Here is a 70,708-nt window from a genome sequence, read left to right on the forward strand (position 1 = left end):
CAGTAGAAGCAAGAAATATGGAACACCCAAGAACGTAGAGATGACTTTATTGCAAGCATAGTACACATCTACCATATGGAACGCCCAACTGCTACACCCCATATGCTCCTAATAGAATCTAAAGCCAGGAGTACTTTGGTGGAGGAAGCATAGCTCATGTAAAAATCAGTTCTCCACGGATCAATTATATGTCTAGTTGCAGCAAAATAATTTCTAGAAAATATGCTAGTGAAACTTAGAGATTGGGAGGTGGCTTACAAACGAATATACCCGAAGCTTCTCCTGTGTCGGCGGATGGTAGAACTACTCGCGGGGTGGTGGAGCCACGTGTGGAGAATGGCGGAGCAGGGTAAGACGTCAGAGAATAGTACCCTGGAGAACTTGTTCTGACAGCGTTAGAGCGCAGCTATTGGGGAGATCTGTCATGGCAGCTCGATTGCCGGAGAGTAGACGACCAGGAACCGTGGGGACGTAGATGTAACACGACCTCCAGTAGCCGTGGTCGCCCAGCTAGGCACGAGATTTAGACCGTCGCCGCCGTCGGCAAGGATACGAGCGGAGGCCTGTTACGCCGCTCGCGCTGGGGATTTTTTGGGCCTAGGCCGCCGCTCACATTCGGAGTAGATCATAAGAAATATGACAAGAAATGAGGTACCTTTCTGCAAAGAAGAGCGCACACATCCATCCGCTAGAATATGGGCCATTCATGTTCGATCTGACAACCCAGGAATAAATTTTCTAATTTTTACCCCTGCACCATCAATTCTATTGTGGTCGTTCCCAGTTGTGTTAAGTACTCCTATTGAAGAAGCTTGGTGGGTGTACCCACGCAAGGGCTATGTCTCCTCTATTGCGAGACGAACTACTTTCTCAACTCTAGCGTTACCCCTAACGGGATGGCTCAATGTACCTTTTCTTGATCGGTTTACGAAAGTGACAGGTTCGGACCGGTTTTAGAAGCTTCCACGAATTTTTATTTCTTTCATTTTTGTTTGTTTGATGTATTTCTTTTCATTTTTTTTGTTCTTTGTTTATTTTATTTCAATCCTTTTTCAAATAATGTTGACTTTTTTAATACACGTTGTACATTTTTCTATACACTGGGACCACTTTTTATATACATGTTGAATATTTCTCAAATACATGATGAATATTTTCTAAATATATGCAAAAGATTTTCAGATACACCTTGAACATTTTTGGAGTACACATTGAACATTTTTTGAATACACGTTAAACATAAATGCCATAGGTACTTTTAACGCGCAAAACATTTGTTTCTTAGAATTTTCTAAAAATGTCATGAACATTTTTTAATGGTACAAAATGTTTTTTACATTGTAGAAACATTTGAAAAAAATGTTACGAACATATATTTGGAATGCCTAATCATTTTCTAAATATCATGAACATGTTTTTGCATGTTATGGACATTTTCAAAATGGTGTGAACACAATTTTCACACGGCATGAATCTTTACACATGCGCGCTCAACATTTCCTTAAAAGGCAAGTAAGTTAATTTCTAAAATATTTGTATTTAGCATATCTTCAAATAGGAAAAGAAAGAACAACCGTCAGAAAAGAAAGAACGACCGTCAGAAACAAAAAGAAAATGTGTGAAACGAACGTGAAGCAAATTGGGTCGGCCCACTACAGTGACGCATCAGGCGGAATATGCGGCAGATTGCCACTAAATTCTATTTGGGGTCTTAAGAGCCACTTATAAGCATTTTGTTACATTGACGCACAACCGCACACCCCCATGGCACTATGTAGCAAAATCGGGCGCCCATGTAGGGGTATTTTTCACCGGTATATGGGAACCTTCCTGCTGGTTTTTCTGGGCGTTATTTCTTTCGGTCTTTCCAGCATGATTTTGCTTGGTGTTCTTATTTTTTTTCTTCTTTTTTCTTCCTTTATTTCTCATGTATCCTCTTTCCTACAACATAATTTGCTTTTATATGCCATTCTGATTCTACCATGCTGGTGAAGTTTTGCATCAACCATTGCCTGTATGTGCTTCTTATTTTACAAACATTTTCCCGGAATTACATGTGCTTCAAGCACTGTGAGTATAGCTTATTCTAGTAAACTTCCAGTGCACTAACATTATTCTTATTGTAATAAAAATTTCCACTGCAACTTTTGTGGTTCCTTGTTTCTAACTAAATTTTCTATTTATAGACCTTTTGCTGCCCGACTTCAGGCATGCTTCTTGTTTGCACACAATGCTAAATGAGGCTATTGATGTTGAGTGTGATGCAAACATCACAAACATGACAAGGCACCGCTGTTTGCCGCCGACTGTTCTGTTGGTCACAAGGAGGTTGCGACATGTGTAGAGCTTATCCATGATCATCTGTTCAGCACGCGTTGCGACTTTTGCAAGACAGAAGTGAAAATAGTGTCGCTGTAACTGATGCTTTGAAGTATCCACGCTTCCTCAGATTTATGTTTGTTTAGTTCAGATAGTTTACTGCAATAGAATCATGCTTCAAAATATCCATTCTTAAGCATCCAATGTTTCTATATATGTATTTTGAAGCTTCTTTCTAGTACTAGTTGTTGCTTCCTACCTTCTATTCGGATGCATGGTGCCTAAACTTTTTATGCTTCAAAGGTGCTCAAAGGTTGCTGGCACTGCCCGGGTGACGTGCTGGCCAGCGGGGTCGTCGAGTTCAACAATGGGGGGCACTAGTGGCATGCAGACGAGTCACGATTGATGGCAAGCACGCGAATCAACAATGGGAACTGGTGGCAAAAATCCCATTGGCGATGGAGACCTTTGGCACCATACAACCTAGCTCAAGATGATTGGCATTCTTGCTTCCTAATACTTCAAAATAGCATGCAACACAACTGCATCATTAAGCTTCAAGAAGCAAGTACGAAGCATATGTCGCTTAGAAAACGGAAACGACATGGCCGGATGTCAATGTTTACGACAGCATAGAAGAATCTAGTAGAAAGCATGTGGCAAAATAAATAGGAATATTTGCGATTACTGACCTTACAAAAAATTGTTGTAACTATAATTTGATTTGTTTTCTCCTATATAGAAGCAAACTCACCCTAGGACGAAGCAGAAGGCCGAGAGAGTGCAGAAGGCCGCAGCAACCGTCGGCCCCAGTTGACAGTGAGGGACTGCCGAAACGCAGAGACAACTCCACTCCCTCTTCCTCATGACCCTTCGGCTTTGTTTGGTTGGCAATGGAAATAGAACCACTAAAATTGCTGGCACAAAAAAAGTCATCAGGCATGATGCAAGTAGGATGAAAAACGAAAAAAGGCCAGAGGTTACTAGCTTTTCAAAAAAAAAAAAGCTCATGCAAGGAGCATATTGGTGCGAGGCAAACCTGCAATCTGCATCGCTTTTAGAGAAGGGCTGGCCGAGGCTTGGGCCGGTTGGGGCTTCAGCAGCGTGTATCACCGTAAGGCCATGATGGTTGCGACTTGCGAGTATATTTAGAAAAAATGCCATTTCAAAATGATTAGATCAACTAGTCGGAAACCAGCGCACCCGCACATTAGAAAGTACGAAATTTTGCCATGATAATTGAGTGTCATATTCTGAACTTGGCATTCAGGACTTAACGATCCAGCTACAGTTACTCCACTGCCCCTGTTAACTGAACTTGACACTTGAGGGTTCAGCTTCTAAAATAACTTGACACTTGGCAATCATGCTCAATAGTCAAATACCATGCATAATGCCGAACGATTAACCGGCTTTCTTAGCTCGCACAGCACACACACTTGGGCTTTTGTTCACCAGCATTGCCTTGTTCAGCAAGTTCACGGCGATAGGAATAGCTCATACTATACGTATACTATGGTATTGATGTAAATGCTCAGAAAGTTGATCGATTTGACATTTTAAGCAACCGTACAAATTGATGATAAACAAAATGCAACATTTCAAACATTCACTTCTAGCTAGCCCTTTTCCACAACGCACCTAAACATTCTCTAGAGGCGGCGGAGATTCGGGGAGATTAGGAACGGCGATGATCGGGCTCCGCACAACATGCTTCGCCGACACCCAGCTCAAGCTTCCCTCCACGTGTCCTTGTCCGTGAACGTCCTTGCCACTCACCGACACGGTGAACGTCTTTTTCTCCCCAGCCTTGGAGAACACCAGCTTGTTCGGGGCGACACGTACCATGACCGATTTGGGCATGTCCAACCTCACGGTGTACGTCGATGCTGGCGGCCCTACATTCGTCACTGTCCGGTTCACGCTGAAGGTTGTTGACTTCAACGGCACAGTTATGGTCGGGTAATTGAGTTGCACGTCTTTGACCTTGGGGAGCTTCGCGCAAGTCGATCTCTTGTCGCGCACGAAGGTTGCCAGGCCTTCGTCGCCGAGGAGCCAGCAGATGTAACTGGCATAGTCGGTGACACCCATGTCATACACCAGGCCAGGGTCGGCGGCCCTCGCCGGATTCACATGCCCCGCGCCTTTCGCGTACGCGTCGGCTTTCCTGTGATTCTCGTCCAAGATAGAGCCGCCAGTGCTGTTAACAGCGTCCGCCGTCGTCAAGATGGCCGACTTGACGGCCGCCGGGGACCAGTCTGGATGCAAGCTCTTGATAAGCGCGGCGACGCCACTAATGTGTGGTGTTGCCATCGATGTGCCGGACAAGATGTTGAAAGGGCCTATTATAGAGTCCGTTCCCGGCGGCCATGCGGCAAGGATGTTGAGCCCCGGCGCCAATATGTCCGGTTTGAGCACGCCGGGGATGTCGATGCTTGGACCTCGGGAAGAGAACGATGCCACCACAGGGGCCGGATGGACGCCAAGCAGTGTGTTGTGGTACGAGAAAATGGCACCCGCCGAGCTGTTTGTCGTCGATGTCGCGTAAGCTCTGAGGATGGCGCCATCGTTCGTGCTCACCTGCACCACGCTGGAGTTGTAATCCTCAAGCTCAATCGTGTATCCGTTGGATTCACCGTTCAATAGCACTACGCCGGCCGCACCGGCACTCATTATGTTGTCGATGCTCTCCCGGGTAGTATCCGTTTCACAGACGACGATCTTCTCACTGACGACATGGTTATCCGTGTAGTCAAACTTGCCTCGTTCTTCGGAGTAGAGGAGTGGGTACATCTTTGACCTCGGCTTTGCCACCTGGCTAAGCCCTTCTCCATGGATGCACTTGCCATTGCTGAGATTCACGCCGATGTCGAAGCTCCGATCCACCGAGCTAGCACCGACTGTGAGGATCCATGGTGCATCATTGTTTACTGAGTATGGATCGGGTCCTTCGTTACCACCCGTGGAAACCACGACGATGCCCTTTGATATGGCACTGAATGTGCTGATGGCGATGGGGTCTTTATCGAACCTGAGGCTGCCAAGATGGCCAATGGAGAGTGAGAGCACGTCCACCCCATCCTTGATGGCTGCGTCGAGGCCGGCCACTATGGCGGAATCATTACATTCTCCATCAGCGCACACCTTGTACATGGCGATGTGGGCACCAGGAGCAACTCCTGATGCGGTGCCCGCTCCCATACCATGATACGACGCGTCGATGACGAAGTTACCGGCTGCCGTGGATGAGGTGTGCGTCCCATGCCCCTGTTGGTCGCTAGGGTCATCATCTTCTTCGAGGAATGACTGTGCACCGATGAGCTTGTTGTTGCACCGGGTCGCCATGCATGATCCCTTCCACCTTGTCGGGGGCGGCGCGATGTTGTCACCATCAAATGAAGGGTGGTCCGCATAGATGCCGCTATCGAGCAACCCAATGATGACTCCCTTCCCGTAGCTAGCGTCGCTCCAGATCCCGGTGCCGTTCCAGAGCCCAAGGAACTTTGGAGTGTGTGTGGTCATGAGGTGCCGTGTTTGGTCCCTAAACGCACGCACGAACCCCGGATTCTTCGCAACTGCGTTGAGCTCCCGGGCAGTGAGCCTTGCGGCGAAGCCGCTAAACACCTCGGTGTAGGAGTGCACAATAGGTGACTTGCCTGAGTCGCCGTCGCGTGATTTGGGCAAGAAAGACTCATACCAATGACGGTACATGTCTTCATCGGCATTCAAGGGTGTGGGAGGTGGCTCGACGAGCACAATGTAGGTGTGCTGGACAGACTTATTGTTGGCACCATGTATGGGTGCAGGAGAGAAGGTGGCAATCAGTAGAAGCGATACTAAGAGGTTGGCCAATGATGCCATTATACAACACCTAGTCGGGAAAGAAGATGATGGTGATTCTTTTCCAACACCCGGTGTTCTTAATTTATATCCCATCCATGGTAATGTTGTAATAGTTTTCTAATAAATGAGATATATGATCTTGCCATATCTTGTTTTAAGATTAATTGCATGTAGGCGATATGCATGTTAGTGGCTTACTGCTAATGGCCATAGTGAGAAGAAATTACCAACCTATTAACGTGGCATAGTGTGTACTGGGATGAAATCTCCAAGCTATTAATTGCATATCCTATTAATATTACTAAATACGTTACGTGCATTTCACGCGTATATTGGTAGAAACTAATTTCATGTTGATATTAGGTAGGATATTAATTGTATGTTGATATTAGGTACTATATTAATTACATGCTTAATTATGTGATTAGAGTTATTATTAATATTCAGTAGCATATTTATTATACGCTAAACATGTTGAGCGCTCGTCATCGGAATCAATCTAGGTCGTTGAATTGACATGCATGTATTGATGGCCGAGATTAATTGGATCTACCCCTTTGTGTCTTTTTATATTGGTAATATATACTATACTAGTAATCGTGTATGTGCAATGCAATTTATTATTAGGAAACATATTTTTAGTATATACTCCCTCCGTCTGAAAATAAGTGACTCAACTTTGTACTAATTTTATACTAAAGTTAGTATAGAGTTGAGTCACTTATTTTGGAAAGGAGGAGTATTAGACAATATATTAATTCCATCACACACTAGTACTATTTGGTAAGATCTTTTTTTTTTGAGCATCAGTACAGACACAAGCGCTCATATACACGCGCATACACTCACCCCTATGAACGCACACACGCACACCCTACCCCTATGAGCACCTCCGAGAGACTGAGCCTTTAGTACTCCCTCCGGTCCTTTTTACTCTGCACATTGGATTTGCCGAAAGTCAAACTTTGCTAAGTTTGACCAAATTTATATTAGAAATTATTAGCATCTATAATATGTAATAAATATAATATGAAAATATATTCCAAGATGAATCTAATGATATTGGTGTTGTTATGTGAATGTCTATAATTTTTTGTATAAACTTGGTCAAAGTTGGATGAGATTGACTTCGGTCAAACCTAATATGCAGAGTAAAAAGGACCGGAGGGAGTATATAATTAATTGATTGACGATGATGTTGATATTAGGAATATTATCCATTAGGGGAGGATGCTAATCTTATATAGTGCTAAACATGCTTAACTCTAAAATATTGGGCAACATAGACCATTTGATATATGCAGGGGCGGAGCCAGGATTTGAGGATAGGGGGGGGGGAGGGGGGCAAAGAGACAAAACCTTGATGTTTATATGTCGTCTAGCATATATTAACATAGTGATAGAGGCATGTTCGACAATTACCAATGTATATCTAGCTCTAATACACCTACACTATGTGTGTAGGGGTTAAGAATTGAAGCAGGTCCGTAGAAAGGAAACAAAATATTTTTTTTCACTCCATTTTCAATAGAAATTATAGCTAATATAAAGGCAAAAGATTAATCATATCTGTATTCGTCATATGATTACATGCATTACCACATCAGACAAAGCAGATTTAGTGATTTACCCAAGTGTATTGAGATATTTTTTTTGCTGGGAATATACCTTGAGAATTTGTTCCACGACAATTTCAATAGACGTGATACATGTGTGACTAATCCAACAAGGGCAATCGACACCAGCCTTCGGAGGATTGTTATATGAACGAGGAGCGGAGGAGGCGCCAGCGTTTGTAATCTGAATCTGGTCGAGAGAAACCGCAAGCAAGAGCAGCAGGACGGCAGCGCTAATCATGGGAGATTTGTTTCAGAGAAGCTAACTCACGGAAGATCAGGGAGGGCTTCCTTTCTTTTACGGTAAAGATGAGAAGGGCTTGATTGGGCTTTAGTATGGGCCTTTTTATTGTTTTAGAGATTATGCTTGAGGGATTAGGGGGGGCCAACACGTGATGTCACTGCTAATTAGTACCGGCTGTTACGGGATTACTAGATCGATAGGGGGGGCCAGGCCCCTGCTCGCCCCCCCTTGTCTCCGCCACTGGATATACGTGGTTGAATGGATGAGATATGTTGGATCTTCGCAACTTATTCTTTTTATATTGGTATAGATATAGATAGATGCATGTGTGTATTTGCACGTTGGTTGGATCCATCCACTCAATTTGTATAATCTTTCCAAATAACTTTCAAAATATTGTGTCTTTAAATCCGGATTTTGTGAAGGTTTCTTGTGATGGAACCAGCCCACTAGGGCTCCAATCCTAGATTTAGTACTAGTGCTCGTATTTTCCTAAATTTATTTCTGGCTTTTTAACGATGTTCATTTACTGCAGGGGGCGTTCTTCTTGACTACGAGAATCCTGTAGTTAGGGGTGGGCATAAAAGCCGATAAACCGAAGACCGAACTGATGCCGAACCCGAATAAACCGAAATTTCGGTTTTTTTGGCTAATACAGAAAAATTTGGTTTTCACACTTGCTGACCGAACTAATTTTTCTCGGTTCGGTAGTACCCAAGTTAACCGAATAAAAAAACCGAGCGTATGCCAAATCAGCTTGCTCTCCCGCGCCGCCAGAATAAAATATCAGGCGCTAGATCAGTGCGTGACTGCGTGCAACAGAAGCGCATGCAATGCAAGGGCCAAGCAGAGAAGCCGTTGTGGGCTTCTTTCTCTAGTGTGATGAGGCTGCTGTATGGCCCTAGTGTGCCTGTAGTATGTGCGTATCTACAGAACCACGAGGCGCTGCCCGTTGTAGTTTAGTCCCACCTCGGCCGGTCACGCACAATCAGTTGAATAGATTGGCTATATAAGAGCGCACGAGGATGGGTGCCATGCACGCAGCTCAAAAATTCTTTTAGCATATTCGGTAAATATGGTATAAACCGAATAGCAAACCGAAAACTTGGTTAACCGAATTTCTGGTTAGCTATTTTATAAGATGTAATTTCGGTTTTCAACTTTGGAAACCTAATTTACTAAAACACCGAACGGTAGAAGGCCTAGGCCTACCTGTAGTGATTTCATCAATCTTAAGTGTTGTGTCGGCTCAGTATCTTTGGATGCTCACAGGGGTAGGGTGCGTGCATGTCTATAGAGATGAGTGTATGTATGTATATGTGAGCACACCCTTGATCCTTTCCCCTCGCTTTGAACCTGTGTCTGCCCTTTACCCTGCAGCCTGGAGGGAAACTTAGACTGGCGTAGCATTGGAACTGCTATGTAGACTTTTGTTTACCAAGGGTTCGAATCCCTCTCTTTCCGTTTTTCTTAATTCATCAACGGTGATCCCTTTCAAGCATACATGGTTGAATGGTTAAAGCGTCCAACTCATAATTGGTAAATTTGAGGGTTCAATTTCTGCTGGATGCACACGAACGGGAACATTTTGCAGGATTTAGACCTGACCATTCAAGGAGAAGCAGTGGGAACGACGGAACCTATGATTCCATAGGATTTTATTGAAAATAATCCTAACACTTCATTGGGTGGGATGGCGGAACTTTAGAAAGAATGCCCTTTTCCATTTTAGCAAAATTCTTTCTATTTATACCTACTTTAAGGTATTCATCATTGTAGTACAACTACGTTTCCCGTACCTCTATAGAAACAGAAGGGTTGCATGTTCTTTCATCGATTGGGTATTCATCTCCTTTTGTATCTCATCTGCAATTGTACTATTTAAAAGAACTTAGTTTCTTCTTTAAAAGTATTTGATTAATTTTAGACGCAAAAATCTTGCAATAGTTGCTTGAGATTCTAGAAGGCTCAAATAAATATGTATGACAAAATTGTGGTCCAATTAGAAGTGTAGCACTGATGAATTAGGACGCAACCCCCCCCCCCCCCTCCTCCCAAATCTCAACGCTAAGGGCGCATTCGGTTTGGAGGATTTCATAACGTACGAATTAGGACTAGTATAGGAATTTTATAGGATGGCACTTGTTGCTATCTTAAGGAATTGACTCGGCCCGTTTCTATACGCAAAATGAGTTTTGAGTGGATGTGTAATTTCCTCCAAAAACACGGGAAATGAATAGTATTCCTACAAAATTCCTGTACACATTTCCTACCAACCGAACGCATCTATAGGAAATTTTCCTCCAAGATCCTTGTTCCTATGTGTTTTCTATGAAAATCCTCCAAACCCCTGAGTTTTAGAGAAAGGGAAAAAGGCCCCAGTGAAGCCCACTAGCGGCCAGGTTGGCGACTGGCCTAGTCTCCTGGTTTGGGCGTTGCGTTCCAATGTGAATTGCCCGTACGTGGATTATATTAGAAGGCAAAAAGTAATCGCCGCTGTTCCTTTCCCTCGCCCGCCTGGTCGCCTCTGCTATCCACGCCTCGCTGCTTCCGATGCAATTCATACGGCGATGACGCGACACAGGCTTCTTCAGTTACCAAATCTTCCGATCCAGCCAACAGGAACTAGCCAAGGACCCAAGGTTCAACACTTCGCCACATCAGGCCATCTACTAATCTCAATTCTTATCTTGTATCATTGTTGAACTTATACATCAGAGTGTTGCTGTTTAATTGTATTGGTTGTGTGATTTGTGATGCTATGATTCGATGAATAATTCCTGCCTTGTATTTGCCCTAAAAAATATCATGATCGTGATGCAAATTATTTTGGATGAGTTCCTATTTGTAATTGAATTTCTTCCTGTGTCGAACTTATCCAATATAGCTATGTGGCGTAAATTACAGTATGATGATTGTTATTTTTCGGTCTATTGGAAAAAGTTATGAACTTGACTTGATCCCCCCTATACCAAAATCTTGGCTCCGCCCCTGCTTGTCCTAGCCTCCTCCCATATTCTAGGTGGGACTAAAGTCACTAGCGCTGCCCAAAGTCAGGTCCTGACACCGACCGGTTCTCTGCAAACCGCTAGGTTCGCCGGTTTTCAAAACCCCGCCCGGTTCGATCGGTTTTCCCCAATTCGATTGCTCAAACAGTCTGCAGAGCTTCACCAACCGCCAAGGTCGTTTACCACTGCAAGAAACCTGTTAGCTATTAGTGGTACACATGTAGAATCAGAAAATAGTTATCTTCAAACGATAAATAATCATGGTTATGGCCAAGGTGTCACTGCCAAAAGTAATCTCTTTAACTGTACTTAAAAGGGGATGGGTGCGAGCGGGGCTGATTTGAGAAGATGAGAGGGAAAGAGAGTGATTTTTCAGCTCCCGGGTGCCTAGGCACCCTATGAACAATAAAATCAAACAAAATAGAAAAAATCTGAAACTTTGCAACATCAAAGATGATCAAACTTTGTAGGTACTTGCAAGTTTTCATGACAAAAAACCGCTCGAGGAGCTCTACACACGAAAAAACATATCGGTGCTTGAAGTTTTGAGCACTTTTAGCACTGAAGTCTAAAACTCGTTTGTACACCTTTCTCTACATGATATTTTGACATGAAAACTTGCAAGAACCTACAAAGTTTGGCCATCTTTGATGTTGCAAAGTTACAAAAAATTTTGATTTTTTCCTATTTTTTTGAATTTACTGTTCATAGAGGGTGCCTAGGCACCCGGGAGCTGTTACACCTTTCTGGGGAGGGAAATCCCCTGATTTTTTCCACGCGGCAATGGAGTGTTTTGGGGAATCAGCACCGAACCGACTGGTTCTCTGCAAACCGCCAGGTTCGCCGGTTTTCAAAACCCTGCCAAACCAATCAAACGTGAGTGTGCTATTTTTCCCTTTGAAAACATTATTTTCATCAAGCTTGGCTCAAATAAATAAATTGGAAGGCAGGTTGACAAATCTTTTTTGAGGAACTGGAATTTTCTGCCGATACATTAAGGAGTAAACAGATACAAAATCCTTGAGTTACAGGAGGTTGGGATTAAGATGACCCACACCAAAATAAAACAGAGAGGTCCTAGTCAGGCTCGTTCTGGACATCAGTAATCCAGCGGATGGATACCGTCGGCTGTAAAATATCCTGCTTAATCAGGCAAAAGAGAGCAGCTTCATTCATGAACTTTTGCTCAAAGACTCGCCTGTTACGCTCTTTCCAGAGATGCCATGCGCTGAAAATTGCAGTCGAAACATGCTTCTTTGGCAGGCTGCGCGTGCGCACATTCCACCACTCAATGATGGTCTCAATATCTTGGGCATTGGAGGCCAAAGCGGGACAGTCCCTCCATTCCGCAACCTGCTGCCAAACAGTTCTAGCATAGGGGCATTTGAGAATAAGGTGCATAGCATAGGTGATTCGTCCTCCTGACCGCAAGCATCATTGTGGGGAATGCCATGAATCTCCAGGTTGTCATTAGTTAGGACTCTAGCACGAAGCCATAACCGCACGGAAAACCGGCATTTGGGAGGAACCGATGTTTTTCAAAGTTTGTAAAAACTGATGTGTGAGAAAGAACCAAAGAACTGGCAGCGGTACGAGGAAGCAGCGGTGTATACATTGGATGGAGTCCACACCCAACTGATGGTGTCCTCGATGTCGGCTTGCAAGCGTGCCTGGCTCAAACGCAACCAAACATGAGTGAGTTGCTGGAGCTCGAACCTCGCTGTGATCCTGTGCAGACCGGCCATCCAGCCCATGAGCAGTAAGTGCCTGGGCAACCTTGATGTTTTTGCGCCTAGATAGCTTGAAGATGTCTGGAGCCGTGTGCCGCAAAGCCTGGCCATCGAGCCATCGCTTCGCTCCAGAAGCTAGTGCGCTGACCATTTCCAACCGTTGTTACATAAGTAGATGCCGAGAAAAGAGCCAAATCATCTTTGGTCACATTGGGTTGAGGAACTAGACCATGGCTGACCCCAGGAGCAGCAGAATTTGCTTAGTAATACGAATGTCTACTGACGTAGGAGACACGAACAGGGCAGCATCATCAGCAGAGGCTGACCCGTGGCTGGGAAGGTATAGTCCACTAAGAGCTCCAACGGAGTAGGCCTTGGCAAATAACCAATGCAAAGGAGCGATAGCAATTGTGAAAAGCATCGGGGAGAGAGGGTCTCCCTGACGCAGGGCTTGCTTGTGGCAAAAACGCAGACCAGGCTCTCCATTCACCAGGATCCTAGAGGAGGTGGAGGACCATAACAACGCAATCAGGTCACACCAACGTTGGCCGAACCCTAGTCGGTCTGGACATGGGTTTGAGCAGGTAACTCCAAGACACATTATCAAAAGCGCCGGCAATATCCAATTTCAGCAGCGAGGCCGGCTCTTTGTTCTTGTGCAGCTTTCTGCAGGGCATTTCTGACATAATTAAAGAAAGTTGTCTTGGATCGAGCGGCTCTTGATGAAGGCACTTTGAGGGTGGGGGGGGTCTTGAGCAGGAGGGGTGTGAGTCTGTTGGACAACAACTTGCATATGATCTTACCAATGGAGTGCATAAGGCTGATTGGCCGAAAATCCTTGATCTTGGTGGCAGCATCAGATTTTGGCAGAAGAGTTATATGGGCAGAATTGAGCAAGAAGCACCACTTTCCCCTGAGAGAGAACAGCTGATTGAGGGTGCAGATGAGATCAAACATAACCACATGTAACTTCACTCTCTAAGAAAAAGAGCAGCACAAAGAGGGTACAACATTAACAGGCATCACAAGCATGTTCCCTTCACTTTATCATTGCTCATGGAGTAGATCAGCACTTGTCCTTGTTTTCCAAAATGCCTGACTAGTACAACACATTTGGCATCTCACAGAACTTCAAGTAGCTTCACTGTGCAAGAAAAAGAGCAGCACGGAAAGAGATCCCATGAAACACAAATAGTACTGCTAAAAGTAACTTCACTGTCCAAAGAAAGAGCAACACAAATAGATTATAAGCCAACACTTCTGCTTAGTTGCAAATACCTCACAAATTCAAATTGTTCACTTTTGACTACTCACATAGTCTTTATGCGGCAAACACACCAACCATCGTCATATTGAAAGCACACATGATAAACTTCAAGTCAAATCGAAAGCACACGGGATAAAGGTAAACTCCAGGTCAATTATTACGGACCAAACAGAACCGCCTATTACAGACCAACATGTGGTCAGCTGTCTGAGTTGCAGCACAAACTCAATCAGTGCCATCTCTGATCCTCGGCATGCCAGGGTGACCTCCAGCATCAACACCATCACTGGTGCTCCCACCATGCTGGCTGTCCACATGTTCTTCAGCTTGCAGAGTTTTCGCGCCTTGTTCCAGCATCTCCTTCTCACCTTCCTGAGTACCTGCCCAACATACACATACTCAGGTTGCAGATATATATTCTGGAGCTTGCGAGCAAAATAAACAATAGGTCTTACTATTCGACAACACTTGGTAAATTTCTTTTGAGAAAAACACAGTAAGAAGCATAATAGACGAGGTATCAAAGGACCACATACAGGTTGGAGAATCAATCTTCATAACTCATCCTTTTTTTTTGAATTAAATAGCTCCGGTCCCATTTCATATTGCATGACAAAGATAAAGACAAAGTCGCCACAGAAAGGTTGTCACAAAGGGACAGCACTCTTTTCTGAACAACAACGACTTGAATCAAAAGTTCAAAACCTAAAGCCCTTGCTCCAGCCAACATACATACAAAACAAACTAGACAACTTAAGAACTCCCTTAGGAGACCAAACAGAACATAACCACCACAATGTTAGACGCACCCCAATCACAGTTTTATTCATGTGCTTGATGAGCGCTGCCACAATCATGGAAAAGGTAACAGCTACCAAACCATGTATATGAAAATTACCAATCACAATAAGCAGTACCGAGTATCAGACAAGTTGTTGCATAACTATACAAGGAAGGAGTTAACTAAGAAAGCTTACCACTTGCTATTGTTGGTGATGCCAAAATTGATGGTGGAAAGTTGCTATATGCAAGCGGATTAGGGATCCATGTCTTTGAAGAACACACCCTTTTAAGCTGGAATGTCTTGATGTCTAGTGAGAAACAACCATAGCTAACCGACGGGCTTTCCACATCATATATGAACAAGTGTTTCCCATTTGAACCCGCAGAGTAGTGCAAAAAATGAACTGAGATCGTCTTCTCCAACTTCCACTGCATGTAAGTCCCACCATTGTTTCTCCACATTGTATAGAATTCAAGTCCATTTCTGCCTATTCCTGGCACAAACATCCCAACTCTACCTTCCCCTGCCTCCACAATGGCTATATCCAGAAAAGAAAAACATATTGCAGGTGGGGGGTTAGCAATGTAGAACTCCATCTTCCGAGTGTCAAGCACCAATATTTTCTTGCAAAAATGTAACATCCAGTAGAAACAGCCATACGCGTATTGGCGTGCGGCGAAGAGACAATATCCTCTCAGTGGCAAGTTAGCAACTAAAGTATCCCAGCCCAGGGATGGAATGGCTCGCCATTGTCTAGTACTAGAAGAGAAGACAAAGGCAACCATCGTAGTTTCACACCATGCCATCAAAACCACTCTAAATGACGTCTCTTCCACAGCTGTTGCCTCCTCATCATTGTCACAGGGAGGCAAAAGGAAGATCTGGTACAAATAATATACCTCTTCCATAAAGTGTGGCTCCTCCACTGGATTTACTAGATCCTCGGGGATTGGCGGGAGCAGGAAATACCGTCGGTGCAGGGGGTCGCACACCACCATATCCTTGAATATTCTCCACTTCTGACCGATACCATCCCTCCCATGGATTTTGTTGAGGAGGACACGGCCATCGCGAATGTCCTGGATGGCCCAGTTGTGGCTGGCGCCAGGAAGGAAAGAGAAGGAAAAGTCAGCGGCAACAGCGACGGCACTGGCTGCCGGCGCGGAGGGGTGAGGCGGGTTGGCAGGGTGGAAGACTCGATGATTGTCGAGCAATCCGAGGAGGGGCGGGTTGTGGAGCTTGCGGAAACGGCAGAGGAAGGAGCGGTCGGTGATGATGTTGTGGAAGGAGATGCAGCCGACAGCGGCACGGATGAGGTCGGCTGGCGTGGGCAGGCGAAGGAAGATGTCCGCTAGGAGATCACCGGGGATTGGCAACGAGGCCATTTTCTGGCGTACGTGCTCATCCACTCGGGTCTCACATGGGTGCGGCGCGCCGCCGCCGCCGCCGCCCATTCTGTCGCCGCTAGGTTTGGAAACCCTATTTTGGTGGTTTGGGCTGAGAGCTAGGTTTGGAAACCCTATTTTGGTGGTTTGGGCTGAGAGCAATGTGACGACACTTCTTGCTGCGTTCTGGACATTTTGCAGGGTCTTCTTAAAAATATTTGGCAGGGCCTTCTTAAAAAAATTGCCAAGCGTATGCGTTCTAAATCCACACCAAGTCCAATCATATCCCTTCCTTGTGCATGCGACGGCCAAGATCTATCAAGCGGGATTAACTTATGGTGCTTTCATGTTTTGTTCTTTTCTTCTCAAAAGTTAACATGAATAATCCTTTACTTCGCCCTTTTTTCCTAAACACATGTTAAAATGGTAAAATAACAAATCTTAAACAACAATTCACACTCCAACGTGCATAGTGCAGAAAAAGGTAAATTGCTCGAGCATAAACCCAAGGACAACAAACCTAAGGTGCAAATATGCTCACAGCCAAGTCGAGTACTCGAATGACAGGGATGAATTGATCCAAGGGATTCACGGAATACTCCTATTCCTTCAACGGTCTAATCAATTGCTGTGATGCAAAATCAGTTCAGCTTCTCGTTCCTCAACTCTACCGCATATGGAGGTGGCAGTGAGGACGGGTGTCATGTCTAAAAAAATCACACCAAGCTCAATCACATCCCTTCCTTGCACATGCGACGGACATAAGGAAAGATTAACTTACAATGGCTTTCATGGTGTGTTTTTTTCCTTTGATTTGATTTTTTCCTTTGAAAACACAGGTAGTCCTTGCCTTTACCCTTTTCTAAATAGATGTGAAGCTAGTAATTTTTCCCTGTAACAACAAATCACACTCCAACAGTGCATAGCATTGAACAGAAAATTGGTCGAGCATAAATCCAAGGACAAACCTGTGGTGCAAATCTGCTCTCAGATGAAATCAACCCAGACGGCAGAATTAGTCAAAGGGAATAATCCTTACCGGTCTAATGAAATGCTGGGATGCAAAATCAGCTCACCTTCGCTGTCGTGAACCCGGATGTGCATTAGATTGCCTTCTTGTCCTTTGGAAGACTCCCTTTAACGACTTGACCCAATTGCAGATACAACATGTCACATCAGGGAAACTTCCTTTCATGCACCGTTCGTTCGCTGTCTTGACCCTGGGTCAACAAGAACCTTCCTGGCTCAATCACCTACGGCACCCACAAGATTAAGTTTAATCAGCTAGTTTTAGTTACTGGCGATAATACTAAGTACAGCATTTGAACAGGTCATCCATGCATCCAGGATAAAAGAGTCGGTCTCCGGTCTTATATGTGAATTCAGATTCACCTGGAGGCTGGTGCCTACCAATTACCAATTTACCACTACACTGCTTCCATTTCATAAAAGAAACTCCAGTTGTATAGATAACATATGTGACATTCCCTCAAAGGGGACAGGGAGGTTAAGCCAAATGGAGCACGACGGGATAAGTATCTGATCATCAGGTCATCTGGTAGGTGGCAAGATGCTTTCGGGGGAGGCAAGTTGGCCCAAGCAAATATAAATTAATGAGAAGGGGGGAATTTCACTGTTATAGCCATCATATCGACATCTAAACGCGTGGCCCGGTTTCTCAAGGACCTGAACCTCCTTTTAGCTTTATGCTAAAGCCGGGCAAAGGTGATCTCTGTCCAGCATTTAAACACGTGCCTGATATAAGAGCAGATTTGCCTTTCCACCTAAACATGGCGCTAATTTTAGCGCACTAGTGAGGTGTGATCATGACCAATTGGAAACTTTATTTTGTTAATATGCTACATAGAGGGAAACAATTTACTGGAGAGTGGCATGCTGCATTAAATATATAATTTCCGCTACAGTTGTTCAGTGTGATCGTATCAGGCATTTTGAAGATCAAAAGTACAGTGTAAAATTGAATGCTCCAATTGGTAGACCAGAATTGCCATGTCTAAGAATAGGAACCATATCTCTTAAAAAACCTTGTAATTTATTTGATAAAAAATATTATAGGTTAGGTTCGCAAAACTGGCTAAAACAAACTGCCAACTGAGTCATGGACTCACATTTGGTTGCTGACCAAACAAGCTACCGCATACCCCAAAACCACTTCTGACCATGTCTACACCCTGATTGGACAAAAAATAAATGCAAGTAGGGCCAAGGGCAAATTAGTCCACATCTGTTTCGCTATTTAACCATAGCCCAGTTAGAGAAGGAGAGCTGGATCTAGGACAAACAGAAAAGGGAGTAAGAACCACAAAAGAGATGGCAAGAGCCTTACCATGGCTAACCTTTTCAGCCACCCTGCTGCTGCTAGCAAGCATCAAGAGCAGCACAGCGTCCAGGATGGCGAAGCCTGGATGCCAAGAAACATGCGGCAACCTCACCATCCCATACCCCTTCGGCATCGGTCAAGGTTGCTTCTACGGTCAAGGGTTCGATGTTTCATGCGAGAACAATCGTGTTTTCATGCATAATTCAAGCAGCCGAATGGAGATCTACAACATCAGTCTGGTAGGAGGGCAGGCTCGAGTCAGCACCTTGATTGCATCCAAGTGCTCCTACAAAAATGGCACCGACACAGATTGGGGGGTTTCATCAAATACTGCCGATTTGTTTACAATATCCAGCAAGGCGAACAAGCTAACAGTGGTTGGATGCAACACCCTTGCATTCCTTGGAGGCTTTAATGAGCACAGAGCCGGAGCTGGGTGTTTCTCAATGTGCCCTGACAAGCAAGGAGTGGACGGTAGTGGGCAGTGCTCTGGCATGGGCTGTTGCCAGACATCCATCGCACCAAACCTCAATTCCTTAAACATAGGATTCGATGACAGGTATAACAATTCTGAGGTGCGTGATTTCAACCCCTGCAGCTATGCTTTTGTCGCCGAGCAGGATTGGTTCAGGTTTGAGGCTTCATACCTTGATGATGACAAGTTCAGGGATAAGTTCAAGGATGAGGTCCCTGCTGTGCTTGACTGGGTTGTTGGACATGAATCCTGTGATGAAGCGGTCAAGAACACGACATCGTATGCCTGCATTAGCAAGAATAGCCACTGCATCATGTCAGCAAATGCTACAGGCTATCTCTGCACCTGCAACAATGGCTTCGCAGGCAACCCCTACCTGGAAGAAGGATGCCAAGGTCGGTAACTCCCTGTAACTCACTTCCTTTGAGTTCACCTTGAGTTATATGTGCATTGAGCTTCAGTTATTTCTCTATCCTTGCATACTGCTTGCAGATATCAACGAGTGCCGCTTTCCAGATCAGTATCCTTGCCATGGAATCTGCAGCAACGCGATTGGGGACTACATTTGTTCATGCAACTCTGGAACTAGCAGCATAGATCCAAAGAGAGAAACCTGCAAACAAATCACAGTTTCAGAAAGAGCTAGATTAACAAAAATGTTTATAGGTAATCTTCATATGCTCAGGATATTTCAGTAAGTGTCTCTGTAGTGTGGATAGGTCAAACTGATATAGCACATAGAGGGAGGCATCAGTGACATTCATTCCTAGAAATCTAAACTTAGCTGCATATATGAACAAATAAGAAAGGACACTTTTTCACTCTTATTTGCAAAATATACATATTAGGACATTCATCCTGCCTTGTCTTAAAAGTATGCACTGTAATCGCAATAAAGATAAGGTGCCGCGTGTCGCTGCCAGTTGCCGTGTAGTCTTGTGCATAATTTAATATACGCTCACGGTAAATCCAAACAAAACCAAGTAGATAAATGATGCCAGAAATTCTTATACCATAGAAACAAAACAAAGTGACTTATATTCATATGCTATTGGTTGCCCATCAAGTTTATTTGAAAAAAAAATGTTGATTTGTAATCTGCCTAATAATGATTAGATACAAATAATAATTTAGTTGTGAAGAAATAATTAGTCATTTACATGTGGGTTTTTTTACAGCCCATCTCAAGATTTTCATATAACTTGAAATCCAAACAAAATGATTAGTCATTGCAGGATTTTTTTGCAATTTTTGGAAGAACGAAAATATTTTTTTCGAAAAGGGAGCAAATGCTTTGAGCACCATTAGGCATTATCTATATAAGACTTCCAGTGACTGAAAGAATGTTATTCTTGGCAGGTATTTCATCATGTGCTGTAATTCTCCTTATCTGCATTTTTGCACTCCTGATTGAATGTCAGAAGAGAAAGCTGGTGAAAGAAAAGAAGATATTCTTCCAACAAAATGGTGGCCTGCTATTATATGAGCAAATCAGGTCAAAGCAAGTTGATACAGTAAGAATATTCACAAGGGAAGAACTAGAGAACGCAACAAACAATTTTGATTCAAGCAGAGAATTAGGAAGGGGCGGCCATGGAACTGTATACAAGGGAATTCTCAAAGATGGCAGAGTGGTGGCCATAAAGCGCTCAAAGGTTATGAACATGGACCAGAAAGATGAATTTGCGCAAGAGATGGTTATACTTTCACAGATAAACCACAGGAATGTGGTAAAGCTTCTAGGATGTTGCTTAGAAGTGGAAGTTCCAATGTTGGTCTATGAATGCATCCCAAACGGCACCCTATTCGAGCTGATGCATGGTAAAAACAGAAGACTTTCCATCTCACTGGATACACGTCTCAGGATAGCTCAGGAATCTGCAGAAGCATTAGCATATCTGCACTCATCAGCATCCCCTCCCATAGTTCATGGAGATGTAAAATCTCCAAACATTCTCCTAGGCGACAACTACACAGCAAAAGTGACTGATTTTGGAGCATCAAGAATGCTTCCTACGGATGAAATACAATTTATGACAATGGTACAGGGAACTATAGGTTATCTTGACCCTGAATACTTGCAAGAGCGTCAACTAACAGAGAAGAGTGATGTTTATAGTTTTGGAGTTGTGCTCCTAGAGCTCATTACAATGAAGTTCGCAATTTATTCTGACAGTACTGGAGAAAAGAAAAACCTTGCATCATCCTTCCTTCTAGCAATGAAAGAAAATGGACTTCAATTCATCTTGGACAAGAATATATTAGACTTCGAAGCGGAGCTGCTCCAAGAAATTGCTCAACTGGCAAAGTGTTGCTTGAGTATGAGGGGGGAAGAACGGCCATTAATGAGAGATGTCGCTGAGAGGTTGAGATCAATAAGAAGCACCTGGAGAGAACAATTGATTCAGAATCCTAGCAGGGAAACTGAATGTTTGCTTGAGAACTCGTCACACTATGACCCTTCTAGCACTGGACAGCATGGAAGTCTGATGGCGCTAGATCTGGAAAGTGGTAGATGATAATAAATTGCTTATGAAATCACAGATTGTAGCAGAGATTGAATTTACTATTTCGTGCCATAAATGTCATGCAAAAATGTGTCATTTTGTTTTTAATTGTAACAAACCTCCTTGCATGAATAGCAAACTTCTATGTACCATGATTTCAAATAAATCCAGTATGTTAACAACAAAGAGTTGCTAAATTGTGTAACCTTTTTTTTACCATCACCTTCCTAGCATGTGCTTGTATCCACTGAATATAGTTCCTTCTGTATAGCCTCTGATATGCAACTCCTGTATATATCTTGTATACCTTTTACTCTATTTGACAATATATTACTGTCAGAGCCTCCCCTACAGTTTTCCAGTAAAAAAAAATAGATGCTATAGCGTTGCCTATTTTACACAATGGAAGTTGTTGATCATACATTACAGGTATTTTAGAAGTGAATGCAAATCCAACCCCAAAGCAGTGAAGGGTGCAAAAACTTGCCAGCACTTAAAACTAGGATTGAATTGAAACTAGAGTAATTATCAGTAACAAATTTTCGTATGAGATTCATTGCACCGACAGTGGATAGTACTTACCAATAAGCAGGAAAAAGTAGGGGGAAACTACGTTGATAAATTCAAACTCGAGCCTGTGCGCATTTATTAAGCAGAAACTTGCCCGCTTCCACTATCTCACATACCAGTTGCAAACATAGAGGCATTAAATCTTTTTTTAATTTGTACCAAGAAGGGAAAAGATATTTTCGTTTTGGATTTTTCCTATGTCTCAAGTAATTAGCAAGAACTTACCCGCTTCCACTATTACACTATCCTCCATCAACAAAGATACTACAATATACAGATGACCTCAAGAACACCTCTAACTTAGAAAAATTTACACCTCAGGCTAAGGTATATGTATGGTACACATGAAAGCCAGAATTTCTTGATATTACAGCACAGAATTTGTCACAGATTGGTACAAGTTTATGGACCTGATGAGATACAGCACATAAATTGTGCTGTGTTTTTGCTAATTCCTTAAAAAAGGTCTTTCAGCACTGAGTACGCCCTCTAAAAATACAGGTATTTCCTTTTCCCTTTTTTTTACTTATATAAACTAACTCAATAGCGACTTGTCAGAGACATTCTTAGCTGAGCTGGTAAGTTCCCCTGTTACAAACTAGTCCACACCACAATGCATAGCACAGAAGAACACAAGTTTGGTCGAGCGTAATTCAGGGACGAACCTGTGGTGCAAATCTGCTCTCGCGGCGGAGTCGATCAAGACAGCAGAACTAGTCCAAGGTATTCACAGAGCAAGCTTACCCCCTTTACCAGTCTCATTCAATGCCATGACACGAACGAGTTCACCTTCACTTTCATCGAGCAGGATGTGCATATCTCCTTGTCCCTTTTGAAAGATTCTCTTTAATGACTTGACCTGGCCATGGATTCAAAGTCGCCCTGATCACATCAAGGAACCTTCGTTTAACTTGATGTGCTGCGGTCTTGAGTGACCCTGGGTCACTTCCCGGCTCAATCACCTGTGGCAAGGCAACATAAGGTTAAGTTTTAAATCAGCTGCTGCTAGTTACTGGTGACAATGCTTTACAGTGTTTGAAGGTAAATACGCCAACGAGACATTTAATATATTGCAGCCAGGATAGAAGAGTCTCCCCAGTTATATGTGTGTCCAAGGTCGCCTGGGACCTACCAATTGCCACTATAATCTGCACCGGCTACTTCCGTTTCATAGAAGGCTAGGTGTGGATGTGACATTTCATCAAAGAAGCATGGTGAGATTAAGCCAAATGGAGTACGTTGACGCAGCAAAAATCTGATGGCCCGGTCTTCTATGGTAGGTGGGGAGTTGCTTTCAGAAAAGGCCAATCCGCCAAGCAAGGGATATAGAAGGGGGAAATTGCACTGCTATAACCACCATATCGGTCAATATGTAAACGATGCCCCAGTTTCACCTGAACCTTCTTTTGGCTTTCTATTAAAGCTGGGCAAGGCGCTTTGTGTCTAGCATCTAAACGCGTGCCTCATATAAGAGACATACTTGCTTTTCTGCCTTAATATTAAACTAATTTCAGCACTCTGGCAAGCTGTGATCATGACCAGTTTGAAACTTTATTTTGTTCAAAAGTAGTGTAAAAGTCAATACTCCAAGTTGTAGACAACGAGCATGATTGGTTTGCTGCCAATATTTGGCTAGCCAAATATTGGCAATACCAGGACTTGCCAACTATTGGCAATTTTATGTGAGATAGGCAAGACAACTCGGTAACCAACCAAGCAGTACCCAATATTTGGCAGAATGCCAAACATTGGCATGCCAATTTTTGGCACCAAACCAATTATGCTCAACAATTTCCATGCATAAGAATAGGAACCATCCACCAAAAAAACTTAGAATAATTTGATAAAGAAATACAAAAGGTGGGTTCGTAAAAGTGGCCTGCCTCCCTCCCTCCCTCTCTCAAAAGATAAAAGAAACTGCCAATTAATTAGCGGTCTCATGTTTGGATTGCAGAGCAGACAAGCAAGCTATTTTTATGACTGAAAGAAGGCTAGTTCAAACCCCAAACCACTTCTGACCTAGTCTACACTCTGATAGGGGAAAAAACATGAAAGATCAATTAGTCCACATCCATTTCGTTATATAAGCATAGCCAAGTTAGAGAAAGGGAGCTGAATCATAGGACAGGCAGAAAAGGAGGCAGAAATACACAAAGAGATGGCAGCAGCCCTACCATGCCTAATCTTTGCAGCCACCCTGATGCTAGCAAGCATCAAGAGCAGCACAGCGTCCAGGATGGCAAAGCCTGGGTGCCAAGAAACATGTGGCAACCTCACCATCCCATACCCCTTCGGCATCGGTGAAGGTTGCTTCCGCGAAGGGTTCGATGTTTCATGTGAGAACAACAGTGTTTACAGGCATAACTCAAGCAGCAGAATAAAGATCTACGACATCAGTCTGCTAGGAGGGCAGGCCCGAGTCACCACCTTGATTGCATCCAAGTGCTTCAACAAGACAGGGGGGCGGGCCTGGTTAAATACGGGTAAGTTTTTTACAATATCAACCAAGGCAAACAAATTAACAGCGGTTGGATGCAACACCCTTGCATTCCTGGGAGGCTTTAACGAGCACAGAGTGGGAGCTGGGTGTTTCTCGATGTGCGCAGACAAGCGAAGTGTGGACGGAAGTGAATCAGTGCTCTGGAATGGGCTGTTGCCAGACATCTATTGCGCCAAACCTCAATTTCTCCAATATAACATTCGATGATAGATTCGACAATTCTGAGGTGAGTGGCTTCAACCCATGCAGCTATGCTTTTGTCGCCGAGCAGGATTGGTTCAGGTTTGAGGCTTCTTATCTTGAGGATAATAAATTCAAAGAGAAGTTCAAGGATGGAGTACCCACTCTGCTTGACTGGGTTGCTGAAGATGAATACTGTGATGAAGCCATGAAGAACATGTCAACGTATGCCTGCATTAGCAAGAATAGCCGGTGCATCACGTCACCAAATGCTACAGGATATCTCTGCACCTGCAACAATGGTTTTGCAGGCAATCCATATCTGGAATAAGGATGCCAAGGTTGGTAACTCACTTCCTTCTTTTGGGTTCACCTCGAGTTATCTCTGCATCGATCTCAAGCTATTTCTCTGTTCTTGAATTATGTGTGCAGATATCAATGAGTGCAATTTCCCAGATGAGTATCCTTGCCATGGAATTTGCAGTAATATAATTGGGGACTACGATTGTAAATGCAAATCTGCGACTCAGAGTGCAGATCCAAAGAGAAAAACCTGTGACCCAATTGCAGTTTCAGAAAGAGCTAGATTAACAAAAATGTTTGCAGGTACATGTTCCAAATATCTCAATAGCATGGATAAGTCAAACTGATATAGCGCATTAGTGAAAGTAACATTTATTCTAGAAAGTATAATCTTCGGCATAATTTAAAAGATACTGATGGTAAATTACATACTTAAATAGTAGCCAAGTGCCCGTGTGTGACAATAGATCACACACAAAGTTCATAACATAAAACAATGCGGAGTTTCTTACAATTGGATGTCATTGGTTGCTTGTACTTCACAACAAGAACTCAAATTTTCCCCGCAAAAAAAAAAACTCAACTTTGCACTAAAAATAACTATTTATATTAAAGCAAAAAAATGAAATATATCGAGCACAAATTTATCATTTAGCCAATAATAGTACCTCTCATTCAAAAATAATTATTTGTAAATATGGAAGCTGTATACAAATTTGCATTGGATCAACAAGCCACAGATAATCATGTCAGAAGCCAGAGTAACACACATATTTGCAGCTAATCTCATCGTCCAAAAAAATTGGACACTTACACATGCATGCATTGTATTAGTTGTAGTAATGACTAGAGACAATTTTTAGAACATGGTACATATGAACCCAATGTTTTTAACTTTGCAAAAATCGTGATGCATTTATGCACAACAAGTTTCCACAATTTTTCCATATCTCAATTTCATAACTTGTACTGTACAGCAATTTGTTCCATATCTCAATTTTTTCTTACTTTTGCACAGCTCGTAGATAATCATATTTTTCCACGATTTTTTTCTGAACGCCATTTTCCTGATAACGACAGCAGAAAACCACTAAAAACACAAAAGGCTGAAGGTTGCCATATACTCCCTCCGTCCCAAAATAAGTGTCTCAACTTTGTACTAACTTTAGTACAAAGTTGTACTAGAGTTGAGACACTTATTTTGGGATGGAGGTAGTAAATAATAGCTGCATATGCTACATTAACTTACATGCAGATCGTATGCCCACTTTTATCATCGCATAAGGAACAAACGCATACCTATTTATGCTCTCAAATGTACTAAATGATAAAACTATTTAGTAACCCGTCCTTATGTTCTAAAGAAAGCAGTAGAATTTCCCATTTTACGTCTGAGCATGTGCCTCAAACTAAATCTTGTTCTAATAACTGAAAGAAAATTGTCCTCCAGGCTAATTAAACAATTATGCTTCCAGTGTGCTCGGGGCTTTCTACCCCCTTCCTTTCTTCTTTAATACAAAGATACACAACTCACCTGCGTGTTCAAGAACCAAAACTGAAAGAATGTTATTCTTGGCAGGTATTTCAGCATGTGCAGTACTTCTCCTTATCTGCATTTTTGCACTCCTGATTGAATGTCAGAAGAGAAAGCTGGTGAAAGAAAAGCAGCTTTTCTTCCAACAAAATGGTGGCCTGCTATTATATGACCAAATCAGGTCAAAGCAAGTTGATACAGTGAGAATATTCACAAGGGAAGAACTAGAGAACGCAACAAACAATTTCGACTCAAGCAGAGAATTAGGAAGAGGTGGCCATGGAACTGTTTACAAGGGAATTCTCAAAGACGGCAGACTGGTAGCCATAAAGCGCTCAAAGGTTATGAACATGGACCAGAAAGATGAATTTGCGCAAGAGATGGTTATACTTTCACAGATAAACCACAGGAATGTGGTAAAGCTTCTAGGATGTTGCTTAGAAGTGGAAGTCCCAGTGTTGGTCTATGAATGCATCCCAAACGGCACCCTATTCGAGCTGATGCATGGTAAAAACAGAAGATTTCCCGTTTCACTGGATACTCGTCTCAGGATAGCTCAGGAATCTGCAGAAGCATTAGCATATCTGCACTCATCAGCATCCCCTCCCATAGTTCATGGAGATGTAAAATCTCCAAACATTCTCCTAGGCGCCAACTGCGCAGCAAAAGTGACTGATTTTGGAGCATCAAGAATGCTTCCTACGGATGAAATACAGTTTATGACAATGGTACAGGGAACTATAGGTTATCTTGACCCTGAATACTTGCAAGAGCGTCAACTAACAGAGAAGAGTGATGTTTATAGTTTGATGGCGCTAGATCTGGAAAGTGGTAGATGATAATAAATTGCTTATGAAATCATAGATTGTAGCAGAGATTGAATTTAATATTTCGTGCCATAAATGTCATGCAAAAATGTGTCATTTTGTTTTTAATTGTAACAAACCTCCTGGCATGAACAGCAAACTTCTATGTACCATGATTTGAAGTATTCCAGTATGCCTAAAAAAGCAGAGTTGATATATTTTGTTTTTAATTGTAACACACCTCCTTACATGAACAGCAAATTTCTATGTACCATGATTTGAAGTATTCCAGTATGTTTAAAAAAGCAGAGTTGATATATTATGTAATGTTTTTTGAGCTATCATCTTCCTCTAGGAATCTAGTGAACAGTTCTGTAAAGGCTCAGATATGCACCTCCTGTATATATCTTCAACACCTTCTACTCTTCAACACCAATTTTACTTTACATCATGCAAACTGGTGATAATAGATTAAAAAGAAATTCTAGTATTTTACAATCACAAAAGTGAATGTGAATCAAACCTCAGAGCAGTACGGAGGGTGCAAGAACTTGTAGGCACTTAAAATTAGGATTGAATCGAAAAAAGAGTATCTACAAGTAACAATTTTTCATATGAGATTTATTGCACCAACAGTGGATAGTACAATAGAAAAGGTGAAAGGTTATACAAAAAAAATTATTCTTTATTTTCCCCTTTCACTAAGCATAAGCAGCATGCCATTTGTGCATTAAGATGATGTATTAAACCTTTCAGATAAATAACAAAAATATGTCTGGAGAAACCAATAAATCAGAGCATAAATGGATAAGATTGTGTGCCTTGTGCACTTATGCTGCCAACAAAAGGCTAGAAACAAAAAAAAAATTGGGGGGGGGGGGGGGGGGGATTTGTACATGGCATGTATTTTTCAGATATATTTTGTTAATTGGGTAATGGTCACTTTGTGGTAATAAAAAATAAGTGATGAACAAGCCACGCACCTCACTCTTGTTATCAGTCATTGCTTCAAGGAAATACTGCCATTTCTAGCTTTTCATCTTAGAAGTGCATCATGGATATGGAGACTTTCTTATGCATGTTCCATGTTGTTATACAAAATCTGACCCATACAAAAAGGATCGGCACAACATGTCGGAGGGGTAAAAAACCATAAGAATTGCCAAGTTCTAGTATCCAATAGTGTTACAGATAATTTCAGAAATAACAAACTAAAACACTGTGAAACACAATCAGAGGTTGTTAGATGGGGTAACAAGCTTTTCTCGGCAAAAGCAATCATAGCACATCCCTCCGCGAATATACAACAACAGACGACTGAAGGTCTCTGTCAATCTTGAAGTGGGAATGGAAAAACCTCCTAACCTGTCAACCATGACACATGTTAATGAGTCCTTATCAACGAGATAAGAAAGGAAAAAAATGGCATTTAGTATAAAACTGAAACTGATCGTGCAATGTAGTACGGCTCATCCATTTCACTGAAAGAGATGTAACAATAATTGTGATAAACAATTAACTATGAGAATTACAACAAATGATATCCTAATGGTACTTACTGTTAAGAATTTTGGAAACTAAGACTGTTCTCTTTGGCGAAGACAATGCTCACAATGTAGAAGCAATTGGAAACTCAGGTTACATACTTTTATGCTTATTATCACCATTTCATAAGAAATACTTTCTAGGAAGCCAGAAAATAATGTTCTTAGGAATAGGACTATAGGTGCGTGCTATTCAAATCCACCTGAACCTCACAAGAAAAGGACAAACATTCAAGTATGACCTCTCTTTGACAATAGTTTTCTTTTTTTAACTGTGCCAGCTAGATTGTAGCCCTTGTAGAAGAAAAGGGTAGTCAATATCATATTTGTTGAAGCAAGTATATGGTATGGTTCTTTGCCTGCCTTCCTTTCAAGTTGTGCTTGCTATGAGTGTAATTTGACTGCTAATGCGTAAACAAAAATGAGCATTTGCTTCTCAAAAAGAAAAGGACATTGTTACTAAGGTGAAATGGCATACTACCTCTTGAAAGGAATCGCGCAGAAGCAACTGAATAACATGTCTTTCTTCAGATTCAAATAACACAATGTGACTGAAGGAAGATAGATTTCCAAAAACCTCACCCACAAAATCAAGTGGGTTCATGAGGAAACGGTCTGATTCATCCAGGGTCCCTTTATTATCACTGAGAACATGAAAAATTAAGTCAGGGGTCATTGACTATGTCCTTTGGCACAACATAGTAACATCAAATATCAAATCTACTTGACTAGAAAGAGTAAAAAGACAACCACCTGGGAGTACAGTCCAAAAAGCGCATAGGTAGGCTGCTATGTAAGGTAGAGTAATAAGGCGTCGAATGGCAAGGCATGAGAAAGAGGACACCCTTAACTCTTTCATTATGGGCTTCTTTTGATAGATAAAACATGACATCTTCAGTTCCTCTCTGCCACAACAAAAATTGCAGATAGCTATATAAGAACATATCAACAGGTGAAAAAAGATCTTGGAAAGGAAAACTAATCAGAGGTAACAGCGAAACAAAGTATTCCATAGAACAAGTTTTCCGTACAAAGTAATACGATAAACATCAAAAACAAGGCAATGTTGACACATACACACAAAGAGAAGGGCTTACTTGATGGAACAGGGACATATATAAGGCCATTGGAACATTGGTTATGATGAGAAGAATAACAGAAAGTTGCAACCTTGAAAAGTATCTTTTCCCATGCAGATTTTTACCCTTGAATTGTGAAATTGCAGCTAAGAAGTAACCCGAGAACATCAACGCTAAAGGTAGCACTGGAAGAACAAACCTGTGGTATCCAATCTATTATATGAGTGTGAATAAAGAAGATATTAGTTGATTCCAAGAACGGTATACACTAATGAGAAGAGGCGAATACCTGAACTCTTTGTGTCCAAGTATGCTATAAACACCTAATACCCAGGCAATTAGACCTGAAAGCCTCCATTCTCGAGACTTTATGACCCCAAAAACTGAAAGTGGTAAGAACGTCCAAATCATAGATGGAAAACCTTGGGTGAAATACCAGTGGAAGACGTGTGTTCCATAGTAATCTCCTCCTGAAGAAAATAGGTTGAATTTCAAAAAATTAAGTGGCACTATGACCCGGGAACCATACATCCACCAATCAAGGAATGTTGTTGCTGCAAGGACAATGGCCCTGCATAAATATGAAACAACAAGAAATTTCGCATGGAAGTTTTGTCAGTTGTGACAGGAAAAAAAAGGAACCAAAAGAAGAAAGATGTGACTGTTGCCAATAAAGATAACTAATGACAATATAACATTCTAAATTTTTACCACTTCATCTTACAACTCTGACTATAAGCAATCTGTCTTGCTGCTACCCTACGAAAATTGCACCTCCCCACCCACCCAAATCCAGTGAAACAGACCAAGAAACGATACAGGAAAGGCATAATAAAAGAGTCTACCAAGTATGACATGAGTTTAATGATGACTTCTTACCCTATGGGAATGACCTCAAGAAACAAAAATCGGCATTTCGATTTTATATAAATGAAGTCCAAAAGACCAACATACAACCATGTTATGGCACTTGTTGGCCGAATGGCGCAGGCCAAGGCTGCTATGAGTAGTGCCACTTTTCTTGAATGAGCACTTTGGTAGCTGGCGGCCTTCTGCTTTGAAATAACTGAAATTCCCTTGGAAGACTCGATTGCAATAAACCAATAATAGAGTCCAGCCACAGTCAAAACTGTCTCCAAGCTGTTTGATAGAGTCCGTGTAATGCAGAAAAACATGAACCAGTTCACCAACTGTGAAAATAACTGTAAATGATTTGTTAAGGACGCCATCCAGCAGGTAACTGCAATAGTTACTCGTGAAAGTGAAATTATATCAACACAGATGAGTTTAAGGATACTGTCCACTGGGCAACATGCTCGTTGAAAATAAGTTTGGAGAGTTTATATAAGTATAGATCTCCAAACGCTGCAAATACTGACTGTAGAAGCCGTGGAGCCATCACCTACAAAAGAAGCGATTAAATGGATAAGAACATGCTCCCTATATGTGGAAAATGGTAAACCTGCTAAGTTACGATGGAGAGGGTGGGGAAGGGGGTATCTGGGCAGAGGTTTACTAGCCATATTAAATCCGCTACCCAACTAGCTATAATCAATAGAAATAGAATACACATTCTGTATGTTCTGGGCGACATTGGCAACAGAAAACAAAATGAATAAGGAATGTAATTACCCTCTTACCGAACATAGCCTATTCAAACTGAGGTCTCGTATTCCTGGACATGGCTCTCATTCTACCGCTAGAATAGCAGAACCTATGTTCACCGACAGTTCAAGCTCCCCATGACTTGTGACTAAAAATCACATTTCTCCCCTCCAAGTGATATTTGCTCAAAAATATATCTAGCACAGACACTCTATCGGTTTCATTTCAAAAATGCTGGGGTAATTACCATGAACCACGGGGTATCGAGGTGGAGAAACGCCAGAAACTTGTAAAGGGCGGCGAAGATGAGCGGGTGGAGGTAGCCTCGAAGGCCCCGCTTCCACTCCCAGGTGAGGTGGCCGTACCTGCAAGAGCAGCAGCCAAAATCATCCAACGCGGCAGCAATCTAGCATCGAAACTGCAGGATGAACGAGAGCCGAGAGGACGGGGCATCCCATAGCGGAACGGGACTGTCTCGCGCTGTTGAATGGGGACAGGGTCGTCCGATCCCGATCCGGCTAGCGTGGCTAGCACCCGCGGGATGGGGGGCATGAGCCGGCGGCGAGCTTACCCGAAGGCGACGCGGTGGGCGACCTCGAGGCACTGCCAGTGCTCGTCGGGGTTGAAGTAGGTGCGCACCAGCAGCGCGTTCACCGCGCGGAACGCCAGCGCGAGCGCCAGCACCCGCCGCTCCGGCCACGGCCGGATCTGCGGCGCCTTCCCCGGCGACTGCGGAGAGGCATCTCCTCCTCCCTCTTCCGGGGGAGGCGGCGGGCCGAGGGCGTGAGGTCGCCTGCGGTGACTCATCGCGGCGGCACTCTCGGTCTCTTCTCCGGCGCGGCTGCGAGCAGAGGACGGGGGGATTGGTGAGGCTGATGCATGGGCCGGTACGGGAACGAAGGATGGTGCCGCATGGGCTGTTCGATTGGCCCGTTCTGACTCGCTGAAAGGGCTAGCGAGATGGGCAGCCCACCAGCGCGGATCCCACAGAGTACACATGTATTAGAAAAATATTAAACATGTATTAGAAAAATGTATTAGATATATAACAATAATGTGTATTGGAAAAGAGTGAAATAATGGAGAAAATCAAAAGGAAAAATATATGAAAACAAGAAAGAAAGAAAGAAAACTCAAGAAAAATGAAGGAAAAACAAATAAAACCTAAGAAGATCAAAGAAAAAAGAAAAAACCAGTAAAAACAAAGAAAGAAACAAAGAAAAACTAGTGGAAAACAAGAGAAAAAACTTTAAAAAAAAAGGAAAGTAAGTGGAAACCCGACGTATTTCCTTCAAATAGTTTCTGCCCTTCTAAACTAACGTGAACTCCATTCTGTCTTAGTGCCTACCAGCAGCTTGGAAGGAAGTACGAAAACTGATGTTCGAATGTCGCATGCGCTATTTTTCTCCCTACTTTATTTGTTTTAAATGCACTAAGACGTTTGCAGTCAAACACTGGAACGCAATGGGTCCGACCTGTTCCCAGGCCTTGTTCTCGCGTGACATATGGAACGCTCATCCGAATTTTTGGACCAGATGCGGAATGAGGTGAGACCGCAAAACTAGACGGACGATACGGAATCACTCACCCCTCGCAGTCTCGCAACCCTAGCACCTCACACTCCCTGGTGCGCCGCCTCATGCGGACCGGTTACCCTTCAAGCGGAAGTCAGGTTCGCGAGTTGGGCTGGCCCAGGCGCGCTAATATGTCTCTTTTTTTGCTTTGTTTTTTTCTTTTGTTTGCACTTCCAAATATTCAAAATAAATAAATTACAAAATCAGGGCATTTGAAAAATGTTAAATGTATCTAGAGAAAATGTTTATCACCTATGCGAAAAATATATGCAAAAAACTAAAATTTGCATGAAACAATTTGATCACGTATTTAAAAAATGTTATCAAGCATTTGAAATAATGTTGAACAAGTATTTGAAAAATGTTAATCAAACATTTGAAAAAAATGTTAAATGTGTATAGAGAAAAATCCAATCATATATTAAAAAATGACAAATTGTTTTCATCATGTGTATAAAAACTGTAAATCAAGCATTTTGAAAAAAAACAAGTATTTGAAAAATGTTAATCAAGCATTTGTGTTATGTTAAATGTGTATAGAAAAATTGAACATGTATTAGAATAATAAAGAAATATGTTGGTTATTTTATATAAAAAATTTAGTCAAGCATTGAAAAAATGTTGAACAAGCATTTGAAAAATTGTTAATCAAGCATTTGAAAAATGCTAAATGTGTATAGAAAAATGTTGACTGTGTATTAAAAACTGATGTAAAAATTTGATCATGCATATAAAAATGTTAATCAAGAATTTAAAAAAAACTGAACAAGTGTTTGAAAATTTTAGTCAAGCATTTGGAAAATGTTAATTTCTGTGAGAAAATGTTGACTATGTATTAAAAAATTAATATCATTAGAAACTGATAATCAACCATTAAAAAATGTTGAAAATGTATAGAAAAAATTATGACCATATATTAAAAAAATGTCAATCTTGTACTTTAAAAATGGTAAAACTATGTATAGAAAAAATGTTGACCATGGATTACAAAAACATATAATTTGTATTGGGAAAATGTTCGACAAGTATAAGAAAAATGTTGTTGACATATACAAAAAAATAAAGAATAATAACCAGAAGAACAAAGAAAACCCAAAAATACAACAAAATAAAAAAAGAATGTAAAAACAACAAAAGAAATGCAAAAAAATATTAAAAATGAAGCAACAAAATCCAAATATTCAATATAAATATAGTGAAAAATCAATCTATCTAAAAAATAAAAATGTTAAATGTGTATAGAGAAAATATTTATCACATATTAGGAAAATGTATGCTGGAATAAAATAAACAAGGAAAACCGTAAACGAAACAAAATAAAAACGAAGAAACAAAATGCAAAAAAGAATGAAAAAAGGAAAGAACAAAATAAAACAAAGAAAATGGAAAAATGCAGAAAAGATCGACTACCAGCAGGCCTCCAAGGCCCACCTTCTCCTATATGAAGCCATTTGCCATAGAAAAAAAAAAGACTTTCGGAATGAAGTGCTGCTGTCTCGAGGCAGAAGCTGGACAGGAGCACTTTTGCTCTCCGGCATAGCGATTTCGCCAGGGATACTTCCCATCAGAAGGGGGAAATCAAAGCCATTGTCATCACCAATGTTCCTCTCATCATGGGAGGACTCATCTCCATCAATATCTTTACCAGCACCATATCATCTCCAAACCCTAATTCATCTATTGTATTCAATCTTTGTCCCAAAATATCATATTGGTACCCGTGGGTTGCTAGTAGTGTTGATTACATTTTGTAGTTGATGCTAGTTGGTTTATTTGATGGAAGATCATATGTTCAGATTGTTAATGATATATTTTATCTCCTATGATCATGAACATGAATATGACTTGTGCGTAGTTTCGTTTGTTCTTGAGGACACGGGAGAAGTCTTGTTATAAGTAATCATGTGAAGTTGGTTTTCGTTCAATGTTATGATGATATCTTATGTTGTTCTTCGTCTAGTGGTGCCGTGTGACTGTCGACTACATGACACATTACCATGCTTGGGCCTAGAGGAAGGCATTGCGGGATTTCATAAGTAAATGATGAGTTACGAGAGTGATAGAAGCTTAAAACCTAGTTTATGCGCTATTCAGTAGGGGCTTATTTGGATCCATGCTGTATAAAAGGGGTCCTCTTCCCCAGGAAGACCTACTTCTTCTCCATTGTTCGACTGTTGCCCTAAAGTTCAAATTCGCCTGATCTCCCTCCCTAGCCATCAAAACTTGTTGATGCTCTAGGATTTGGACGAGAAGGCCTCGATCTACACTTCCATCAAGAGAATTTTGATTCCCCCGCTAATCTATTGCGGATCTTGTTACTCTTGGGTGTTTGGGCACCCTAGACAGAAGTGGCCACCTCGGAACCACGTTTTATTGCCATTAAGTTGTATGGTGGTGCTGGGAGCCTTTAATTAAGTTGTGGAGAGAGTCTCAACCTTGTTTGTAAAGGTTCTATTGCCGTCTTCAAGTGCACCACTTGTGGAATCACGACATCTTTCATTGTGCGATGGCGTGAGGAGAATACAATGGCCTAGTGGCTTCTTGGAGAGCATTGTGCCTCCACACCGCTCTAATGGATACATACCTCCCCTTAAAGGGAAGGAACTTCGGGAACACATCCTTATCTCCACCTATTCCACTTTTGGTTACTTCTAACCTTTACCCTGTGCAAGCTTATATCATGTTCTATCTTGTGCTTGGTTGTGTTGTTGTTTTTGTTGTGATCACTGTTCAAGATATCTTCCGATATTCCGATATATCGGCCGATTTATCGCATACCCGTGTCTCATCGATAAGATAAAACCGCCGATAAATCATCCGATATGGTGATAAATTGGTTGATATGCCGATAAACTGGCCGATTTACCTCTTATCATGGGTCGACCGATAAGTTCCCGATAAGCGATATCCCCAACATTGGTTGTGATTGTCATATAGGTTGTCCACCTAGTTGTATTTAGACAACCTGTTTTGCGGTTAAGCCTAATTTGTTAAAAGAAGCTAAAAATTGTTAGTCGCCTATTCGCCCCCCCTCTAGTCAACTATATCGTTCCTTCCACTGCTTTCTATTGTTATTCATGGTGGGTATACCTTGTGAGAGGGACTACGATGGAGTGTATGAAGTGCTACCGAGAGTCTAGTCCATGAGAATAGGTGGGCATGAGAGCCTCGTAGCCTCCACCTTACATGCACATTGAGGGCCTAGGGTTTTACAAAGAGGGGATGCGATCTAGGCCACTGCCGACTTATGCGCCTTCCCTCCCCTCCGAGCTCCTTCATGTCGCCAGTCACGTGGTGGGCCTCATGGGCCCTTGGGCATGCCTACTACCGGGCTCCTCGGAGATGAGCCATCCCTGGTTTGTTACACCGTCAATGACCATCTAGTACATGAAGAAGTAACTGCACAATTTAAGGTGTGTTCGGGATTGTGTTTAAAGTGCACCTTAACAAGTTGTTATTCATGGCCGAAAGACTTGCATGTGTTGGATGATGGTTGCCTACCTTTTGGCGTGGTAATGCCCCCTTTCTAATTTTTCCATGCCAATGTTGGTCAACCTAGGGTAAACAAAAGCCTGGCCGAAATTCCAGCTAGCCAATGTTTTGGTAGGAAAACCTTATCATAAACCAAAACACATTGTCTGCACCATCCATGAAGGGAGGAGATGATTCGTGAGGCTCAAGATCACACCAAAAGCAACTATGATTCTAGGCGAAGGATGCATGCATGTTTAGTTTATGTACAATCTAGACATTATTGGGGAACGTAGTAATTTCAAAAAATTTCCTACGCACACGCAAGATCATGGTGATGCATAGCAACGAGAGGGGAGAGTGTTGTCTACGTACCAACGCAGACCGACTGCGGAAGCGATCACATAACGTAGAGTAGTCGTACGTCTTCCCGATCCGACCGATCCAAGCACCGTTACTCCGGCACCTCCGAGTTCTTAGCACACGTTCAGCTCGATGACGATCCTCGGGCTCCGATCCAGCAAAGCGTCGAGGAAGAGTTCCGTCAGCACGACGGCGTGGTGACGATCTTGATGTACTACTGACGCAGGGCTTCGCCTAAGCACTGCAACAATATGATCGAGGTGGAATTTGGTGGCAGGGGGCACCGCACACGGCTAAGGAACGATCACCAAGGATCAACTTGTGTGTCTAGAGGTGCCCCCTGCCCCCGTATATAAAGGATGAGAGGGGGAGGGCTGGCCGGCCAAGCAAGGGAGGCGCAGGAGGAGTCCTACTCCTACCGGGAGTAGGACTCCCCCCTCCAATCCTATTCCAACTAGGACTCCAAGGGGGAAAGAGAGAGAGAGGTGGCCGGCCACCTCTCCTAGTCCTAATAGGACTAGGGGAGGGGGGGAGGCGCGCAGCCCTCCATGGCAGCCCCTTTCACCTTTCCACTAAGGCCCATGTAGGCCCATTTGGCTCCCGGGGGGTTCCGGTAACCCTCCCGGTAATCCGGTAAAATCCCGATTTCACCCGGAACACTTCCGATGTCCAAACATAGGCTTCCAATATATCAATCTTTATGTCTCGACCATTTCGAGACTCCTCATCATGTCCGTGATCACATCCGAGACTCCGAACAACCTTCGGTACATCAAAATGCATAAACTTATAATAACTGTCATCGTAACGTTAAGCGTGCGGACCCTACGGTTCGAGAACAATGTAGACATGACCGAGACACGTCTCCGGTCAATAACCAATAGCGGGACCTGGATGCCCATATTGGCTCCTACATATTCTACGAAGATCTTTATCGGTCAGACCGCATAACAACATACGTTGTTCCCTTTGTCATTGGTATGTTACTTGCCCGAGATTCGATCGTCGGTATCCAATACCTAGTTCAATCTCGTTACTGGCAAGTCTCTTTACTCGTTCTGTAATACATCATCTCACAACTAACATCTTAGTTATAATGCTTGCAAGGTTTATGTGATGTGTATTACCGAGAGGGCCCAGAGATACCTCTCCGACACTCGGAGTGACAAACCCTAATCTCGAAATACGCCAACCCAACATCTACCATTGAAGACACCTGTAGTACTCCTTTATAATCACCCAGTTACGTTGTGACGTTTGGTAGTACCCAAAGTGTTCCTCCGGTAAACGGGAGTTGCATAATCTCATAGTTATAGGAACATGTATAAGTCATGAAGAAAGCAATAGCAACATACTAAACGATCGGGTGCTAAGCTAATGGAATGGGTCATGTCAATCAGATCATTCAACTAATGATGTGACCTCGTTAATTAAATAACAACTCTTTGTTCATGGTTAGGAAACATAACCATCTTTGATTAACGAGCTAGTCAAGTAGAGGCATACTAGTGACACTCTGTTTGTCTATGTATTCACACATGTATTATGTTTCCGGTTAATACAATTCTAGCATGAATAATAAACATTTATCATGATATAAGGAAATAAATAATAACTTTATTATTGCCTCTAGAGCATATTTCCTTCAGACATAGCTTTTAATTTTGTATACATGTCAACATTATCTTGCAACCTGATACTCATGTCCACTAAAATAAAAGATTAATAAATTTCTCCTTCTTGGATGGCTACCCATGCTCCATAGCAACCTTGTTTTCTTTCCTACAAACATCGACCAAAAATGCGCAACCACACATTTGGATAAAATACCGGCTAGCCAAATTGTTTGTAAGGTTGGCTCAAACCAAACATAGAAAATTTGAGAGAAGATGAGGAGACGCAAAGTTTGGCTTTAGGCTATAAGTGCTCCCAACATCTGTGCACTTGTGGATAAGTTTGTGATGCGCGGGAAGTGATTTTGGCCGATATATCTTAAGTGTACGGCATGAATTATGAGGGTGATAATGAACGATCTCGGGCAACCGTAGGCTAGGATAAAAGACGCGTTAGGTACAAGCATTGACGTGGTGTAGTAACTGTGCTCAATTGTTTTGTCGCCTTTCTGAGCAACCATGTCTGTTAGCTATTAATTCATCTTTGGTTTGTCAAATGTCATTTGCCATTACTAACAAAGGGAAACAAACCGATGGGCGATTAGCATTAATGATGCTAAGCTCAGTTTCGTTAGCATAATCAAAGTAGGTTTGTTATCGGTTAATGAAAGTACCATTGTCTTGATTATAAACACATCAATAAATCGACGACCACATGCACTTAAGGACAACAATAATGGCTACCCACACGTGCCAAGTCATGAAAGCGTTCCAGTTAACCAAATGGACTATTCGAGCAAACCTAGCATTGCTCACTGGTTTAGCCACTGACTTGAGTGCATGCAACACATATTATCGGCCCACGTAATGAGTACGACAACAAAGTACAACGACTAATGATATACATGCTAATACTAGGGCAACATGGGGTAAAACATGACATGCACATGGTCATAGCGTTTGATTCATCTCCTCGTTTACTCATGCATTAACCATTAGGAGGGTCAGGTAGTTACGGAGGGCAATATATTCATTGAAACTATGTACTTGCACATGAATGGAGATGATGAAGAAGCGATCCATTGATGATGAAAAAAGTTAAGATACACACCCTCCCATTTAAAACATATTTTCCACTTCGCACACTTGCAAAAAGGACAAATATGCAACGATGTGAGTGCAAAGGGGAAAACAAACTAAAACTAACAACTTCAAAAACATCGAAAAAGTGTCTCTAGAGGATTATTTATGCTGTTGGATACGATCCACCCCGCCAAACCATGATTGTACTTGGGACAACATTGTCCTCTTACGGAAGGATCAGTCGGAGGCTCAAAGAAGTTAGCTGGACCGTGACACTGCTTAAATCACGAGTTAGCTGGATGCGAGGTTGACATAAAAAAGAAAAGGAGAAATCGATGAAACACGACGCTATGAAAGAGTCCTATTTTATGTCGCATTACAAATGATTGAAGCCGACCTTAGCCCGCAAGTACAAGCCAACACATCCGAAATACCAACGATGGAAAACCATACACATGGAACGTGTTCCCTCGCTAGAGTTGCTATTTTTCGGGCTATATATATATAAGTTGAAAATACCAACAGCAAGCAAGGTCTTTTTTAACACAGTATAGCCGCAAGTGCTCATATATACCAGCATACACTCATCCATGAGCATTTTCGAGAGACTGAGCCGGCATATTATGTTGATATTTTACAAAGTCATCGTAGACGTCTCGTACTCGACGGACGCGTCTCCTCCCATTGAATGTGCATCGCCGAAAATTCTAGAATAAATTCAGAATAAATGCGAGCACAAGACTCGAACCCTGATGGTCTGGAGACACCGTTGTCCAGCTAAACGGTTGGTTCGCAACCATAAACAAGGGTTTTGACACCCAACTTTAGTCCGAGCGAGGGCAATGTGGACTCCGGGACTTATCGTGTAGGCGATATTTATCTTTTTTTTTGCATGGTAATATTTATCGATGAGGTAGGAAAAGATCGCGTATTCAGGGAAGCACATTAATACTAGGGTATACGCTTTAAATGCCGTATTCTTTTCGTATTTATAAATCGCTGGGAGGTGGCCCAGGTCGGGGCCAGTCCCAGTTCCATCAGAGCCCCGAGTCCCGACCGACCGAGACCCGACGCCCTCACGCCCGACTCGCGGCTCCCAACCGCAGCCAGCGAGTCGTCCCTCTCCTCTCGCCGCCCCACTCCCCTCCCCTCCGCTAGGGTTCCCCGCCCCGCCCGCGCCGCTCCGCTAGGGTTCCTCACGCCGCCGCTCCGCTAGGGTTCCTCACGCCGCCGCCGACCCCGCCCACCGCCCAGCCCCGTCGCCCCTCCCGCCCACCCCGACGCCACCCATAATTGCACACATACATACACATACATCCGACCCAACGCACGACCTTCGGTTGCGGCCGGTGGTTCGCCGCCGACCGCCGCCTCACGTCGCCCGCTCTCGTCCCACCCCACTCCGGCGTCGCGCCCCTCCCGCCTCGACCCCGCCCGCAGTCCCTGGGCGCTGTTTCCCCGAGGTATGACCTATGTTCGCCCCTCCGCTGATTATCCAGGACCGTACCGATGGTTAGCCTCCGTGAATTTTGGTTGGGCGCCGGTGAGCGCCGGAGGACGGCCTAGATCCGGGCCGCCACTGTACGCTGACAGCCTGTTTTCCATGCTAGTCGGAGGTTTATATGTAAACCCTAGATTTTTCTGTGTGTTAGTGCAGCAGTGCTTTCTAGTGTAGATGCCTCATCTGTAGCGGTGGCTGGTAAGGCTTCCAGTGTCGATTCAAGTGCATTTCGACTCCCCTAGTCTGGCGCGCGCCATATTTTGATTCTGGTAGACGCAGGGGAGGGATCGTTAATAAAACCGTGTAGTTTGTTCGGGCAGTAGATTGGCAGGTAGTATTTATGAGCAAGGCGGTGTGGCGAGGAGGTACGTGGGTGTGTCGGCTAGCGGTATCACTGGTTTTGGTGAATCGAGCCAGATCCAGTCAGGTTTTGTGCACCAAACTCACATCTGTTTATAACCAGAAAGGAAAGCATGCCCCGTATTTCTTTTTTCTGCGGGAGATTTGAGATGGGAGGGCTGCGGAAATCCTGAATTGCCCTAGATTTGATAGTCAGAGGTTATGTGAACCCTAGATTTTTTTTCGCATTGTGTGCTAGCCTAGCAGTCCTTTTTAGGTTAGATGGCTTATCTATAGTGGTAGCTGGTAAGGCTTCTAGTGTCGATTCAAGTGCATTTCGACTCCTAGTCCTGTGCGCGCCATATTTTCATTCCAGTAGATGCAGGAGAGGAGCTTGATGGTTAAAATACCATATGCTTTCTTCGGGATGTAGGCAGGCAGGCAGGCATTTATGAGCTAGGGTGGTGTGGTGAGGAGGCGTGTGAGCTATGTCGGTTAGTATCACTGGTTTGGGTGAGTCGATCCTGATCCAACGGTCAGGTTTTGCTCACCAGAAACATGCCTGTCTAACCAGAAAAGAAGGCATGCCCTGTTTTATTTCTGCCGTAGATCTGAGATGGAAGGGGTGCCAAAGTCCCGAGTTGCCGTCCTCTATGCAACCACTATACAATCGTAGATTGACAGACAGTCAATCGTGTCATCTGCAGGTTATATTCTAACATCTCAATTTGTCACTTGGCAGGTAACATTCCTCCTGTTATCCGTGTCGTTTGATGCGGTTTAATGGCGAGTAATATGCAGACTCCTGGTCCGCCTCAGGTAAGTTATCACCCCCCTCGATCGTAATGTGGTTATTCACCACATGAATGTTTCTCTTTGTTGCGTGGTCTCCAAGTTTGGTAACCCCATTAATTGTCTTCCAAGCAGCCCCCCCGGCCTCCTATGATGGGTTCTACCGCACCACAAAATATGGGACAACCAATGCCCATGCAGGTAAATAAGGACATCTTATTTTGTTTTTTGCTTCCTTCTGCAGTCTGCACCTTAATAATCATATGTTAGGTTATTAATAGCTACTATGTGCTCCATTTTCAGTGGCCACCTGGTCCGCCACAACAGCCTCCTCAGTTCATGCAACCAGCGCCACAACAGTATCGGCCTGTTGGTCAGGCCATGCCAGGAGTTAACATGGGCATGCCAGGGCAGATGCAACATTTTCAGCAACCTGGGCCACATATGCCTCACTCTGGTCATGTTCCGCCTGCATCGCAAGCTGTTCCTATGCCGTACCAGGCAGCCAGACCTATGTCATCAGCTCCTATGCAGCCACAGCAGCAAGCTGTATTCCCTGGTGGACTTATGCCCACCATGGGCACCCCTATGCCGCCTCCTTCTTATACCGTATGCCTTTGTTTCTCACCGTTCCCCATTGACGAATATACATGGAATGCTTCTCCATGTCAATAATTAGAATATTTTCCTTGCTTATACAAGTTAATTATTAATACTACATTTCAGTATCAACCAACATCGGTTCCTCCTGGATCTCAACCCTGGGGCACAGTCCCGGGTCAGGGCGCACCTCTTGTGTCGCCGATGGTGCAGCCTGGGCATCAGTCTCTCTCAGCTTCAGTGCCCCCAGTAAGTTGCTGCAGGGCCTCTGCTACATTTCCATCACTTGATTTTTGTCTACTAAAAGACCACTCTAGCATCATTCATTTTGTATGCTACTTAAAATTGGATATCCTTGCCTGTGCAACTACTCAGTTAGCAAATGTGCAGGTGAGCTCAACTGAACCTAGCTCTGCGGATTGGCAAGAGCACAGTTCAGGGGATGGAAAGAAGTAAGTCATCTTTCTATTACTTTCTGTTTTAAATAATGACTTTGTGATGTACTCCTCTTTATTCTGCTGCACCTTTTGGTCTGTCTGCTTATTTGCTTTGCTTGGTATCGTTCTTTACCTAGGTACTATTACAATAAGAGGACAAAGCAATCAAGTTGGGAGAAACCTGCTGAGTTGATGACCCCTTTGGAGGTTAGTTGTGCTTATATGTTTTATACGTCATGTACGTTTTATATATTTCCCTTGCTTCCTAATATAGTCTTTGTTCTCATGAAGTCTTGACTTTAATTTCAGTGTGCTATTTCAACATATTGTTGTTCATTTTGTCAACATATTGATTGTCATGATCATCATTTGGTATTTAGCTGGTATAACTCATCTGTTGATATCGCAGTTCCAATGATGCTAGGCTTAAACAGTTGAGTTTTGGGCTTTGCTTGTATAAATTGATAATTTATCTGCGTCTGTAACATGCACAATTTCTGTGTTGCATGCCTGCATTTTATGTATTATTTTGTTTTCACATGACTGATATCTAAATTTACAAAATTGATGAATACAATGGAACAATACTTGCATGATCCTCCTTTCTTTCATCGGCAGTAGTACACCCTAACTTTTTTCGTACGATAAGTGCAACATGTTCTCTTCCATTTTTGCCTTATCACATATATCTTGCAATTATTGCCGAGTAGCATTTACAAGTAGCCCAAAATGCATTCTTCATTTTACTCTTGCAAAGGCAGGTGCATATATAGTAACCAAAGAAACATGGTAGTGTCTGGTAGGACGACTACATTTTGGTGTCCTCTACTTCTTTGCACTAATATTAAATTTTTGTAATGTTACAGCGGGCTGACGCTTCAACTGAATGGAAAGAATTTACTACAGCAGAAGGGCGGAAGTAAGTTCATATTGAAATTAATTGCCACAGATGTTCTGTTATTTAGTCAGCCTCAATGGATTTTCTTTATTATGTAGTCTCACTATTCTGCTGTTCCAGGTACTATTACAACAAAGTGACAAAGCAATCCAAATGGTCTATTCCTGACGAGCTAAGGGTATTTCTTTTGACGTGACATCTGTAATTATTTTGTAATAAGACATAGAATATTTTTACAATTGCTTTTGGCTTTCTGTTCAGATTGCACGTGAATTAGCAGAAAAGACATCAAATCAGCAGCCTGCCCGGGAGACTGAATCCACTACTGTTGCCCCTGTTGGATCCACTTCTGTTTCTGTGGAGCCTTCCTTACCTGCCAAACAGTCTTCATCTTTAGTAGGAACAATTGCTCCAAGCTCCCATGATGCGATAGCAAACTTGCCTCCTCCTGGTGCTGGCCCGTCGTACAATGGGGTTATATCTTCTTCTAGTTCCATGCAAAACGGTGGAACAAGTGCTGCTGTGGTTGCCCCTGTTACAACGAGCACTGGAGATCCATCGGTTGCAAGTGATGCAGGGACAAACAGGTATTTGCGGATGTTTTCTCAATTTCCCTCTATTCTTCCTCACATCCTTTGAGTGCAGCTTAGGTTTTGTTAATGTGTCGAACTTTGCAGAAGCACTTATGGAAGTTCATCTGTACCTAGTACTACTGACACAAAAGTTGGAGCATCTGCCGAAGATTTGGAGGTATATTATGGCACCTTTTTGTATTTTTTTGTAATTTATATCAAACATAGCATTGGTTGTTAGCAAGAGTTCATCTACTCGTCATTATCTTAGAATAGTTTCTTTCCTCTGTTTTATGCAAGGCCTGCACTATTAGATTTGCCCCCCCCCCCCCCTCCTGCAAGCTGACCAGTAGTTTCTTATTTTATTGAGTTGCCGAGCTATTTTAATATCCCTGTACGTAGTCTCCTTTCCTTGTGAAAAACCATGACCACGATTACTGCAAAGTACTTACCTTATTGATCAGTTGATTTGGAGGGTTTGAGAAAGCAAAGTTACTGTAATAGCAGAGAGATGGTTTACATGCGACACATGAATAATATTTCGTGTTACTGGTATTGCTTTGTATGCTTATTAGTTTAGAACATTCTAATAGTACATGGACTGCCATTGTACCAAGTCTCATTTTGTGATTCAGTTCATAGGACTAAGAAGTTCTATTTTATTCCTTGTTTTTATTTAGGTCTGTTGAAACCATGGGCTCAATGCAACATTTAGTAGTCTCAACTTTACCTTATGAAAAGTTCCTTGAATAATCCAAGGTTCCTATTACTAGTATGGCAACATCATGAGTAGTCACCTTACTGCTATTTTCACACATCTCAGACATATTTGCATGTTCTGTTTTTTTAATAAATTTGAATATTTTAAATTGGACTGTACTTCCGTAGTGAGTGTAACTGCATTTTTTTTCTTTTTACATTTGTGCTGCCATGTACTCCCTCCGTCCCATAATATAAGAGTGTTTTTCATACTACAATAATGTCAAAAACGCTCTTATATTATTGGACGGAGTGAGTAACTGTGAGAGCGTCTGTCTGTCTCAGTCCATTGATGCGAGTGCTACATTTTCTTACTGCCACCAGGAGGCCAAAAAGACGATGCCAACTGCAGGGAAGATCAATGTTACTCCGCTGGAGGATAAAACAAGTGAAGAAGAACCTGTTGTTTATGCTACTAAGTTGGTGAGGAAGACTACGGAAGTAAATTGAAAATCAGCAATTGATTTACTTTTGTGACCCTAATTTTTTTTCAAACCACAGGAAGCAAAGAATGCATTTAAGTCCCTGCTTGAATCGGCAAATGTTCAGTCAGATTGGTCATGGGATCAGGTACAGAAATTGAATTGAACTATGATTAATTAAATAAATCAAATGCCTGACAGTGATATAATCTGCCCCAGGCTATGAGAGTTATTATAAGTGACAAAAGATATGGTGCCCTGAAAACTCTTGGAGAGAGAAAGCAAGCTTTCAATGAGGTTATCATTTCTTTCTTACAAGAGATAACATCTTTACGGAATCATTTGACATTGTCTTCCTGATTTGTGGTAAACCGTCCGCTTATGGTTATAACTGCTGTTTTTGCAGTACTTAAACCAGCGGAAAAAGATTGAAGTTGAGGAGAGGCGTGTCAAGCAAAGGAAAGCACGTGATGATTTTCTCACAATGCTGGAAGTAAGATTGCTCTAGTAAGCTTTCCCTTTCCTTATTATTTTTACCATATTAAACACTTTGTTGCGTATTTCAGGAATGTAAGGACCTTACATCATCACTGAGATGGAGGTATATTCTCAAGCTCTTTTTTGTATATGAAAACCAAACGGAAAGTTCCATGCTTTTCATTAATTCTAATAATTAAAGTTTCTGTTTGTTAATATGGTTCTTTCTGTTATTGTTGCATACACTTACGATGCTGTTTTTCACTGCAGCAAAGCAATTACTATGTTTGGGCATGATGAAAGGTTCAATGCTGTTGAACGCCCCAAGGAGCGTGAAGATTTATTTGAGAACTATCTCGTGGAGCTACAAAAGAAGGTTATATGATATGAAAACACTAACTTATAGTTGTGGTTGTTATACTATATAACTTGAAGAACTGATTGCTTTTGTAGTTCAATTCTTCTTTAATTGCTTTATCTCACAGATAATCCAGTATCAATGTTTTTAACTTATCATCTTTAACCAGCTTGATGTTTTGTTTGTTTCAAATAAGTAACCTGGAGTATTGGTTTGTGGTTTTGGTAATTTGCTTTGTATTCTTGATATGAACATGATGAAGAAATGGCCTCGTCCCAGGTTCAAGGAAACTGGAAGTGGCCCTAATAAAAGCAAAACATTGTTAGTTCGGCCTGTTTCCTGGAAATTAGACGCCTTTGGCCAAAAAACATCTGCCCCTCACATACCCATGTGCCAGGCTTCAGCTCAAGGGTGGGGGATATTAAGTATTGATATTTGGAATCTTGGCCTAGTAATAATACACATAGCTCGAGGGTGGGGGATGCTCATTTTTTGTTTGCGAGCAGGTTTTCTGCTGTTTTCTCAGTTTAATTTTCCATGGGTTATTCTACTAATTGTGATTCACTTGGTGATTGTCTTTCTGATTCCCTTGAACCAAACAAAGGAATGGATTAATGATCCTATGATGAATCAGTACTGAAACAATATAAATCACTTTCTCAGAATGACAGATTTCTGACTTTTTCCAACAAGTACAACGTTGTGAGTTTTTTTGATGGAAAACTATTCTATGTGGTTTTTATATGTTGTAGCCAAAAATATATCACATGGTGATCTTTATCTAATATGTGTTGTGTTGCATTGTAGGAAAAAGCAAAGGCTGCTGAAGAGCACAAAAGACGAATAGCAGAATATAGAGAATTTCTTGAGTCATGTGATTTCATCAAGGTTATTTCTTTGACCTTATCATCTAGTGAATTAGTATATGTTCACTTGCTCAGAGTGTCATCATTGTGAGATTGTATGCTCAGGCAAACACCCAGTGGCGAAAAGTTCAAGATCGGCTAGAGGATGATGAACGCTATGCTCGACTTGAGAAGATTGACCGCTTGGATGTTTTTCAAGTTTGTATCTTCTGCACTCTATATCAATTTTTCTCATTTTGTGGCTTAACAAAACATCTCTGTTTGTTACAGGACTATATAAGGCATCTTGAAAAAGAAGAGGAAGAACAGAAGAGAATTCGGAAGGTTTGTTGTCATCTTCATCACTAATATATTTCTAATGCTTTACTGATATGGACGTAATTGTCGGTACTCTGCAAATACAGGAGCAATTAAGGAGACAAGAACGGAAAAACCGCGATGAGTTTCGGAAGATGATGGAAGAACATGTTGCTGATGGCACACTTAACGCAAAAACTTACTGGCGTGACTACTGTTCACAGGTTATTGAAATATTTACTTCCGTAATGGGTTAAAAGGAAATAATTTTTCTTTCACTGGCGCCTCTCAACTCTAAAACCGGATAGAATTGTCGCTCAACTGTCATACCATAACACTGTCTGTTCATCACTGACTATTTCAAAGTTGCTTTGGTCCACCTACATTCCAGATCTCTGCCTCTGTGATATGGGGAATACCCTATAGCAGGTGTAGGGCGCATTAAGCAGTAGGACAGGCTAAACTGTAGCAGTAGTTGGGATCGCAATAGAAGATGCTCTGTTCAACCAAGTCTGCAGGTTGATAGGTTCGTAACAGCTTAGGATTAGAGTCATGTTAGGATTTCCCTTCTTTTGTGTTGAGTTGAAATATCTGACATATAAGCAGCTATTGGCTGTATGCGAATCTTAAGTTATCAATTTAGATTACTCTCATCCCTGAACTCTCTTCTCCTTAAGAAGCTGCTGCCTGTGTTGCTGGCTATGGTGTCTACCTGTGTGTGTTCTTCTGCCCTCATGCTCCTGATGGTCACAGCTATGCCATCCATTAGAAGCTCTGACATCCATGTATATGACACAGCATCTTAAGTAAAACACAGTGATTATGTTGATGAATTTTGGCTTTTTAATGACTTGCTGACCGGATGCTGAATCGCTTCTTGCGTGTGAAAAGCCTTGTATAGGTAGGTGCTGTGTTGTTCAAAACAAGGGTGACATTGGCCCAGGGATGAAAATAGTTGAAAGACAAACTTTGTCTGGTCTTATAGTTGAGGGTAGTGGATGTTGCCAATAGTCGAGGGATGAAGAGTACACTTTTTCCTAAATCAAATGTTAAACGAGTTTATCCTGATTCCTTAAATTTATCATTTTACAGATAAAAGATTCACGTGCTTACCTGGCAGTTGCTTCAAACTTGTCTGGCTCGATGCCAAAAGAACTCTTTGATGATGTCATGGAGGAGCTTGATAAGCAGGTTAATTTCTCAAAACTCTAATGACATTATTGTGATAATTTATCAATTTGTGAACGTCCTACTACAGTTTATCTGTTTTAGTTCTTGGATTGGTGGTTCCTATTTTGTATCAAAGGTCGACAAACTTTGATAAATGCTGCACCAATCCCTGTTTTGTATCGAAGATCGACAAACTTTGATAAATGCTGCACTGAAATGTTTGTTTTGAGGAAGCACTGAAATGTTAAACAATCATTTAAAAGGCATGGTGTTAATCACTTAGTAAGCTAGCTAAATACACTTGCTTTGCCACTGATAAAAAACATGTAGACCTAATCATGTTAAGCAACTGTTAACCTCTCAGCCAGCTCTGTTCTTTAGCTTGCTGCTACGCTCAACCAAGTTTTTCTTACTGATAAAAAATTCTGCATTCATGCTCCATGTTTATTAAAGACTTTTTGGGCTGTGGTTAAGTTATGGGTGAAGTTTATTGTCTTTCTGTTAGTTAAATTGCTATTTTTAGGTCTTTTTTAGCATGCTGGGATAGAGAAACCCTTTTATATGTTAGTAAAGAATACCTATCATTGGAAAGTAGCTTGGAGCTTGCATCATTGTTTGGGGAACTGATACACTGATGAACAAGAAATTGATATTCCTGCTGCCATCATCTATACACCGATGAAATTTTTTTGATAACCCTGCTGCCATCATCTTGGGGTTGCCCTAACGCTTATACCAATAAAAATGGTACTCCCTCCGTCTCAATGTAAGACGTTTTTTGACACTACACTATATTGTAAAAATCGTCCTACATTATGGGACAGAGGGAGTAAAATTGACGGTCCTCTTTTCGGTAATTGAACTTGCTCTTTTACCTCTTAAATAAGTTGGAATAATTTGGAACAGTGTTTTTATTTTTCATGGCGTCAGTTTTCTTCAAAAGGAAACTTGCTCTAAGTTGGGCGGTTTTGGGACAGAGTCTTCTCTTTTATGGTGGCAACGTGGGAGATTATCTATCAGATCATGCCAATTGTGTCTATTTGTTTTCTGATGGTGATGATTCAATCAGGAACGGTACAGCTTTGCTTGCTGTTCCATCTGATAATCGCTTTTCGTTTTTCAAATTTGAATAGTTAAATCTCAGTTGAATTATAATAATAATGGATTCTTGTATATTCTGCTCTTTCATGATCGTTCGCGCTCTGCAGCTGCAAGCTTATATCATTAATATGCCCAATTAGGTTGGGTCATATTATTCAAATTTGGTTGAAAATTCTGTAAAATTTCACTTGTTGATTTATTTGATGTTCTTGTTTTGAATAAATCTGGTGTGTGTTCCGTTTATATTTAATTCATGTTACAATCCCATATATAGCTGTGTTCCATTTTTGACCATGCGAACTGATGGTTTCTAATATTTTCTTTTCAGTATCAAGATGATAGGGCTTTAATTAAAGATGAAGTGAAATCTGGAAAGGTACCTTTTCATTTAAAAGCGTGGTGCATTATATGGTACAGTTTTGTATGTAACATCAGATGTGTGGTTGACAACCTTCTAATTTCTAGATTCCTATGTTGGCCTCATGGACATTAGAGGACTTCCAAGCTGCTGTTACTGAGGACGAAAAATATAAAGGAGTGTCAAACATAAATATCAAGGTGCGGTTTTACACTTTTATCATTGTTAGAAGATATTCTTGAGATGTTCCCAGTGGTATTTTTGCTATACAAGTGATTGTACCAATGAGTTTTAGCTATGACTGACAATGTTGCTTCTTTTTTGTGGATGTGATCCAGCTTATTTATGAGGACCAAATTGAAAGGCTCAAGGAAAAGGATCTAAAGGAGGCCAAGAAGCGTCAGCGACTGGGTGATAATTTTCTGGATCTACTGTATTCAATCAAGGTATTGATAGCATCAATATTTGCCACACAGTTGTTTGGCCACATTAAAATAGTCCGGTTATATGTAGCAAAAAGCACAGGATTATTACATTAATGTTGTACTCCCTCTGTTCTGGTTTGTAAGCCCCCCTAGTATCTTTGGTCAGACTTTGAGCATGAATTGAACTAATAAAATGAGTTATATGTACCAAAAACCTATGTTTTTAAGGCGACGCTTCGCTTTAAGGCGCTGGGGGGCGCCTAAAGCGGGCATATTTGCAAAGCGCGCGCGTGGGGGGGGGGGGGGGGGCTAAAACGGACGCCTTAGAAACATAGCCAAAAACACAATTGGAAACTTCTTTCCGATGCAAATCCAATAGTATACTTTCTGTGGCATATAACTTATATTTTGCTAGTCAAATTCATGGTCAAAGTTTGACCCGGAAGGGAGTGAGTAACATAGTAGTGTTCGACATAAAGCTTTTGTTCACTAGTACCAGCAGAACCTTTAGTGCATCTTTGCTTTTGTACTGCGAAGCACTAGTTATCAGTACGGTAAAGGAAAAAACTAAGCAAACACTTACTAACACTGGTTATTGGTATTTATGTTAGAAAACCGTCTATGGTTAGTTATCTACTTTCTGAATTGCATGATATGGTCGTACATAGACTTCCTTTGATGCACAAATAGTGTATGAATTGTGGCCACAAATGATGCTGGTATTGACATCTGTAGAATGCAAATATAATAAAGTGTCTCGTTCCAGTACACATCTTCTTGGGGCCTTATATCACCCTAGTTAGTCACGAGCTGTAGTAAGCTGTTTTGATAATTGACTGGACTCTAGTTATCCAGGACTTGAATTTGGGTTCTAACTTGTAAATGTTAGATCACGGCTCAGGATCCTACTATAGTCCTAGTGCTAGACCATGTCGTTCCAAAAACTTTTAGTATAATTATAATTTCCCCTCACTTCAGTTTCTCTGCAAATATCAAATCATTATCGATAGTAGTTCCTTATCTGTTTAGGCCATATATGGGAAAACTGTCCAGAATTGTTCAAGGTAACCATAACCTTTTGGGATCATATACATCAATCTATGTTTTGCTCTTGCTTCACTGAGAGCAACCGTATCCTTGGTTAAATCATGTTTTCAGTGAGATACGTTGAGGAATGTTGTCCTTTTGGTCTAATTTATCTTTTTCTGTGAAAAATTGTAGGAAATTACTGCTGCTTCAACATGGGATGATTCTAAATCACTATTTGATGATACCCAGGAATACAGGTACCGGCTATCCTCTTAAGTATTATGTGAAGTAGCTAACATTGAGCCATGCCACCTTGTTACAGAAACACTGTCATGAGTCCTCCCTGTGTCATGGTGCAATACATATAATTTTGTAGTTGTGGCAAGTGGTTACTGGGCTAATTCTGGTTGCACGTAAAATTTTAGAGTGTGGTCTGCAAAAAATAAGCTGAGTTGGTTGATCTGAAAATAATTGTTTGTGAAGCTACTGACATTTTGATTTGTAATAAGTCTGCACAATTATAAGTTACGATATAGTCAATTTTAAATGGAGAGATAATCATAGCACTTTGTTCACCTTCCAAACCAAGTGTTAGCCTGATAGGCTGCATGCAGAGGTTGACCCGCGCAGCAATTGGCTGCATGCAAAACCGACTTGAAAGATGGCGCTGATTAGGGCAAGCTGATTGGTAGTTGCCATCCTAAAAAGCCTCACGTAATTGTCATTAATAACCTGCCTTGGTTCTAGCCAATGGGCATTTTAAATCCGGACGGAGTTAGTATTAGCTTGGAGATCTGTCCATTTGGGATTGTTTGGGCCCTGATTACCTACGCAAAATTGGATCATATACCAGGACAAGCAAAATGCTGGTTTTGGCATTGGATCTTGACAAATGCTCCTCTCTGAAATTCAATTGAGGGCAATATGTATTTATATTTGTTATTTTTGCCCCTTGGGATATGGATTGATTTTGTCTGTTGTATATGTCGCATAGGGATCTGGGTGGCGAGACATATGCTAAAGAGCTTTTTGAAGAGTATATTGCCCGCCTCAAAGAAAGGCTTAAAGAGAAAGAGCGCATGAGGGAAGAAGAGAAGGTAATGTTACTGTTTTGTAGAATCATTTACCATTTAGTCCTATTATAATTTGCTGTTTGGTTCATGTTATTATGCTTATTTGTTTTGTTTTGCGGGCATCTATTAGAAATGATATTTATCTACTACTTGCATGTTTTCTGAACTTTCTCTTGTATTTTTCCGCACTCTCCTCACTCCCTCTTGTTTTGTGGGTGGTGGAAAAAGTGCATGAAGTGCACATGAACCGTAGCCATGCTTGCTACCAACTAGAAGTGGCACCTGAATGTATGGCTCTATTTGGACAATGCCTGTGCTACGTTACAAATTCTGTGCGCGCCAACAATTTGGCGAACAAATCTGCTGCCCTCGTTTTTCCAGCCAAAAAATTAGTGTGGTTCTGCAAATTGGATCTCAATCCAAACATGGGCCTATGGTACCTGTCAATGCCAATATATTGGAAGGGCAAGTCCTGGTGACCATCCAAATAGCCACTATATGAACTTATTAGCTGCCCAAATGTAAACATGAGTGCATGTATTGTTTACCTACATATGCTTTATGCATGTTTTCTTCTATGCAGGCGAAGAAAGAGAAAGACCGTGAAGAGAGAGACAAGAAGAAAGAGAAGGAAAAGGAAAAGAAGGAGAAAGATCGCAAAGAAAAAGAAAGAGACCGAGAGAAGGAAAGAGAAAAGGAAAAAGGAAAAGACCGGTCAAGGAGAGATGAAATGGATATTGATGATGATGTGGAAATTCATGCCTCGAAAGATAAGAAACGAGAGAAGGATAAAGAAAAGAAGCATAAAAGGCGCCACCATGACACCACAGATTCTGAAAGGGATGAGAAGGATGACTCGAGGAAATCTCGAAGGCATAGCAGTGATCGCAAGAAATCTAGGAAGGTATAACATTTGGTATCCTTTTGTCCAAATCAAGGTACTTAGAATATGGTTGGCAGATTGCCTCCAACACCTAGTCAATTCAAGTCTTCTTCGCGCCAAATTTAGTGCTCCCAAATTCGCAATATGTGTTAGTGAACTAAGAACATTGTTGCCTTTGTGTGTGGACAGTTTGGTGAGGCATGTGCGTATGTATTGTTGCACATTGATATACATTAGTTTCAAATTAATGGTGAACTTGAGATATTGCCAGTATATGATGTTTGTTTTATTTAAAATATCCATTGCATAAATCATATCAAGAATTAGCATGGTTGTAATTCATGCGCTTCAGGCATCAATACCACATGAATATTGGTGATGGTGATAATTATCTGGTAACTACTTAACCAAGGCATGTAATCTTACATGACAATTGACATCTGTCACAAGGGCCAAGGGGAGGGTCCAATTCTAATTCTTGGTCAGGGACAAGCAAGTGTAGGACTTGCCTCCTTCATGCATCCCTCCTGCCCAAGGGTCATCTAAGATCAACTCTAACTTTGGACTCGGGGCAATTCTCATCAATGCAATTTGCTTGCTTTCTAAAGGGGGGTTTAATAAGGGGGCAGTTCTGGGGAGGATTGCAAGATGATTTTTTGATGTATCAACTATTTGCATCACTTGTGTCTTGAGAAGGGGTGATGGCTAAAGCCGATGAGAATGTTTGTCATTCATGCAGCATACCGATGCTTATGATGATTTTTTGATCTATCAAATATTTGCATGTACACTGTGTGTCTTGAGAGGGGTGAATGTCTAGCTGATGTTGAGATTTGTTTATCATTTTATGCAGCACACCCATGCTTCAGACTCAGATAGTGAAAACCGGCATAGAAGACACAAAAAGGATCGAGATAGTTCCCGCAAAAATGGTGGGCATGAGGAGCTTGAAGACGGTGAACTTGGAGAAGATGGGGAGATCCATTAGGCTTTGCTTTTACCTCCAAGATTTGTCAGTACTTACAACTGTCCCTTGTCATGTTCTCAATTGCTGCTATTTTGTCTTATTCTGCTTAATAACTGACTAGTGTTATAATTACGGAAAATTAATGCCTACATTTTTGTCATCTTCTGGAATCTACTCATTATTCTGCCTTTCTGCAGTAGCATAAAACTGGTTGGCCTATACTTTTGACCTTGCTCAGGGGAGCTTTGTCGTCTAACTTTTGTGGTGTAGCGGTGCATTTAGCTCGGACGATTTAGTGTATGTTTGCAAGTTACTAGTTTTATGCTTATATCACTAAACAAGTTTCTTACTGACAATTTTGGGTGAGACATCAGAGTTTGGGTAGTGGTGTCCTGATTGTAGGCAATATGGTTTTTGACAAAGCCAGTGATGGACAGTTCCATGCGCCTGCTACCATTGATTCAGCATGGACATGGATGCCTGTAGCCGCACTAACAACACTTGTTTGCAAGAGGGGCAGCCGCTGCAGCAGTTCATCATCTTTCACAGCAATGAGTAATTTGACAGTTCTGTCATGAGGGGATTTAAGTTTGATGAGATTGTAAGATGTGTACATGCGTATGCATGAATGCATACTCATAGTCAGCTGATCTTGTCACAGGATGCCTGGTTTTACTGGCAAGATGTTCCGAGTAGCGATGCAAGTGGCGCCGCAGCAACTGCCCTGTTCCGCCGGCCAAATCAGCTGTAGTAGTTTTTTCGTGTCATTAGTATAATTTGTACTGTGATAGCTGCTTAACTGTCTGTTGCTGGCGCACCTCTTGCATCCTAGTTTTGAGTGTAGCTATCATCAACTTGATTTCTACACTGAAGTATATACATGTTTGTTTGTGTGTTATTAATCCTTGTAACCCAGCCGTTCTGAATGTTGTGTGTTAATGCTTGTAACCCAGCTGAAGAGGGTTAGCTGTTAGCCATGGTGTGCAGCTTATATATTATTGAACGGTAAGGTTTATACATTCTGTTTATGCAGGGAAGCGGACGTTTGGTTTCCGGTTATTGTTGCTCTCTGTTGGTGAATCATGTTCTGCAGTATATCTATTTTCGGCCTGTAAGGTTTATATGATATGTTTATGGAACTTTGCGTAGGTTCAGTTGTGTGTTATTGTTTTAATCACATACTGCTTGAGCTATGCATTTTTCTGTCAGTTTGTACTGCTGAACACAGCTTAGTGACTGCCTTGCGGTTACATCTAGCATAGATTTGGACTTGGCTGGTTGTCACATGTTTATACTTTAGAAGGGGTTATGTAAAATTCACTGCCGAACATGAGTAATAGCTGTTGTAGGTGTCCACAATTTGTTAGGCAATAGTTGTATCAAAATTGATCTGTGTCGGTGCCATGGCAGTTATGATGGTGTGAGCAAAAGTGAATGTGAGGAAATAATTCCTTATTTAAGCCTATTAAATTATTTTGTTTTTGACACTGAAAACTACTTTCTTCGCTGACTAACACCGATTCTAGATTTTATGCCCTTTATATGACACTTCTGTCCATTTTTCCATCTAACTCTGTTAAATTGCATGTAAAAAGACACTTCTACCTTCGTGTATGTTGGCTGAGGTCTGTACGCCGATGCTACCAGTGTCAGTAGTTTCTCGACGAGGTGCCTGGCCGGTGCTGTTGGGCACAGTAACACGCGTAGATAGACAAAAACTCGCTTGGTGATTTTCAATTAGTACGCCGGGCTAGACGTACAAATGGAAGCTGGATTCCTATTGCCAAGCAGCCTGATCGATTCTAGCCGAACTAGCTAGCACGCGAAGCTAGTTTTGCACTAGCTAGCCTGATCGATTGATGGCTGCTCGTGCATCTGCAGCTACAATATGTGTTCTCTTAATATACGTGTAAGTGTAGGGCGTGTCGAGCATGGTCGGGCGAGCTGGAGGTGTCTTTTTTATGGTCTGCCTAGGTCTTAGTTGATTGAGACTTAACCAAGAGTCAAGTGATGTAGTATAAAAAAAGAAAAGAAAAAAAACTGAAACGAATATTTTATACGAATCTTCATGCAAGATGTAGCGGATACAACATTGATTGAGACTTAACCAAGTCTTAATGATATACTCCCCGGTCCAAAAATATGTGTCTTAAACTTAGTTCAATTTTATATTAAAGGTAGTACAAGGTTGAGACACTTATTTAGGAACGGAAGGAGTAGTATACAAGAAAAAAAAACTGAAACAAATATTTTGTACAAATTTCTATGCAAGATCTAGGGGATAAAGCATCGAGTAGGATCTAGTAAATTGTGGTCACATGCCACATAAGAGGCAAAAAGATATTTTCCATTGATATTTAACACCATTAAGGACCCTAAGACTTCCGATGGCGAAGAGGTCACCAGCAGGCTCTCTAACCTCTTCTAGTCACGCATCACGCCACATAGCTTTGACACATCTGCACCGAAGTAAAAAATGGCTGCCGTCCTCAAACATGTTGAGATTAATTCTGTAAAAAGGGAAATCTCCCCTTGCCCAAACGACCAAGCGGTTGCATCGTGCGCGGACGCCTCTGTCCCGGCAACTGACGCATCTCTCTGGAACCGATGCCTCCTCTGGATCGTCGTGTCTCTCCAGGAGATATATAAGCGTCCTGTAAACCATCAAGAGATTCGATCATTCTGATTCAAAACATGTTATCATGCACGTAGAAGAGCTAGCAAGAGCAAATAGAAACAACAGAGAGAAAGGAGAAGAGAGGGAGCACTCGCCGCCGGTGAGATGCCTAACCTCGTTTCCTTCTTCCTCCGCCTGATCCACGAGAATGGTCGTCGATGTCGTCGTCGCTACCATGGAGTGGGTGGACTCAGGCGTTTCCGTTGCCGGATGCAAGCCATCCGTCGATTTGGCCGCCACCGCGCTGCTATACGTGGCGCTCCTGGCCGCCACCGCGCCGCTGGACGTGGCGCACCTGGCCGCCACCGTGCTGCTTGACGCGCCTCCCGCCTTGCTCCCCTCGCCCCTGGACGCGCCCACGACGGTGCTCCCTGCGCCCGTGGCCAGGCGCCCATGGGGTTTGACCCCTGGCTAGTGGCCGGCCCGAGCGCCTCCATGGTGCACAAGGCTGCAACCGCGGCTTGCAACGCCCCCTGGGTCTCCGCCTCCACCACCTCCTCCGCCGGCCGCGTGGCTCGCGCCGTCGACGCCACCGCCCGCCGCCGAGGCCGCCGACCCGCTCGGATTCATCCCCGTGCCGATGCGCGCCGTCGTGAACGAGGAGGAGGCGCTCGCCTTCGTCTCCGCGCCAATCGGCGCCTCCGGAGTTGTCCGCCTTGGAGCCGGCATGGAGGGCGCTGACGCCACCGCCACGCCTCAGCAGTAGACGGCAGCGGGCTCGAGCAGCCGCGCCGCACGGCGCTTTGGGCATCTCTTCAGGCGTCTCGTCGCTGTCATCGACCGCCGCCCCAGCCGCCGCTCCGGTTCGTGGGCTCCGGCGAGCCTCGGCCTCGCCAGCGCCGCGCCTCCAGGAGCCCACCTGGACCCCGTCGTTGTTGCCTCTTCTTCGGACGAGGAGAGCTCGGCGAGGTTGCGCCGGTAACCACTGGAGAAGAAGGGATGTGGCGGCAGCCACTCCTCCCCGCGACGGCGCTGTGACCAGAGGTGGGGATCGAGCAGTGGTGCGGGGGGTCAGAGGATCCGACCCGTATCCGTAACCGCTCTCCCCCTCTGCTTTTTGCGGTGCGGCGGTGGATGGGCCGGGTAAAGGCCGTGCAAGCCTAGGCCCAGGTGCATATGGGTCCTTGTGGTGGCTATGTTTTTTTTTCTTTTTCTCTATCTGTTTTTATTAGTCTAGTACTAATTATTGTATCAGTGCAGTTTTAGACTATGTTTAGTACTGTTTAGTACTTAGTTTGACTACTACTTACATTTAGTCCAGTTCTAGATTTACTCTAGTTTAGGATTTGTGTAATTATTGGTGTGTTTATATTATGCAAAGGCTTGATAATATAAATAAAGTACCAAATTTCATTCGGGAAGAATGACATGTTCCATGTGTTTACCACATCTCATTTTTATTGAACATGTTTTTGCGATTGAGATCTTCTCCCGCATATCAAAGTTGCAAATTTTTGAATATTTCTCCCTCATCTTATTTGGAATCACAAGGTAATGAGTTGTGATCTACTTCTCATTTGTAGACTATCTTCTCTTACTGTGAGGTCTACACTTTGTCATTCTCGACAAACGATTACCTCCAACGTGTATTCCTTATATCTGAATTGTAGCATACACAAGGTAATGACAATGTAGCCTATTACTGTGAGATCTAAAGTGATCTTCATAGTGTTATGTTCACACAATTGAGGTTGAGAATTTTTCAAGTTTACACTTGAGTATCAAAATTTTGCATTCTTATTACACAACCATGATGGTTTTTAATTTACTACCCGTAAATTAATTATCTCTGGTTTCCCATGTAGGCGAAGATGACTGCCAAAGAGTTTGAGGAGCTTGCTCTCGATGGCCACAATTACCCTACATGGGCTATGGACATCAAGATCACTCTTGCATCCCGTGGGATAGCGCATGCAATACAACCCCCGGAGACTCCTCTCCCGGCTGGGGCCACGCCGCTGACAGAATAGCAGAACTATGCTGCTTTATTAATCATAAGGCACCATATTCATCCAGATCTCAAGTCTGAGTATTTACATGAGGAATCTCCTAGTACTCTGTTCCTGGCACTCAAAATGAGGTATGAACAGCAGAAGGCAGTAGTCCTGCTCGAAGCACTTCATGATTGGACTCATCTCCGTCTTCAGGATTTCAAGTCTATTGGTGAGTACACTCATGCTGTTCATAAGATATGTTCCAAACTGCGCTTTTGTGAGAAGGAACCTACTGAGGGGGAGAAGATAGAGAAAACTTTGTCTACTATGCTTCCTTCAGATAGGATCCTCCAACAGCAATACCGTGCTCGTAACTACACTGTCTATTCCGAGCTTATTCACATGTTACTTCAGGCTGAAAAGCATGATGAGCTACTTGCTAAGAATGGCTCTCAGCGCCCAGTTGGGGCACAACCTTTACCTGAAGTTCATCTGAATGTTGCAAATAGACAAAAGTTTAATGGTACCTCTTGAGGTAAACAATCCAATTCCGAGCATAAGCGAAAGCGCAATGGGAACAGGAGATCTAGACACCCAGGCAAGGGAAAAGGCGCTTCAAAGCCCGGGTTTGATAAATCTAAGCTTTGCAGCAAGTGTGGATGCTACACGCATTCTACTGAAAAGTGCACAATGCCCAAGCATCTGGTTATGCTGTACCAGCAATCTCAGGGACGCAAAGCACCTCAAGGGAAAAGGTTTGAAGCCAACTTCAACCTTCATCCGGATAGCGCAAAAGGAGCTGGTGATTCGCACGATGTCCCTCTTGGACCGAGCAACGCCATGGTTCCTTACCTGCCTGAGGATACTGCTGAAATGGAGAACACGTTGATTGAGTACATCGCAAACAACATGTTTGGCGACTTCAATTAGTCCCTCAATCTCCTTAGTGATCCACTTAATTATGTCCATTTGTGATGATTGTAATAAGAACATAAGTTTATTGTTGTCTTTATATTGTATTGTATCAGCACATTTGATATAATAAAGATTGTATTCTGTATATTACTTTGAGGTTTTCTTATTGAAAATTCTTTGTTTTATATAGTTTTCTACGGGGACAATCTGATGGAAGAGGAATTATGCCTTGTGGACAATGGTACCACAAACTCTATACTGAGGGAGATGAAATATTTCCTAACTCTGAAAAAGATGAATGGAGATATTCTAACTATCGCTGGACGCGATACAATGATTGTTGGTACTGGACGTGCCATATTCACCCTCCCAAGCGGTACAAAAATGACGTTCGCAAACTGCACATCGTTTGTCCAGATCAACACCTCATTGTTCAATGTTCATATGAAATGGGTGTTTGTTCTGCCCAATCGCCAAAGGATGTGGTAAACCTTGCCCAAAACAAACTTTCCAGATTGCAGACCATACCTTTCGGCGTCGCTCCTGATTAGTCGAGCTATCTCCCTGTTGCATCTGTTTTTTTCCTTCAAATCAAGTTGGTGTGCACCCTATAGGCTGATTTAACTGACAAGAGCCCTTTAGCATCAAAGTGCCAAGCTACGAAGTCATCGTGCTGCTCAAAAACAGGAATGGGCAGAATCAAATTAGCATCCTCGTGGAGAAAAGTTTGTCTGACCAGATTCTTGTCCTAGGAGTTCAAATTAGGGTTCATCAGCTTCGAGACAAAAGTGACCAGATTCTGCCCCGTCCAGTCAGCGGTTTCCTCGAATGATTTCGTGGCAACAAAGGATCAGACCAGATTCTTATATTCTCGCTAGAACCCACTCTTCAGATATATCCTTCCTTGATGATTTCAAGCCCTCGAAGAATACTTTGCCAGGTATAGCTTATCCCGGCTGTGGGGGCAGCAGAGAGGATGTCGTCATCATGGTAGTATTTGGCTCGTAACACTCTTGCACAAAGGGATTCCGGAGCTTGGAGAAGCCACCACGCTTGCCTCGCAAGCAGTGCAAGGTTGAAAAAATACAAGTCCCTGAAACCGAGACCCCCCACAATCTTTGGGTAGCTTCATCTTTTCCCAATCACCCAGTGCATTTGTTCTCGTCTTGTTGTTGCAACCTCCAATACTTGCATATCATGTTGTCGAGCTCATCACAGAGGCCTTCGATAAGGTCAAAACAACTCATAGCATATGCTGGGATTGCTTGGGCAACAGACTTCACTAAGGTCTCCTCCCCTGCATGGAGAGGAATCGTTCCAGCCATCCTTGTATTCTAGCCCACAACCGAACCTTTATATTCTCGAAGCACTGCATGATAGACCGACCAACACACTGTTGGGAATGTTGCATGGGAAACAATTTTTTTCCTACGCTCATCAAGATCAATCTAGGAGATGGACATCTACGAGAGGAGAGATTGGATCTACATACCCTTGTAAATCGTTAAGCGAAAGAGTATACCACACGGTTGATGTAGTCGTACTCTTCACGATCCGATCATAGTCCAATCCAATCTAGGGACGAATAGACGACACCTACATGTTCAGCACACGTACGGCTCGATGACGTCTACTCGTTCTTGATCCAGGAAGCGAGGGAGGAGAAGTAGATGGGATCTCAACCAGCACAACGGCGTGGTGGAGCAATCCCATTAGGGCTTCGCCAAGCGCCTCTGGAACTACGAACGAGGAAGAACGAGAGAGAGAGAGAGAGAGAGAGAGAGAGAGAGAGAGAGAGAGAGGGCCACAGGGCGTGGGAAATGTTGTGTCCAGCCTTTGCCCCTCCTCCCCACTATATATAGGGGTGTTGGAGGGCTGGGGGCGCAACCCTTGCCCCTCCTCCAAGGAGGGGGCGCGGCCAAAGGGGAGGAGTGCCCTCCAAGCCAAGTGGAGGGCCCTTCCCCTTAGGGTTTTCCTTCCCCTAGGCGGATGGGCCTTACGGGGTTGGTGCGCATGGCCTAAAATAAGGCTAGGATGCCCCCCTTACAGCCCACGAAACCATTTTATGCTACACATACGGGATGCTAATTCAAAGTACTTCCATCGACCACTTCAACAAATACATCGGGTTGCAAGGCCTTGCCTCAACCCATGATATTACCAAACTACTCACAGGTGGAGATCGAATCACACGAAGAACTCATTGAATAACACATCATGAAAGACCGATTGCTTGATAATATATCTTACAATGGATGCTGGATGTGATGCGTGATTACAAAGTATGACTAGATGACTGAGAACTATGATGGTGATGAAGGTGGTTGCTAAGGTTGATGGAGATGACTGCTATGAAGATGACGATGTGGCGACTTGTTCTATTGCTCATTTGGCGTCAGGCCTTTTATAAAGGTTGTTCAGGTGGATCAGACGCATCAGTTGGCACACCATACGACTATCTGTATGAGCGGGATTGGTCATATGGAATGTTGTCTTTTGCTTAGTTTCCTTTAGTGCGCCTCTCACTTGATCTCCTCTTTACTCTTTTCCATGTATTGGCCTGATTTCGTCCATAAATAGTCCATTTCCCTTGGAAATAAAATAAAGATCGGATATTTGGAATCCTTTGTATTCATTAGTCATTAGTTGCAATATCAAAGCGAATATCTTGGTTTTTATGAAATATCTCAGTTTAAACTCAGGTTAGAGGGGTGTAAAAATAACGCTCATCACTGTTGTCACCCAACAGAGGAAACCGGTGCTCACACCCCTACCTGGGCGCACGCCACGTACTCGGATTGTGTGAACAAAGTAGTCAGAACGAACGAATGACGCAGACATGCCGACCCGGCCTCACCCGATGCATGTAGAGCAGCGCACGAGATGACACACATAGACGGAACGAAAACAATCGTAGAAAGGTGCCTCGAGCACGCCCGCGACCCATGCTTCGTGGACCCTTGCGGGAATCTGATGGGTGCGTAACGTCCGTGAAGATCAGACGACCGAGTGTGCTACAGTGAGGCATCCGACGACGGGGAGGTAACTCGCGAGCGTCGATGCCCCAGGAGGCGGGTACTTCATCATACTTTATAGGAGTAACTAGACAATACCCCGCACGTTGCAACAGGATGGTAGTGTAATAAACAATTTGAAAGAGAGGGGCACACGGTAAGGAGGAAAATAGTAAGAAAATAAAAATAAGAAATGTTTTGCAGCAGAAGATGGCTTAGATTTAATGTAACTCTGAAATAGAGTAGTGAGGATGACTCTCTCTCCACATTGCTGCGGTAATTTTGTTAAAAAATGCGTAAGTAGTTGACAAAAATAATTAAATCTAATGAAAAGAAAGTATAAGCTTAAAAATCAATAAAAGAAAGTCTCTAAAAATAGAACAAAAACTTTTGAATTACAGTTAAAAATATCATTTCGAACAAAAATGTGAAGGATGCTAACATGAATATATGATGTGGCATTGTTACGTGCATAGAGTAATGCAAAAATAATCGTAATTTATAAGTTAAATGCATGACTCTTATGTGGCAGATTTTGCATGGTTTAATGGAAGAGAAGACTTTAAATGCATTGCTTAGTGCGACATTGAGGTGGACACTTTGCATACCGAGAGAACTGGAACCAAAATATAAGTTAGTGTCATCCAGCAACATCTATCCATCTCTATGCCTATGTTTAATGTTACTACCTGCCCTCTTTAAGTTAATTTATTTATACTTGGCAACTGCCAGGTATTTCTGCTGCTATGCTAGCTACTACATACAACAGTATATTCATCATGTTCTCATTGCTACTGATAAATTCTCCAAGCAAAGTATTCAATTGAAATGACGACTATAAACAACTAAAACTTACAAATATTCTTTGACCTCCTAGTGTTGAATTAATAAATTTGAGCTTATACTTAACATTGTAGATTGTTGCGTCCCCCTACGCTCTTGGGTTATCAAAGAATTCTCTATAACTCATCGTATCATACCCCATTAGGGTGTATGCCTCTAAGACGTCAACCCCAACTATGCCACCGTGTCAATGATGGTCGACGATCTGCCAGCATCCCTCGCCGAGCTTGCGGCAGATCGCAAGACTTCCTCACCATGTTGTGGGAGCACCTCTAGCACGCACATGAGCGTATGAAGGCACATGTGGACAAGCGTCGCAAGGACCGTGAATTTTCCGTCGACAAGGGCGTCCTTGTAACACCCTCGATGCGACTATATCTCACACGTGTCGAGGCATAGAAGCATAATCGCATTGAAGGCATATGTCGCAAGTCAGGCAATCATCACAAACATCCCATGTAATATAGATGAATAAAAGGGATAACATAGTTGGCTTACACTCGCCACGCTAATCAAGTACATAAATAACATACATCATCCAAACACTCATGGCCCGAGAACGGCGCCAAAATGAAAGATAACCCAACAAGCGATATGGTCCCGATCACCCCCAACAGGGCACCACTACTAATCATTAGGAAAGGAAACATAGTAACGTTGAGAGTCCTCGTCGAACTCCCACTTGAGCTCGAGCGCGTCACCTGGAGCGGAATCACCTGGACTTGCATCTGGTGTAATAGTAATCTGTGAGCCACAGGGACTCAGCAATCTCGCACCCTCGCGATCAAGACTATTTAAGCTTATAGGTAAGGCAAGGTAAATATATATGTGGAGCTGCAGCAAGCGACTAGCATATATGGTGGCTAACTTATTCGCAAAAGAGAGCGATAAGAGGAGGCAAAGCGCGAGCGAGAAACTAGAGGACAACCTGCGCAAGCATTACTCCAACACCGTGTCCTCCCGAGACGTTCCGATCAGACTCGGTACCTCGGTTCTTCAAGACACTTTGACAGGTTAAAACAAGACCAGCAACACCGCCCGAATGTGCCGACAAATCCCGATAGGAGCTGCACATATCTCGTTCTCAGGGCACACTCAGATTGTCCAAACTTCCGGTAGGCCAGCCCAGAGTTGCCCCTGGTGGCCACCGGCGGCTGACGAGGTGGACCAACACTCAGAGGAGCACTGGCCCGGGGGGGTTTAAAATAAGATGACCCTCGGGCTCCGGAAACCCAAGGGAAAAGGGGCTAGGTGGCAAATGGTAAAACCAAGGTTGGGCATTGCCGGAAAAGCTTTAATCAAGGCGAACTATCAAGGGGTTCCCATTATAACTGAAAGAACATGCGGTGCCCCCATGTTTGGTTTTGGTAATTGATGACAATCTCTATGGACTAATGGTTGCCTTGAGTTATATTTGAAGGTTTTGTCCATAGGCTTTTCTTGGAGTACATGTGTTGGTTTCAAGGAGAGTTTGTGTCGACCAAGGTGCTATTCAAGGAATTACCTAAAGATTGGTCTTGTGAGAGGTTGATCAAGACTGAGTTAAAGAGTGAATCAAGTTGATCAACCCACAAAGCGTAGAAGATGTACCGAGAGGGATCAAGTGATCCCATGGTATGGTTAGAATTGTCAATTACGCTTTGTGTACTAACCCATGGTCTTCGTGAGAGTTCTTTGTGGGGTTAGGTTGCGGTGTGCAAGTTCAAGTGGAGCATCACGAAGAAATCAAATGCTTGAAGCTTGCCGTCCTTTGTGGTGATAATGAGCTTGTGAAGATGTGCGGAAGAGTGGCTCACCCATAGTGGAGTATGGGGGAGCAATCAACTAGTCTTCATCGAGTCAACACAATCAAGAAAGGTGGTCCAACTTGAGGGAGTCAAGATCGTCATCATCTAGCTCAAGTGGACCATGTGCAAGGCAAAGGTTTGCCCTTGATAGGTTTTCTATTTTACCGGTCTCATGATGGTAGTTGGGAGACCGGGTTATAGGATCGATTACCGTACTATCAAGGGGGGCCCTCGATGAGTTGCTTGATCGTATCGTTCGTTGAGAGCTCAAACCATTGCATCCTTGCATCATCTTTCTTGGTTCTTGTTTGGTTCTCTTTGTGAGTTCTAGAGCTTATGGTCATCTTGATGACAAGCTCGAGTTCATCGAAGACGGAGTTCACATGCATCTTCTATGATGTTTTCGATGTTGGAGGTTTTGCCGGTTCTTCTTGGTTGGAGGTTTCACTCCTCTTTTTGTTGGCATACCTCCCCTGCCTCTTCTTACTATAACCAGTCGCTGTTTTGATGCTACTCGTCGTCTTGTTTTCAACAAGCTTGAGTTTGCTCAATTCGGAGCTCATTTGCAGAAGTTATGGCAGTTCTGGTTTTCTGGAGTGTGGTTTTTCTCCTGGACCCAGCGGTAGTACCGCGGGCCACAGCGGTAGTACCGCTGAGGCTCACTAAGCGGCAGTACCGCTCCTCGGAGCGGTAGTACCGCTTGATGGCCTCAGCAGCAGTGCCTCTGCGGATCCGTGCTCCTACCGCCTCGACACAGTGGTTGGAGCGGTAGTACGGCTGCAGTCCACTAAGCGGTAGTACCGCTCCTCGGAGCGGTAGTACCGCTTGCTGGGCTCAGCCGCAGTACCGCTGTGGCTTCGTGCTCCTTCCGCTTCGATTCGAGTGTGCATTTTCTCATGTCGGGTTTTGTGGTACTAGCTGCGGTAGTAGTGGCGGTAGTGCTGCTTGTGAGCGGTAGTACCGCCCTACCTCCGCGGTAGTACCGCTCTGGGTCCCAGCCCCAGCCCTTTTCTTCTGGCGCGGCAGTACCGCTGAGGGGGAGCGGTAGTACCGCTTACGAGCGGTAGTACCGCCCTGCCTCCGCGGTAGTACCGCTCTCTGCGGGGCTGAGTGGGGGTTAACGGTTGGATTTTCCCCCTCCTATAAAAGGGGGTCTTCTTCCCCGTTGAACCTCAACCCTTGAGCTCGTGTTCTTCCCCCATTGTTGACCTTCTTCGAGCTTGCTAACTCTCAATCCCTCCATGGATTCTTGCTAGTTTTTGAGGGAAAAGAGAGAGGAGATCTAGATCCACATTTCCACCAATCACTTCCTCCTCTATGTGAGGGGAACCCCTTGGATCTAGATCTTGGAGTTCTTGGTGTTCTCCTTCTTGTTCTTCCTCTCATTTTCCTCCCTAGCATTAGTTGCTTCGGTGGGATTTGAGAGAGAAGGACTTGGGCACTCCGTGTGCCCTTGCCATTGCATTTGGTGCATCGGTTTGAGTTCTCCACGTGATACGTGGAAGTTACAAGTTGAGAAGCTTATTACTCTTGGGTGCTTGGTACCCTTGAGCTTGTTCCTCTTGGGTGCTTGGGCGCCCTAGACGGTTGTTGGTGTTCGGAGCTCAATCATCGTGGTGCAAAGCTCTGGGCAAGCGTCGGGGTCTCCAATTAGGTTGTGGAGATCGCCCCGAGCAATTTGACGGGTACCGGTGACCGCCCCCAAGGGTTGCCAAAGTGTACGGGTTCGGTGACCGCCCCCAAGGGTTGCCATTTGTACGGGTTCGGTGACCGCCCTCAAGGGTCCCTTAGTGAAATCACGGCATCTTGCATTGTGCGAGAGCGTGAGGAGATTACGGTGGCCCTAGTGGCTTCTTGGAGAGCATTGTGCCTCCACACCGCTCCAAACGGAGATTAGCATCCGCAAGGGTGTGAACTTCGGGATACATCGTCGTCTCCTTGTGCCTCGGTTATCTCTTACCCGAGCCCTTTACTTATGCACTTTACTTTGTGATAGCCATATTGTTTCTTGTCATATATCTTGCTATCACATAGTTTCTTATCTTTCTTAGCATAAGTTGTTGGTGCACATAGGTGAGCCTAGTTGTTTTAGGTTTTGTGCTTGGCAAATTAACCGCTAGGTTTATTCCGCATTTGTTCAAGCCTAAACCGTAATTATTTTAAAACGCCTATTCACCCCCCTCTAGGCAACATCCACGATCTTTCAATAACCCAACCGCGTAAGGAACGCAAAATCCGGGAACATAACACCGATATGACGGAAACTAGGGCGGCAAGAGTGGAACAAAACACTAGGCGAGAGGCCGAGCCTTCCACCCTTTACCAAGTATATAGATGCATTAAGATAACATCGCAATATAATGATATCCCAACAAGTAAATAAATGTTCCAACAAGGAACGGTCTCCAATCTTCACCTGCAACTAGCAACGCTATAAGAGGGGCTGAGCAAAGCGGTAACATAGCCAATCAATGGTTTGCTAGGACATGGTGGGTTAGAGGTTCGACATGGCAATTTGGGAGGCTTGAAAGCAAATGGTAGGCATCGTAGCATTGGCATAGCAAAAGAGCGAGCAAACTAGCATAGCAAAGATAGTAGTGATTTCGAGGGTATGATCATCTTGCCTGCAAAGCTGTCAGAGTTGACTGGATCCTCGAAAGCAAACTCAATGGGCTCCTCGTTAGTGAACTCGTCTCCCGGCTCTACCCAAACAAGACAAACAAGCAACAAGGATACAATCAACCACATGCAAGGATCAAACAATATGATGCAATGATGATATGCTATGCGGGATGCGATGCGGGATGCATATGCAAGATGTGACAAGGAGTGCATGAACCTGGCCTCAACTTGGAAATCCAAATGTGCCACTGGAAAGATGAGATGAAATCACTTGAAAACGATATAAAGAACGCCGGAATCGGAGTTACGGTTTGGAAATGGCAAGCGATTCAAGTATGACACCGGTCTGCGATTTACAGCAAGTAGCCATCTAAATGCAATGAGATGAACATGCTACAGCACCCAAACATGACAACAAAATACATGGCAGGGATGCATTCAAGATGCTTAACAAAAGTCTAGCACTGAGCTACGGCCAATTCATTCATTAACAGGTTCAAACAAGCATGGCAAAACTGCACATGGCAAACAGATCTCAGACTTAGTGAAATTAACACTTGTCTGGAATTTCAGACCAAGTAGCCCACTTCGGAGCAACAAAACAACATGCTACAGGACCTGAACATGACAAAGTAAAACATGGCATGGAGCTACTCAAATAGCTTAACAAAAGTCCCTTAGTGACCTTGAGCCAAAAGGGATCAGAAAATATACTAACAAGCATGTGAAACTAGCAAAAGCATAATCAGTTTTCAGACTTAGTGAAAACTGGCACATGCTGAAACATAATTCAAGTAGGCATGTTAACGAGCTCGATGCACTCACTATGGTGCAAGTCATGACAAGATAAGCATACATCTATCAAGAACACACAAAACGCAAGCTAGACATGGCAAGAACAATGGCATAGCATGCACGGACCAACTACAACATCATCGGCAAAATTGCAAACAAATTGACAATCTGCCCAGATTCACAAAGTAGCAAAAGTAGAACTCGATTGACTCAAGCTAGGGTGCTCCATAATTGTAAACAAAGACATGGATGGATAGAGCACTACAAGATTAATAAAACATCCTTACTGATCATCCTCAAAAGAGGCAAGGATCTCTCGGAAACAACGTGAACATATGACAACATGAGATAAACAGGTCAAGGACTTAGTGGAAATGCTAAGTCCCTGAAAACAGAATTACCAAGTGCCTCACTTTGCAAGCTTGCACTAGGCACCACACACATCACAAAAATACATGGGTTGCACCTCTGGAAAGATGACAAAACCCTTAACAAAACATATGTAGAGCATCGGGGCATAACATGCACACAATAATCATGGCAAAAATGACAAAAACCTAAATGGAGTAGCAGATCTGACAATTATCTCAAGTAGCACTCTTCTAAGAGCATTTCGGGCATCAAGATGAACTCAAATGAAAATGATGCAATGGAATGAAATGATGTACTCTCTGAGACGAACATTTTGATATGCTATATGCATGAATCGGAGCTACGGATGCAAAGTTACGGAGCTATGAACAGGAGCATATGGATTAGGGTTTCGGGGCAAAAGTCAACCCGAGGAGATATTTTCAGATCTGGATCTCGCCGGAGTTACTGTTCATGCACGGACTTCGAGGATCGCTGGGGGAACTTGGAGCTCGCTGGAGTTCATGGAGGAGGCCGACAGGAGGACGAGAAGACGTCCGGGGCGGCGGTGGCGATGCCGGTGCGGCGGGGCGGCGTTGCGGGGCGCCGGCGACCCGAGCTCGGCGCGGCGTCCGGTGGTGGCGTGCGGTGGCGGAGGAGCAATGACGGGGAGGCGGCGGAGCAGCGAGCGCGGTCGGCGGG

At 43.0% G+C, this 70,708-nt stretch overlaps 5 protein-coding genes and 1 pseudogene across 8 annotated transcripts; 3 read left to right on the top strand and 3 right to left on the bottom strand.

The window, feature by feature from the left end:
• Window positions 1-3,857: 3,857 nt before the first annotated feature.
• On the bottom strand, window positions 3,858-6,191 carry LOC123130015 (subtilisin-like protease). The gene has a single exon (XM_044549968.1). The coding sequence runs from the start codon at window positions 6,178-6,180 to the stop codon at window positions 3,961-3,963; it is 2,220 nt and encodes a 739-aa protein (XP_044405903.1). The 5' UTR covers window positions 6,181-6,191; the 3' UTR covers window positions 3,858-3,960.
• A 7,799-nt stretch (window positions 6,192-13,990) lies between these two features.
• On the bottom strand, window positions 13,991-17,247 carry LOC123131694 (uncharacterized). Its single transcript, XM_044551368.1, has 2 exons — window positions 15,005-17,247; window positions 13,991-14,407 (listed from the first exon to the last, which is right to left on the bottom strand). The coding sequence occupies exons 1-2, from the start codon at window positions 16,263-16,265 to the stop codon at window positions 14,253-14,255; spliced, it is 1,416 nt and encodes a 471-aa protein (XP_044407303.1). The 5' UTR covers window positions 16,266-17,247; the 3' UTR covers window positions 13,991-14,252.
• A 1,250-nt stretch (window positions 17,248-18,497) lies between these two features.
• LOC123131690 (wall-associated receptor kinase 2) lies at window positions 18,498-21,705 on the top strand. Its single transcript, XM_044551366.1, has 3 exons — window positions 18,498-19,407; window positions 19,505-19,678; window positions 20,372-21,705. Exons 1-3 carry the CDS (start codon window positions 18,528-18,530, stop codon window positions 21,529-21,531), a joined length of 2,214 nt encoding a protein of 737 aa, XP_044407301.1. The 5' UTR covers window positions 18,498-18,527; the 3' UTR covers window positions 21,532-21,705.
• A 2,542-nt stretch (window positions 21,706-24,247) lies between these two features.
• On the top strand, window positions 24,248-27,630 carry LOC123131691 (wall-associated receptor kinase 2-like; annotated as a pseudogene).
• Window positions 27,631-28,415: 785 nt separating this feature from the next.
• On the bottom strand, window positions 28,416-32,507 carry LOC123131692 (mannosyltransferase APTG1). The gene is made up of 9 exons (XM_044551367.1): window positions 32,212-32,507; window positions 31,888-32,005; window positions 31,333-31,437; window positions 30,915-31,237; window positions 30,325-30,606; window positions 30,054-30,234; window positions 29,710-29,861; window positions 29,438-29,600; window positions 28,416-28,777 (listed from the first exon to the last, which is right to left on the bottom strand). Exons 1-9 carry the CDS (start codon window positions 32,445-32,447, stop codon window positions 28,691-28,693), a joined length of 1,647 nt encoding a protein of 548 aa, XP_044407302.1. The 5' UTR covers window positions 32,448-32,507; the 3' UTR covers window positions 28,416-28,690.
• Window positions 32,508-40,865: 8,358 nt separating this feature from the next.
• On the top strand, window positions 40,866-56,562 carry LOC123131695 (pre-mRNA-processing protein 40A). 4 transcript variants are annotated; one of them, XM_044551370.1, is made up of 29 exons: window positions 40,866-41,207; window positions 42,327-42,403; window positions 42,512-42,577; window positions 42,680-42,985; window positions 43,103-43,225; window positions 43,367-43,428; window positions 43,551-43,620; window positions 44,280-44,332; window positions 44,432-44,489; window positions 44,573-44,898; window positions 44,989-45,061; window positions 45,967-46,065; window positions 46,144-46,212; window positions 46,284-46,361; window positions 46,471-46,557; window positions 46,631-46,665; window positions 46,812-46,917; window positions 47,707-47,787; window positions 47,871-48,089; window positions 48,170-48,286; window positions 49,155-49,253; window positions 50,662-50,709; window positions 50,799-50,891; window positions 51,030-51,137; window positions 52,338-52,402; window positions 53,140-53,242; window positions 53,802-54,122; window positions 54,955-55,113; window positions 56,102-56,562. In XM_044551370.1, the coding sequence occupies exons 2-28, from the start codon at window positions 42,368-42,370 to the stop codon at window positions 55,087-55,089; spliced, it is 3,036 nt and encodes a 1,011-aa protein (XP_044407305.1). In that variant the 5' UTR covers window positions 40,866-41,207; window positions 42,327-42,367; the 3' UTR covers window positions 55,090-55,113; window positions 56,102-56,562. The 4 variants fall into 4 exon arrangements, with proteins under 4 accessions (XP_044407305.1, XP_044407306.1, XP_044407307.1 ...); XM_044551371.1 differs by lacking the exon at window positions 56,102-56,562 and having other exon boundaries at window positions 47,871-47,963; window positions 48,036-48,089; window positions 54,955-55,228; XM_044551372.1 differs by lacking the exon at window positions 56,102-56,562 and having other exon boundaries at window positions 53,802-54,156; window positions 54,955-55,228.
• Window positions 56,563-70,708: the final 14,146 nt, after the last annotated feature.

This window comes from Triticum aestivum, chromosome 6A, assembly GCF_018294505.1.
Source record: "Triticum aestivum cultivar Chinese Spring chromosome 6A, IWGSC CS RefSeq v2.1, whole genome shotgun sequence".
Classification (NCBI taxonomy): Eukaryota; Viridiplantae; Streptophyta; class Magnoliopsida; order Poales; family Poaceae; genus Triticum; species Triticum aestivum.

Coding starts and splice junctions, on each gene's coding strand:
- LOC123131690 (XM_044551366.1), top strand. CDS start 18,528: ATGGCAAGAGCCTTACCATGGCTAACCTTTTCAGCCACCCTGCTGCTG. Junction 19,408..19,504: donor CCTGGAAGAAGGATGCCAAG/GTCGGTAACTCC, acceptor TACTGCTTGCAG/ATATCAACGAGTGCCGCTTT. Junction 19,679..20,371: donor ATTAACAAAAATGTTTATAG/GTAATCTTCATA, acceptor TATTCTTGGCAG/GTATTTCATCATGTGCTGTA.
- LOC123130015 (XM_044549968.1), bottom strand. CDS start 6,180: ATGGCATCATTGGCCAACCTCTTAGTATCGCTTCTACTGATTGCCACC.
- LOC123131692 (XM_044551367.1), bottom strand. CDS start 32,447: ATGAGTCACCGCAGGCGACCTCACGCCCTCGGCCCGCCGCCTCCCCCG. Junction 31,238..31,332: donor AGCATGTTGCCCAGTGGACA/GTATCCTTAAAC, acceptor AATCATTTACAG/TTATTTTCACAGTTGGTGAA. Junction 30,607..30,914: donor CTTGAGGTCATTCCCATAGG/GTAAGAAGTCAT, acceptor ATATTTATGCAG/GGCCATTGTCCTTGCAGCAA.
- LOC123131694 (XM_044551368.1), bottom strand. CDS start 16,265: ATGGGCGGCGGCGGCGGCGGCGCGCCGCACCCATGTGAGACCCGAGTG. Junction 14,408..15,004: donor ATCACCAACAATAGCAAGTG/GTAAGCTTTCTT, acceptor TATGTTGGGCAG/GTACTCAGGAAGGTGAGAAG.
- LOC123131695 (XM_044551370.1), top strand. CDS start 42,368: ATGGCGAGTAATATGCAGACTCCTGGTCCGCCTCAG. Junction 43,621..44,279: donor AGTTGATGACCCCTTTGGAG/GTTAGTTGTGCT, acceptor GTAATGTTACAG/CGGGCTGACGCTTCAACTGA. Junction 44,899..44,988: donor AGTGATGCAGGGACAAACAG/GTATTTGCGGAT, acceptor CGAACTTTGCAG/AAGCACTTATGGAAGTTCAT.